This window comes from Ahaetulla prasina, chromosome 8 (genome assembly GCF_028640845.1).
Source record: "Ahaetulla prasina isolate Xishuangbanna chromosome 8, ASM2864084v1, whole genome shotgun sequence".
Lineage (NCBI taxonomy): Eukaryota > Metazoa > Chordata > Lepidosauria > Squamata > Colubridae > Ahaetulla > Ahaetulla prasina.
Window position 1 is genome coordinate 87,794,713 of NC_080546.1, and position 72,089 is coordinate 87,866,801.

Sequence of the window (72,089 nt, forward strand, 5' to 3'; positions counted from 1 at the left end):
CGACTAGCATGTATGTGCGAGGGGAACCTTTACCTTTACCTATATAGATATATAATTAGAGATATAATAAAACAGAGGGTAAGTCACAGTCTAAGCAGAGAGAATTGATACAGCTTATAGATCAGAAGTGGCAGAGTCTAAGCAGAGAGATTGGATATGGACACATAAATATTAGATAATACAGGGAGTAAGTCACAGAATCCATGCACAGACACTTGATATAAGTTATAGATCAGAAGTGGCAGAGTCTAAGCAGAGATTGGATATGGACACATAAATATTAGATAATACAGAGAGTAAGTCACAGTCTAAGCAGAGATTGGATATGGACACATAAATATTAGATAATACAGAGAGTAAGTCACAGAATCCATGCACAGACACTTGATATAAGTTATAGATCAGAAGTGGCAGAGTCTAAGCAGAGATTGGATATGGACACATAAATATTAGATAATACAGAGAGTAAGTCACAGAATCCATGCACAGACACTTGATATAAGTTATAGATCAGAAGTGGCAGAGTCTAAGCAGAGATTGGATATGGACACATAAATATTAGATAATACAGAGAGTAAGTCACAGAATCCATGCACAGACACTTGATATAAGTTATAGATCAGAAGTGGCAGAGTCTAAGCAGAGAGATTGGATATGGACACATAAATATTAGATAATACAGAGAGTAAGTCACAGAATCCATGCACAGAGACTTGATATAAGTTATAGATCAGAAGTGGCAGAGTCTAAGCAGAGATTGGATATGGACACATAAATATTAGATAATACAGAGAGTAAGTCACAGAATCCATGCACAGACACTTGATATAAGTTATAGATCAGAAGTGGCAGAGTCTAAGCAGAGATTGGATATGGACACATAAATATTAGATAATACAGAGAGTAAGTCACAGAATCCATGCACAGAGACTTGATATAAGTTATAGATCAGAAGTGGCAGAGTCTAAGCAGAGAGATTGGATATGGACACATAAATATTAGATAATACAGAGAGTAAGTCACAGAATCCATGCACAGACACTTGATATAAGTTATAGATCAGAAGTGGCAGAGTCTAAGCAGAGATTGGATATGGACACATAAATATTAGATAATACAGAGAGTAAGTCACAGAATCCATGCACAGACACTTGATATAAGTTATAGATCAGAAGTGGCAGAGTCTAAGCAGAGAGATTGGATATGGACACATAAATATTAGATAATACAGGAGTAAGTCACAGAATCCATGCACAGACACTTGATATAAGTTATAGATCAGAAGTGGCAGAGTCTAAGCAGAGAGATTGGATATGGACACATAAATATTAGATAATACAGGAGTAAGTCACAGAATCCATGCACAGACACTTGATATAAGTTATAGATCAGAAGTGGCAGAGTCTAAGCAGAGAGATTGGATATGGACACATAAATATTAGATAATACAGGAGTAAGTCACAGAATCCATGCACAGACACTTGATATAAGTTATAGATCAGAAGTGGCAGAGTCTAAGCAGAGAGATTGGATATGGACACATAAATATTAGATAATACAGGAGTAAGTCACAGAATCCATGCACAGACACTTGATATAAGTTATAGATCAGAAGTGGCAGAGTCTAAGCAGAGAGATTGGATATGGACACATAAATATTAGATAATACAGGAGTAAGTCACAGAATCCATGCACAGACACTTGATATAAGTTATAGATCAGAAGTGGCAGAGTCTAAGCAGAGAGATTGGATATGGACACATAAATATTAGATAATACAGGAGTAAGTCACAGAATCCATGCACAGACACTTGATATAAGTTATAGATCAGAAGTGGCAGAGTCTAAGCAGAGAGATTGGATATGGACACATAAATATTAGATAATACAGGAGTAAGTCACAGAATCCATGCACAGACACTTGATATAAGTTATAGATCAGAAGTGGCAGAGTCTAAGCAGAGAGATTGGATATGGACACATAAATATTAGATAATACAGGAGTAAGTCACAGAATCCATGCACAGACACTTGATATAAGTTATAGATCAGAAGTGGCAGAGTCTAAGCAGAGAGATTGGATATGGACACATAAATATTAGATAATACAGAGAGTAAGTCACAGAATCCATGCACAGACACTTGATATAAGTTATAGATCAGAAGTGGCAGAGTCTAAGCAGAGAGATTGGATATGGACACATAAATATTAGATAATACAGAGAGTAAGTCACAGAATCCATGCACAGAGACTTGATATAAGTTATAGATCAGGGGTCGGCAACCTTAAACACACAAAGAGCCACAAAGGTTCTAACTGGAAGCCCCCACTCAATTCTGGAGCCAACCAGAAGTCCGGTTCCCCCATAATAGTGTCTCATCCTAGCGCTGCATCCTTTTTCCTCTACGAGTCCTAACTGAAAACCCTATCAATTGTGGAGCCGACCGGTAACAGGGGTGAGATACCAGCTGTACACTGATGATACTCAGCTGTACTTTTCCACCCCGGGCCACCCCAATGAAGCTGTTGAAGTGCTGTCCTGGTGTTTGGAAGCCGTACAGGTCTGGATGGGGAGAAACAGGCTCAAGCTTAATCCCTCCAAGACGGAGTGGCTGTGGATGCCAGCACCCCGATTCAGTCAGCTGCAGCCGCGGCTGACTGTTGGAGGCGAGTTATTGGCCCCAAAGGATAGGGTGCACAACTTAGGTGTCCTCCAGGATGAACGGCTGTCGTTTGAAGATCATTTGACGGCTGTCTCCAGGAGGGCCTTCCACCAGGTTCACCTGGTTCGGCAGTTGCGCCCCTTCCTTGATCGGGATGCCTTGTGCACAGTCACTCACGCGCTCGTTACCTCTCGCTTGGATTATTGTAATGCTCTCTACATGGGGCTCCCCTTGAGGTGCACCCGGAGGCTTCAGTTAGTCCAGAATGCAGCTGCGTGGGTGATAGAGGGAGCTTCGCGTAGCTCCCGTGTAGCACCGCTCCTGCGCAGACTGCACTGGCTACCTGTGGCCTTTTGGGTGCACTTTAAGGTTTTGGTCACTACCTTTAAAGCGCTCCATGGCTTAGGGCCTGGGTACTTACAGGACCACGTGCTGTTACCTCATGCCTCCCACCGACCCATACGCTCTCACAGAGAGGGACTTCTCAGGGTGCCGTCCGCCAAGCAATGTCGGCTGGCAGCCCCCAGGGGAAGATCCTTCTCTGTAGGGGCTCCCACCCTCTGGAACGAACTTCCCCCGGGTTTACGCCAAATACCTGACCTTTGGACCTTCCGCCGCGAATTGAAAACACATCTATTTATTCGCGCGGGGCTGGCTTAAATTTTATTGGTTTTTAAATTTCTATTATTAATTTTAAGGGGTTTTTTAGTTTTATATGTTTTAAAGTTTTTAGGCCAACTATATAATAAGTTTTTTAATTTGTATTTTAATTGTATATTGTACCGTTTTGTTTTACCTTGGCTGTACACCGCCCTGAGTCCTTCGGGAGAAGGGCGGTATAAAAATCGAATAAATAATAATAATAATAATAACAGGGAGCCACAGCAGAGGGATGAAAGAGCCACATGTGGCTCCAGAGCCACGGGTTGCTGACTCCCGTTATAGCTATATAGATATCGGTAGAAATGGGCCAAACTCACTTAACAAATGTTTCACTTAGCAACATCAATTTTGGGCTCAATGGACTACCTATGTTAAGCCATCAAGCCTTCCTCGATTCGTTTGTATTCTGTCCCATTCCGAATCGTATTTCCAAAACAAGTTGGAAGAAAAAAATAATGGGAGAACTCTTTTTTTTTTCTCCGCGACTCCACTTCCCGTTTGGCCAGTTCTTGAGGTGATTGACTGGTGGTTGCCTTCGCGGGATTGAAGGCGGTAAGAGCAAAAACATGTTGACAAAACGAATCAAAGAGGCCCAAGGAGTGTGTCCCCAGCTGCAGGCTAGAGGTGAAAAAACCACAATTTTTCTGACATCAGCCCGCCTAAAAAAACGAGTTGAACAAGTAAGCAGCCGCAGAATTGTTTTGCCTTCCAACTGGCTCGGTGCTGCATTTTCCAGTCATATCTACAGGTTTCCACCAGATAAACGGTCATCGTACTCCAGATAGACTACATGCCATACATTATGTCCCGAAGCGGCATAACTTAAGACAGATTGCTAGCAGGAAGAGTTGTCGTCGTTTTTATTTAATTTTATTTAAATATTTTTTTTCTTTAACATCCGTAAGTGTTTAGTGGACAGTGTATTATCTGGGTCAATATATTTTGCATACCATTCCGATAGGGGTATCATCATTGAAATATACATTGTCATAGTTTTTCAACTTCTAATCAGGGGTGAAATGCTACCGGTTCCGACCGGTTCAGCTGAACCGGTAGCAATTGCAGCGGGTGGTTCGGAGAACTGGTAGCAACAACAGCACACGGTTCCTCCCACCTGCCCGGTTTTAACCAGGAAGTAACCGGTTTTTTTATCCTCTGTGCATGCTCAGAAGGGTTTGCGCATGCGCAGAGGGTCCGCGTGCATACATGATGAGTATGTGTGTGCGACCGGAGCGAGTGTGCACGCACAGCGCATACACTTTCGAACTGGTAGAGGAGGTAAGCAGATTTCATCCCTGCTTCTAACATTGGTGTGTAGATAGCAGTCATGATATGTTCTATTATATTTCAGTATACATTATCATGATTGCTATCTATACATTATATTATATATATTATTTATAATAATATATTATATAATATATATATAATATATTATATATAATATATTATAATATAATATAATATCTATATTATATTATATATATTATATATATTATATAGTATACATTATATTGAAGGGACGCGGTGGCTCAGGGGCTAGGGCGTTGAGCTTGTCGATCGAAAGGTCGGCAGCTCGGCGGTTCGAATCCCTAGTGCTGCCGTGTAACGGGGTGAGCTCCCGTTACTTGTCCCAGCTTCTGCCAACCTAGCAGTTTCGAAAGCACGTAAAAATGCAAGTAGAAAAAATAGGGACCACCTTTGGTGGGAAGGTGACAGCGTTCCATGCGCCTTTGGAGTTGAGTCATGCCAGCCACATGACCACGGAGACGTCTTTGGGCAGTGCTGGCTCTTTGGCTTTGAAATGGAGATGAGCACTGCCCCCTAGAGTCGGGAACGACTAGCACGTATGTGCGAGGGGAACCTTTACCTTTATACATTATATTGTTTTCCCAATTTCTTTCAACTTCTTTTTTTCTAACACTTATTAGAACAACCACCGTGTTAAAAAGCATTCTATGTCTATCCATCATCTCTTGCCCTTTTTTATCCATCATCTCTTGCCCTTTTCAACTCTTACTAGCTTTTTGGAGAATCTGTGCTGGTATCTTGCAACTCCTTTTTGTCATTTTTATTTAGTCTAAATATTTCCGCTGCCACAGTCTCTGTCTCTTGCTGTTGGATCTCTAGAGTACCCATCCTCAGTTCCCCCATCATTGTTAAGGAATCTTTCTCGTTATTCTCTTTTCTCTTTTGAATTCTTTAAAAAAAAAATGTTCTATTTGTTCCGTGTTCGAAATTATTGCTGCCTCACTTCCTGCTAGTAGGAAGAGTTTTTGAACCCTGCAGTATCTTTGGAAATTCATTTGAATTTTCTTTTTTCCTGCAGTGCACAAATATCTAACCAAGGTCCTTAGATTTCCTCTCTGGGGGAAACATTCCCAAATAGCGATGTGGTGTCAATTTTGGAACACAGCTAGTCTTCGACACACTTGAGAACAAACTTTCTGGGGCTAAATGACACGTTAAATGGGTTTTGCCCCATTTTACGACACCGTTGTTAAGTGGATCACTGCAAATGAATACCCAGTTGTCTGAAGCGAATCGGGCTTTCCTCCTTGACTTTGCTTGTCAGAAGAACGTAAAAAGGGGATCACGTGACCTTGGGACACAGCAACAGTCGTAAGTGCGAACCAGTGACCAAGCATCTGAATTTTGATCACGCGATAATGAGGAAACTGCCAAGGTTGTAAGTGCGAAAAACAGCCATAAGTCACTTTTTTTTTCAGTGCTGTTGTAACTTTAAACGGTCACTAAATGAACTGTTGTAAGTCAAGGACTACCTGTAGTGGTTATTTTCCAATGTGAGAATAGAATAGAATAGAATAGAATAGAATAGAATAGAATAGAATAGAATAGAATAGAATAGAATACTGGAAAATTATAATAGAATAGAATAGAATAGAATAGAATAGAATAGAATAGAATAGAATAGAATAGAATAGAATAGAATAGAATAGAATAGAATAGAATAGAATACTGGAAAATTAGAATAGAATAGAGTAGAGTAGAGTAGAGTAGAGTAGAGTAGAGTAGAATACTGGAAAATTAGAATAGAATAGAATAGAATAGAATAGAATAGAACAGAACAGAATAGAACAGAACAGAATAGAATACTGGAAAATAGAATAGAACAGAACAGAATAGAACAGAATAGAATAGAATAGAATAGAATAGAATAGAATAGAATAGAATAGAATAGAATAGAATAGAATAGAATAGAATAGAATAGAATAGAATAGAATAGAATAGAATAGAATAGAATACTGGAAAATTAGAATAGAATAGAATAGAATAGAATAGAATAGAATAGAATAGAATAGAATAGAATAGAATAGAATTCTGGAAAATGGAATGGAATGGAATGGAACAGAACAGAAAAATAAATCCACTCTGCTATAGATTGACGGGAGAGAGAAAGTCACCAAGATGTTGTCTGTGTTAGAAAACATAAGCCAACAACTAACAATGGTTAGCTAGTTAGTTGTAACGAATAACTAATTATTCTAACGCAGACTGTTTGAGACCCTTCAGAATGAGATGATCTAGAAAATGCCTGAGTAACCATTAAAATTTCGGCCACGTTTAGGTACCTTGATGTTCTTCAAACGTTTTTGGTTACAGTTCCCATCACAGATTCGTTTAGCGACTTCGATTCAAAGATACAACGGCACCCAAAAAAGGTGACTGGTGACCCTTTGTCACACTAAACAACCGTTGCACCATTCCGCACGGAGAGGTGATCAAAATCTGGGACGCTTGGCAACTGGTTCATACTTACGACCGTTGCAGCTTCCCAGGGTCACGTGATCCCCTCATGGACAAGAAAAGTCAGTGAGGAAGCCCAATGGGCTTAACGGCCGTTTGAAGGGATTCACTGAACAACGGCCGGACGGGTTCGTAAAAACGGGGTAAAATTCACTTCACCCGCGTTCCACTTAGCAACGGAAATGTTGCGCTCAATTGTGGTCGTCGGTCGAGGGCTCCCTATATTTTTTTACGATGATTTTTGACCTAATTGGCCGAAGCTGACGGACGTTAATAGCATCAATATCTGGAGAGCGCGAGTTTGCTCTCATCTCTGAGGAGCAAGTTTCAGATAAGATCAGTGGGTCAAAAGTGAGTGAACTTCAGGCAAAGCTATCGAAGGAAGCAACTCTAGAAATATGCGGGCTGAAAATAGTTAAAATACTTCCGCGGATGTTGCGTTTCTTCTGGCTTTATCAGGAAATCGCAAAAGAATATTGTCAACCAAGATTTCCTTGAACAATAAAATGCTGGGGGCGTAAGCTATTCGTTCCGTCTTTCTCAAATATAAACCCTGGTCTGTTTTTTGAGTTCCGTTTGTGGGCTAGCGCGTATATCTTCAGTAGATTATACAGATTAACAGAGTCGGAAGGGACCTGGTAGGTCATCTAGTCCAACCCCCCAAGCAGGAGACCCTACACCATTTCTGACAGATGGACAGTCCATTCTCTTCTTGAAGGCTTCCAGGAATGAAGCTCCTGCAACTTCTGAAGGCAACTTCTGTTCCATGGGTTGATTGTTCTCCCTGTCGGAAAAATTCTCCTTATTTCCAGGTTGAATCTCTCCTTGATCAGTTTCCATCCATTATTCCTTGTCTGGCCTTTGGAAAATAGCTTGATCCCCTCCTCTCTGTAGCAGCCCCTCAAATTTGGGGAGACTGCTATCCTGTCTCCCCTGGTCCTTCTCTTCACTAGACTAGCTAGGCCCAGTTCCTGCAACCGTATGTTTTAGCCATCGTATGTTTTAGCCTCTAGTCCCTTCATCATCCTGGTTGCTCTTTTCTGCACTTTTTCTAGAGTCTCAACATCATTTTTTATAGTGTGGTGACCAAAAATGGGTGCAGTACTCTAGGTGTGGTCTTACTAAGGCTTTTTAAATAGAATAGAATAGAATAGAATAGAATAGAATAGAATAGAATAGAATAGAATAGAATAGAATAGAATAGAATAGAATAGAATAGAATAGAATAGAATTTTTTATTGGCCAAGTGTGATTGGACACAGAAGGAATTTGTCTTGGTGCATATGCTCTCAGTGTACATAAAAGAAAAGATACGTTCATCAAGGTACAACATTTACAACACAATTGATGGTCAATATATCAATATAAATCATAAGGATTGCCAGCAACAAGTTATAGTCATACAGTCATAAGTGGAAAGAGATGGGTGATGGGAACTATGAGAAGATTAATAGTAATGCAGATTCAGTAAATAGTTTGACAGTGTTGAGGGAATTATTTGTTTAGCAGAGGGATGGCCTTCGGGAAAAAACTGTTCTTGTGTCTAGTTGTTCTGGTGTGCAGTGCTCTATAGCGTCGTTTTGAGGGTAGGAGTTGAAACAGTTTATATCCAGGATGCCAGGGGTCTGTAAATATTTTCACGGCCCTCTTCTTGATTCGTGCAGTATACAGGTCCTCAGTGGAAGGCTTTAAAGGTTCCCCTCGCACATATGTGCAGTTGTTCCTGACTCTAGGGGGCGGTGCTCATCTCCATTTCAAAGCCGAAGAGCCAGCGCTGTCCAAAGACCTATCCATGGTCATGTGGCCGGCATGACTCAAGGCCAAAGGCGCACGGCAAACACTGTTACTTTCCCACCAAAGGTGGTCCCTATTTTTTCTACTTGCATTTTTTACCTGCTTTCAAACTGCTAGGTTGGCAGAAGCTGGGACAAGTCATGGGAGCTCACCCCGTTATACGGCAGCACCAGGGATTCGAACCGCTGAACCGCCGACCTTTCGATCAACAAGCTCAGCGTCTTAATCATTGAGCCACCCTATAAGACTTTATAGAGTGGTATTAGTGCCTCCCTTAATCTTGATTTGTCTTCTAACCAGCGTTTATAACTTTCATTTCAGATGCCCGTGAAGTTAAAATCATGGTCTTAGAACTCCCGCTGATTTGTTGGTAAGTAGACTAATGGAAAATATTTCCATGTCTTTCCACCTGTTTCAAAACCTCTTCTAACTTATAACTTACAAACACTGTGCTAAAATGGCCATTTTTTCCATCCCTTATAAATGCCCGTAAGCCCTTGACTTACGACCGCAATTGCGCCCGAAATTAAGTGAGATATTTGTCCGCTGACTTTTGCCCCGTTGTACGACCTTCCTCGCCACCGTTGTTAAGCGAATCCCTCCGGTCGGTAAGTGAGTCACGTGGTCATTAGGTGAAACTGGCTTCCCCCTTTGCGGGTTAGAAGGGTCGCAAGAGGGGACACGGCAACGGTCGTAAGTAGGAACCGGTTGCCAAGCGTCTGAGTTTTGCTCACGTGATCGTGGGGATGCGTCAAAGGGGCCGGAATAGCTCAGGCTGGTAAAGCCTGTTATTAAGAACACAAAGCCTGCAATTACTGCAGGTTCAAGCCCCACCAGGCCCAAGGTTGACTCAGCCTTCCATCCTTTATAAAGTAGGTAAAATGAGGACCCAGATTGTTGGGGGGGCAATAAGTTGACTTTGTAAAAATATACAAATAGAATGAGACTATTGCCTTACACACTGTAAGCCGCCCTGAGTCTTCGGAGAAGGGCGGGGTATAAATGTAAACAAACAAAAAAAAAAAGGTCGTAAAAGTGTGAAAAATGGTCATAAGTCGCTTTTTTCAATGCCATTCAAACTTTTACCTGTGGTGGTTATTTTCCAATGTGTGTGTGTGTGTGACAGAGAGAGAGAGAGAGAGAGAGAGAGAGAAGAAAGGAAGGAAGGAAGGAGGAAGAGAGAGAAAAAATGTGGGAGGGAGAAAGAGAAGTAAAGAGAAGGAGGGAGGAAAGGAGAGAGAGATAAGGAGAGAGGGAGGAAGACAAAAGGGGGAAAAGAGAGACAGACAGACAGACAGACAGACAGACAGACAGAGAGATCAAATTCTAACATCAACTTCTGATAAAGGACAATATTTGTAGCTCAGGGTTGACGTGAGTTGTCCTTGGTGCTCTCTAAACTGGGTTGTTTTCTTACAGAACTTTCATTACCGTAACTAGTCAGGAATAGCACTGATGATGTTACCTAGTTTGGTTAATGAAACGTCTGTAGGTTTTATCCTCGTCCACCACAAGGATGAAACACCCAGACGGAAACTGAGCGACCTGGTATATGCAGTACAAGGCAGGCGGCCATGTGCAGATCTGTACACTGAGGAAACGAAACAACCACTTCATAAACTTCCTCCTCCAGTCCCACTCCCTTCTAGCACTGATGATGTTACCTAGTTGGATCATGAAATGTCCCTGCAAGAAAACAACCGAGATATGAGAGCACCAAGGACCCCGCTGTCCTCCCCTCTTCCTCCTTCTCCTCCTCCTCTTCCTCCTCTTCCTTCTCCTCCTCCAATCTCCCTCCCTTTTAGCACTGATGATGTTACCTAGTTGGGTCATGAAACATCTACAAGAGAACCACCAAGCTCAGAGAGCATCAAGGACCTCAGTCCTCCTTCTCCTCCTTCAACCCCGCTCCCTTCTAGTATTGACGATGTTTTACGGATATTCTTGCCCCAGTTGTTAAGTGGATCGTGGCAGGTGTTCGGTTAACAACGTGGCCGTTAAGTGAATCTGGCTTCCCCACGGACTTTGCTCGTCAGAAGGTCGCAAAAGAGGATCCCACGATCCCGGGAACACCTGCAGCCTTCATAAATATGAGTCAGTTGCTAACTGTCTGAGTTTTGATCCCGGGAGGCTACCACAGTGCTAAGTGTGGGAAAAAAAATGGTCATGAGTCACTTTTTTTTTCCCCTGGAGTGTTGTAACTTTTGAACGGTCGCTAAATGAACTGTTTTAAATCGAGGACTACCCGCCTTTAACTTTTTCTGTTTTTTAAAATTCGGCTGGGTTAAGGGAAGCCATTTTCCGGGAGCATTTCTTCTGTCTGGCCTTTTCAGTCCTCTCTGATTTCTGATCGGTTAGGTGGCTTCGATTTTTCACAGCACTTCGGACCCAAAAGCCACACAGGTGTTGAAAGAGTGGATGGATCTTTGCAATTTCACCGCTGTAGCATAATTTCTCAATGTTTGCATGCTCAGGAGTCTGGATTTGGTTCTCTGCTCCCGTCTCGCTTCTCGAGAGAGCTTCCCGGGTTGTTTCAACTCCATTTGGAGGGAAATAAGCCGCTGGTTAATATTTAACGAAGGAAATACTTTCTGTTTCTACTACTATCCTGTTTGGTAGATGAAGAAAACTCCTTCACTGTTTATGTCTTAGATGGGAAAGAATGAGAGAATGAGAGGGAGAGACAGAGAGACAGACAGAGAAGGAATGAAGGGAGGGAGGGAAAGAGAGAGAGAGAGAAGGAAGGAAAGGAAGGAAGAAAGAAAGAAAGAAAGAAAGGGGAAAGGGCGGGAGGGAGAAAAGGAGAGAGAGCAAGGAACGAATGAAGGAAGGAAAGAGAAAGAGAGAGATGGAGGAAAGAAAGGGAGAGAGGAAGGAAGGAGAAGGAAAGAGAAAGGAAGGAAGGAAAGAGGGAGGGAGGGAGGAAGGAAGGAGAAAAGAAGAGAGAGGAAGTAACAAAAGAATGAAGGAAAGAGAAAGAAAGAGAGAGGGGGAAGAGAGAGGAAAAGAGAGAGAGAAGGAGGAAGAAAGGAGAGAGGAAGGGAGGGAGGAAGGAAGGAGAAAAGAAGAGAGAGGAAGTAACAAAAGAATGAAGGAAAGAGAAAGAAAGCGAGAGAGAGAAAGAGAAAGGAAAGGAAGGAAGGAAGGAAGAAGTAAAGAAAGAAAGAAAGAGGGGGAAGAGAGGGAGGAAAGGAGAGAGAGGAAGGAACAAATGAAGGAAAGAGAAAGAAAGCGAGAGAGAGAGAGAGAAGGAAGGAAGGAAGGAAGAAGAAGGAAAGAAAGAGAGAGCGGGGGAGGGAGAGAGGAAAAGAGAGAGAGGAAGGAACAAATGAAGGAAGGAAAGAGAAAGAAAGCGAGAGAGAGAAAGAGAAAGGAAAGGAAGGAAGGAAGAAGAAAGAAAGAAAGAAAGAGGGGGAAGAGAGGGAGGAAAGGAGAGAGAGGAAAGAACAAATGAAAGAAGGAAAGAGAAAGAGAGAGAGAGAGAGAGAAGAAAGGAAAGAAGGAAGAAGTAGAGAAGGAAGGAAAGAAAGAAAGAAAGAAAGAAAGAGGGGAAGGGAGGGAAGAAAGGAGAGAGAGGAAGGAACAAATGAAAGAAGAGAAAGCGAGAGAGAGAGAGAGAAAGAGAAGAAAGGAAAGAAGGAAGAAGTAAAGAAGTAAAGAAAGAAAGAAAGAAAGAGGGGGAAGGGAGGGAGGAAAGGAAAGAGAGGAAGGAACAAATGAAGGAAAGAGAAAGAACGTGAGTGAGAGAAAGAGAGGAAAGGAAGGAAGTAATGAAGGAAGAAGAAGGAAAGAAAGAGAGAGCGGGGGAGGGAGAGAGGAAAAGAGAGAGAGGAAGGAACAAATGAAGGAAGGAAAGAGAGAGAGAGAGGAAGGGAGGAAGGAAGGAAGGGAGTACAAGCAACATGTTAATTGAGTCAAATGCCATCACCCTTAGTGTTTCCCATGTTTAAACATAATTGGAAACTCATTTTATCCAACGCGCCCTTTCAAAAAGAAAGTGGAAAGTTCCACCTCTTGTTATTTTGCATAAAATTCCTTGCTTCTAATGCCTGTTTCTCTGCCCCCATCCATTTCTCTTTACAGATACTGACAAAGGAAGAATCCAAATGGGGTGCAAATGCTGTAAAATGATTAAAAGGTAGGACAGCCTCCATCTCATTTCTGGCAGGGCTAAAATCATAGAAGGTTAATTAATACGGCTAACTCGCCCAGTCGTTTGTTTGTTTGTTTGTTTTTCACTTATCAATTTTGCAAGCTGACCCAACCCCAAAATTCTGGCTGGCCTGCCAAAAGCAAAAATATTGTGTGTGTGTGTATTTATTAATCAGATTTCCCCACAATGGACACCGTTAAACGGTCAAGTAGAAGTGAAAGCACAGCGAAATAATGGGGTTTTTTTTAGTTGCGTTGCCAAACATCAAGAACATGGGTAGTTAACTTTAGTTCCATTTCAATCAGTTGGGTTTTTTTAATTGCATTTATATCCCGCCCTTCTCCGAAGACTCAGGGCGGCTTACACTATGTCAAGCAATAGTCTTCATCCATTTGTATATTATATACAAAGTCATCTTTTTATTGCCCACAACAATCTGGGTCCTCGTTTTACCTACCTTATAAAGGATGGAAGGCTGAGTCAACCTTGGGCCTGGTGGGACTTGAACCTGCAGTAATTGCAAGGAGCTGTGTTAATAACAGACTGTCTTAGCAGTCTGAGCCCACCATCAGTGGTGGGCTGCAGCCGGTTTAACAACCGGTTTGGCGAGCAAACGCTAAAATTGGAGGTGTTTAAAGCTGCTTACCTTCTAAGTCAGTGGTAGTCAACCTTGTCTCTACTGCGGGCGTTCCAGCTTTCATGGTGGGCGGTAGGGGTTTTGTCCGATACTGAAGCACTTTCCTTTTTTTTTTTAAATTAAATTGACTTTTTTAAAAAAATTCATAGCATTATTTAAAAACATTTTCATCAGGTTTTCATAAAATTCCCCGTGACAATTTAAATTTCTGAAAATGTACTGTTTGTATCGCCCGCGCGTAAGTTTAGTTCACGTTACGTAAGTGAAACTAAATGGTGCTATAGTGCGACTGCAAACAAAAGAGCCTCGTCCAGAATAGCTCGCGCATCTCCCCCCACACCACCCAGCTGTAACAGACAAGCAGAGCTGGTAGCCGGCACACACACACACACCCAAACCCAATTCACGATGCACGAGAGGCATGCACAGACGACGATACACGGTGCATTACTGTGGAACTGGTGGGCAGTTAGAAAATTTTACTACTAACAGAGATACAAAAGTGGGCGGTAGGTATAAAAAGGTTGACTACCCCTGTTCTAAGTCATCCCCAGTAAGTAGAATAGCTGTAATGCGCGATTCAGACAAGCTAGAAACAAGGACAGGATAGTGCGGGTGCGGGTGGGCGGGGCCAGCTGAACATCGGAACTACGGGTTCACTTGAACTGGTCCGAACCGACTGAATCCCACCCCTGATTTCAATGTAGTTGCGCCGTGCTTTTCTACCACGGTAAAAATGCTCAAAATTCAGATGAGAAATCCTGGCGAAATTAGCAGGTTTCTCCATAATGGAGGGAGGAAAAATGGAATAACTGGGTACTCTCCATTTTTTCCCCAGTTACATCTTTCATCCCCAAGACGTGCAGACGGCCACATACATCAATGAGATAAATAACCACAAATCGGATGAAGATGAAGAAAGAGGGAGGTTTCATTGCAAACAGAACAGTGACATTCCGGGCCATAGAAATGAAATCCAGATTGCCGAGACGCCGGTAGCAGCAAACCAAAGCAGATTCCACTACTCCAAAGATGCTCTCTGGAGCTCCAGAATCCCTTCCCTTCCGGACAAAGGACTTGGAAACGCCGTAGTAAAATGTAACGTTAATGGGATCCACTCCTCCAAAAATATCGGGCCCCCTCCTCATAAAACCCAACCTAAAGAGATTAACCTGCACAGCTCTTCCACTCAGCAGCCTGATCCTCCAGGCAAAAGAGTTTTCCAGCCAAAAACAGGTGATAAACTCGAGTTCTTTGATCCTGAAAATCAAACTTTGGAAACTTTGAATGCTCTTTGTGAGGAGGAGGGCTCTCGGACTACTGCCGAATCCATTTTTTCCATACCGTGTGCCCTACCAGAGATCCGAGACAACGACTTCCGGTTGGATATTCCGTCTTTTCTCCCCGAGGACAGCTGTGCTGAGAAATCGAACCTCTCAAACCCTCTTGTACAAATTAACCAAAGCACGGAAACCATGACAGTCATCCACAACTGGAACCCGCCGTGCGGCGAGTCCGAGGAAGGGGTCCGTGTCTGGAGGACGAGTCCTTTCGGCTTCTCATTCGAGGACCAAATAGCCACCGAGATCCTCTCTGGCAGGAAGAAGGGAGAACCTGCATGGGAAGCCAGATGCGATGGCTTCGCCAAGGTCAACGGAGAACTGGAAGAAGATGCAGAAGTCGCAGAGGCCCTGGCAGCCCTGGAGGCCGCTACGGCAGGTGAAAATTTTGAAGAGGAAGAGGAGGAAGACTATTAGGTGGCTGTTTGGGATAGTGATGATGATACGTGCTTCTTCAACAAGGAGGAGTTGCTTCACTTGAGAAAGCCACTTGGAGGTCTGGTCTCAGCAGGATGGTCATAGCTGGTCAAAGGAATTGACCAAATAAGATGTATAATGACAGTAGACATCATTGGGTCAACTCTACACTTATTCCAGCCCCATGGGATGAGCTTTCCTGAACATCACCCATCTAATGTTCATGGACCAATCTTCTACTACCCTAGAAGACCTTGGTCAAGGCCTCTTTATTTGACCATGGTCTGAGAACATATCCATCTTGTAAGGAACGGCTCTCCAGACTTATGTTTAGATGGCTTGCAGGATGTCCATATATTGTCCGGAAGGGCAAAGAGAAGATTCTTGGTTATGGAAACATAAAAACCAAGCATGAGCAGGAATTTCCCATAAATTCCTGGAGGGAGAAGGGGTTGTTTTTAATAAACGAATTCTGTGTAGCCCATGGTAGGGCTTATGCGATAGTGGGATTTTTGTGTGTGTGTGTTTGTGTCCTGTTTTAAAGTGGTGGGAAAGTAGGCTGGGGATTGTAAGCCTTTATTAATATTTGGTGCTCAAAATCCTGTTTGGCGCCCATTTTCCTTCTTCCTTCCTTCCTTCCTTCCTTCCTTCCTTCCTTCCTTCCTTCCCTTTTTCTTCTTCTTCTTCTTCCTCTTCCTCTTCCTCCTCCTCCTCCTCTTATTCCTCCTCCTCTTCCTTACTCTATTCGATTTGATTCAATTTGATTCTATTCTATTCTATTCTATTCTATTCTATTCCTCCTCCTCTTCCTCCTCTTCTTCTTCTCCTCCTCCTCCTCCTCCTTCTATTCTATTCCTCCTCCTCTTCCTTGTTCTATTCTATTCTATTCTATTCCTCCTCCTTCTCCTCCTGCTCTTTCTCCTCTTCTTCTCCTCCTCCTCCTCCTTCTATTCTATTCCTCCTCCTCTTCCTTGTTCTATTCTATTCTATTCTATTCTATTCTATTCTATTTCTCCTCCTCTTCCTTATTCTATTCTATTCTATTCCTCCTCTTCCTCCTCCTCCTCCTTCTTCTTCTTCTTCTTCCTCTTCCTCTTCCTCCTCCTCCTCCTCTTATTCCTCCTCCTCTTCCTTACTCTATTCGATTTGATTCAATTTGATTCTATTCAATTCTATTCTTTTCTATTCCTCCTCCTCTTCCTCCTCTTCTTCTTCTCCTCCTCCTCCTTCTATTCTATTCCTCCTCCTCTTCCTTGTTCTATTCTATTCTATTCTATTCCTCCTCCTTCTCCTCCTCCTCTTTCTCCTCTTCTTCTCCTCCCTCTCCCCCCTCTATTCTATTCCTCCTCCTCTTCCTTGTTCTATTCTATTCTATTCTATTCCTCCTCCTCTTCCTTATTCTATTCTATTCTATTCCTCCTCTTCCTCCTCCTCCTCCTCCTTTTCTTCTTCTTCTTCTTCTTCCTCTTCCTCTTCCTCCTCCTCCTCCTATTCTATTCCTCCTCCTCTTCTTTACTCGATTCGATTCGATTCGATTCAATTTGATTCTATTCTATTCTATTCTATTCTTCCTCCTCCTTCTCCTCCTCTTCTTCCTCCTCTTCTTCTTCTCCTCCTCCTCCTCCTCCTCCTTCTATTCTATTCCTCCTTCCTTGTTCTATTCTGTTCTATTCTATTCTATTCTATTTCTCCTCCTCTTCCTTATTCTATTCTATTCTATTCCTCCTCCTCCTCCTCCTCCTCCTCCTCCTCCTCCTCCTCCTCCTCCTCCTCCTCCTCCTCCTCCTCCTCTTCTTCTTCTTCTTCTTCTTCTTCCTCCTCCTCCTCTTCCTCCTTTTGTTTGAAGGAAAGAAGAAGGCCCCAAAAGCATCAAGTCAAGAACTCAAAAACACTAGACCGGTTAATTCAAAAGTGATCTTACGCCCTTAAGGAGGCATTGGTTGAAATTTTGACACTGCGCGGGGCTTTCTATGGTCTCCAGACACTCTCTTCACTAGAGAAGGACTTTTCAAACTTTCTTTTCAATCCTTTCTTTTCTTTTCCTTTTGTTTCCTTTCTTTCTATTTCCCCTTCCCTTCGTTTTCCTTTCCTTCTCTTTCCCTTCCCCTTCCCCTTCCGCATTCCCTTCCTTTTCCTTTCCTTCTCTTCCCTTCCCTTCCTTTTCCTTTCCTCTCCATTCCTTCTCTTCCCTTTTCCCTTCTGCCTTCCCTCCCCTTCCCTTCCCTTCCCTTCCCCTCCTTTCTCTTTCCCTTCCCTTTTTTCCAGCCTAAATTAAGGATACTTATATTTCATGTTGAAATTTCTGCAAGGAAATGATTTGCGTGTATAAAGGTGAGGTATAGAAGGAAGACTTTGGGATAATTTGCATTAAAATGATATCAGGATATTTGCATTTTTTGAAAAAAAAAAGAAGATAAGAATTAGTAGTCTGGAAACTACAGAAAGTCTTTGTTCAGGTAAGTTACAACAAGTAGTTGTTTTTTAAAAAAAACACCTACATTTTCAGCAAAATGAAAGTCCATCCTTCAAAAATTTGGACAGAAAAAAGCAAGGAACCTACTACCAGGGGTGAAATCCAGCAGGTTCTGACGGGTTCTGGAGAACCGGTAGCGGAAATTGTGAGTAGTTCGGAGAACTGGCAAATACCACCTCTGGCTGGCCCCAGAGTGGGGTGGGAATGGGGATTTTGCAGTATCCTTCTGGTATAGGGTGGGAATGGAGATTTTGCAGTATCCTTCCCTGCCATGCCCACCAAGCCACGCCCACCAACCCATGCCCACAGAACTGGTAGTAAAAAAAAATTGAATTTCATCACTGCCTACTACCCTCTTTTCAGTTTGAACAAATGTTATTGAAAGGGATGAAATCGTAACAGGCTACCATAGGTGTTTTGCAACGTCTACACACTTAGGACACTAAAAGTGGATTTTTACTGCCCTTCCCATCGTCATCTCAAAGCTATAAAAAAAAGATCCACAGATGGAGGTCAAAACAAACTTTCTGTTTCAAGTGAAACTCTCCTCTTTTTTTCCCACACGTGTAAAAAGCAAGATAGGTCTTCAATTAGATTCCTGGGACCCCAATTGCCCACCCCTGTTCAATGCGACTGGGAAATCAACCAGTTTCAACCAGTTAAAGATGCCAACACTTTTTCTTTCCATTTCATGCGACGCCAAAAATGCATCACCTTTTAAACGCAACAGAAGCAGAGGTGGGTTTCAGCAGGTTCTGACCAGTTCTGGAGATCCGGTAGCGGAAATTTTGAGTAGTTCAGAGAACCGATAGTAAAGCTTCTGACTGGCCCCACCCCATCTGTTCTCTGCCTCCCGAGTCCCAGCTGATTGGGAGGAAATGGGGATTTTACGGTATCCTTTCCCTGGAATGGGGTGGGAATGGATACTCAAAATTTCCGCTACTGGTTCTCCAGAACTGGTCGGAACCTGTTGAAACCCACCTCTGGCGTGTGCCCAAACGCCCAAAATGCAATGCGTGCAGCCCCCACATACCCGCCTCCCACGCATGCATGTGTGGACCCCCTACTCTTGCTCCACCTACCTGTCCGCCAAATCTTGGAAATGTAACCCGCAGGTCGCCACTACCGGTTCGCCCGAACCCATCGAAACCGGCTGAATGCTACCTCTGCTGTCGCATTACGTCCAAAAATTTTTAACTTTCGCTTTTTAATGGCTTTGATGATTTCCCTTGGCTTTCCCAGGCGGCTTATGCCCTCCTCATTTCTCATTTTGTCAACCCAGCCTATACGTAAACAGCGTATCAGCGTTCCAGAAAACCCCCTCCTAAAAGAAAAGACTCCGAGGCAAACATCTTTCAAAGTTCTTTTACTAGCATAGGTAAACTGGCACAGCTGGATAAACTCCGAATCTGGAGATCCGGGTTTTTCCTCAGTAGTACAAAACTCCAGATCACCACCCCTGGACTCCTCTGCCGATCACGTGCTCCAGTCACCAACCGTCCCATCTCGAGGCATCACTCCGACCACTCCTTCTCCAGATGCCGTCTTGGCCTGACCTTGACCGGCAGGAAGAATGTTATTATGTCTAATGGCCCCTTGTACCAACCTCCCCACCCCTTCTCCTACTTTCCCACACAGGAGAAAGTGGCAGCGTGTGGAAGCCTTCGGCCTAGTATGGCTTCCAAAGCTGACACAGCCACCTGACAATCCCCATTTCAAATGCTTCTAGTCCCTTCTTGTGGCTTTCTGTCCAGAGACCAACTCTCCACTCCGTAGAACAGGATAGAAAAGATGTAGCATCGGACAAGCCTGATTTTCAATCTTAAGCTTATGTCCAGAGATGGTTTTCAGCCGGTTTGGACCGGTTCGGGCAAATCGGTAGTAGAAATCGCAGACGGGCCCGCCCACTCGCCCCAGCTCTTTGCCGTTCTATTTAGGCATGTTTTTGAGGCCGGGCGCGTGAGCGAAAGGCATGCGCGGAAGGCCAGGTACACACGCAGAAGCTCCGCGCCCAAAGTGAGCATGCGCACGTAGGGTAAACTGGCGGTAGCAAAATGTGAAACCGACTGTTAAGGGTAATCTGGGTTCACAACCAAGGTTGTGGACTGTTGAGCAGAGTACCCTACGCATGAAAACGACTGAGACTGGTTGTATACAATAACAGTCACTGGCAGACAAACTGGGGTTTGATATTCCTTTACTTTTAGGGAAAAGGCAAAGTCATAGTCCAAAATCAATTCCAGGTCATACACATATAAAGTCAGTCAGGGATGTTACGAAGTCTTCTTACCAACGTAGACTTGCACAACAAACAAGGTCTTCTTTCAGTTCGGCAAAACACAGTTCAATTCACAACAGTCAGTATCTTGAGGAATCAATAACTAGCCATGATCAAGCAACGATCATAAAGCTCAAATATACAGTTGCAGCATGTCATCAGGTTACAATGCTGTAGCGTCCCTGTGGATTCCCCACAAGCCATAATTTAGTAGTCCTTCTATACATTGGCTACAGAGCTCAACCAATCAGGATGCTTGCATGATGCAGCATAGCCTTAAAGCAATATCATGCCTTTCTATAAACATACATAGCTAGTTTATATATTGCCTGGCCAACTAGTTAGGCAAATAACAATTTCCTGACACCCACCACTGCTTATGTCATGACTGCAGAAGACCTTTTTCATTTTGAAAGAATGCTGTTCGAGCTTTCTCCATCCTTGTTTTTACTTCAGTTGTCGTGTCCCAGCTTTCATGTAAATTAGAAGCGAGGTATGTTTAGTGAACATTTAGTGAAGGTAAAACGAAGTTGGAACCAGTTGCTGGCCTTGCTCCCTTCCTGATGTAAAAGAGCGCCACCTGCAGGATTAAAGATATGCAGGCGGCTGTAATGAGAAATAAAAGGTAGCCGGAGCGAAGGATTTAGGATAATTTCCAAGAATAAGGCAGTAAGCAATTATATGTTAAAACACTATTTTCTTTTTTCTTAACAGTTTATTTATATATTTTCACATTACATACCTAAGTGCTTAGTGTACAGTATATTGTCTGGATCCATTTATTTATATACAATAATACTTTTCCCACGCCTAATTTCTACCTCTACTGTCCCTATATCTTCTTTTTCTTTTATTTTTAATGTCAATCTGTCCATTGCTACGCAATCTAAAAAATGTTTTAATTACATCATCCTTTCTTTTTTCCAGTACTGTGCAAATACGATTCTAGCTGCTGTCAAGACATTTTTTTGGCCTAAATGTAGAACCTTACTTTTTTTCAACAGTGAAAAAAGTAAGGTTCTACATTTAGGCCAAAAAAACAAAATGCACCAGTACCGTATATGTGGTACCTTGCTCAATAGTAGTACCTGTGAGAGGGATCTTGGAGTCCTAGTGGATAACCATTTAGATATGAGCCAGCAGTGTGCAGCAGCTGTTAAAAAAGCCAACACAGTTCTGGGCTGCATAAACAGAGGGATAGAATCAAGATCACGTGAAGTGCTAGTACCACTTTATAATGCCTTGGTAAGGCCACACTTGGAATATTGCATCCAGTTTTGGTCGCCACGATGTAAAAAAGATGTTGAGACTCTAGAAAGAGTGCAGAGAAGAGCAACAAAGATGATTAGGGGACTGGAGGATAAAACATATGAAGAACGGTTGCAGGAACTGGGTATGTCTAGTTTAACAAAAAGAAGGACTAGGGGAGACATGATAGCTGTGTTCCAATATCTCAGGGGCTGCCACAGAGAAGTGGGAGTTGGGCTGTTCTCCAGAGCACCTGAGGGTAGAACAAGAAGCAATGGGTGGAAACTGATCAAGGAAAGAAGCAACTTAGAACTAAGGAGAAATTTCCTGACAGTTAGAACAATTAATAAGTGGAACGACTTGCCTTCAGAAGTTGTGAATGCTCCAACACTGGAAATTTTTAAGAAAATGTTGGATAACCATCTGACTGAGATGGTGTAGGGTTTCCTGCCTGGGCAGGGGGTTGGACTAGAAGGCCTCCAAGGTCCCTTCCAACTCTGATGTTATGTTATGTTATGTTATGTTATGTTATGTAATATTAAGTATAAGTTCCCTTTATTGTACTTTTCAGATATCGTGCCTAGCAAAAAATATTTCTGGCTTATAATCTAGATGTGGTTTTAACATATTCTCCAACCGTGTATGGATTTTTGTCCAATATTTGTTTGCTTTTACACATGTCCACCACATATGATAATATGTTCTGGTTACATTTCCAAGATTTGGCAAACATACCAGTTTTGGTCGCCACGATGTAAAAAAGATGTTGAGACTCTAGAAAGAGTGCAGAAAAGAGCAACAAAGATGATTAGGGGACTGGAGGATAAAACATATGAAGAACGATTGCAGGAACTGGGTATGTCTAGTTTAATGAAAAGAAGGACTAGGGGAGACATGATAGCAGTGTTCCAATATCTCAGGGGTTGCCATAAAGAAGAGGGAGTCAAGCTATTCTCCAAAGCACCTGAAGGCAGGACAAGAAGCAATGGGTGGAAACTGAACAAGGAAAGAAGCAACTTAGAACTAAGGAGAAATTTCCTGACAGTTAGAACAATCAATAAGTGGAACGACTTGCCTGCAGAAGTTGTGAATGCTCCAACACTGGAAATTTTTAAGAAAATGTTGGATAACCATCTGACTGAGATGGTGTAGGGTTTCCTGCCTGGGCAGGGGGTTGGACTAGAAGGCCTCCAAGGTCCCTTCCAACTCTGTTGTTATATATATATATACTTTTAAACATCTTTGCTAATCTTTGCCAGTGGTAGATGCCACCTATAAAACATTTTATATAAATTTTCTTTATGTAGTTGCCATTGTCGACTTACAATTTCTCTCCCAAATCTTTTGTCATGTGTAAATCTATAGTATAGGCAGTGGCACACTGGCTAAGATGCTGAGCTTATCGATCGAAAGGTCATCTCCAACCGAAATGGAGATGAGCACCGCCCCCTAGAGTCAGGAACGATTAGCACATATGAGTGAGGGGAACCTTTACCTATGCTATATCCAAGGGATGCGGTGGCTCAGTGGGTAAGAGATGCTGAGCTTGTCGATCGAAAGGTCGGCAGTTCGGCGGTTCGAATCCCTAGTGCTGCCGCGTAACGGGGTGAGCTCCCGTGACTTGCCCCAGCTTCTGCCAACCTAGCAGTTCGAAAGCACGTAAAAAAATGCAAGTAGAAAAATAGGGACCACCTTTGGTGGGAAGGGAACAGCGTTCCGTGCGCCTTTGGCATTGAGTCATGCTGGCCACATGACCACGGAGACATCTTCGGACAGCGCTGGCTCTTCGGCTTTGAAACGGAGATGAGCACTGCCCCCTAGAGTCGGGAATGACTAGCACGTATGTGCGAGGGGAACCTTTACCTTTAGCTATAGTATAGCCAAAGGTTTTTCCCCATACTATCATTGTTTCTTTTACCTGTTCATTTTCTGAAAAGGTCTCTTTTCCTGGCTAGGATTTCTTTCTTTCTGTCTCTTCAACACAAGAGTCTGTACCAGCGGATTATGAAACAACTGTCCTAGGGTGTGGTTTTTTTACACCGTGTATTTTTAAATGGGAGCTGCAACGGGATAATATGAATCATTCTTGACCAAAATTCTAGTTTGACAAACAGCCAGGCCCTCCGCATTGATTCTCTGTTCTGGCCATACTTTTGGTTCCTAGCAATTATGTATGGTGGATAATGTCAGCTGGGATTTTCCCCAAATCTTTTGAGGGGAGGGAGGGACGGAGGGGGGAAGGAAGGAAGGAAGGAAGGAAGGAAGATGAACGATGGGAAGGGGAAGGAAGGAAAGATGAACGATGAGAGGGGGAAGGAAGGAAAATGAATGATGGGAAGGGGAAGGAAGGGAGGGAGGGAGGGAGGAAGGGAGGGAGGGAGGGAGGAAGGAAGGAAGGAAGGGTGGATGGATGGATGATGGGAGGAGGAAGGAGGAAGGAGGGAGGGAAGGAAGGATGATGGAAGGAAGGATGGATGATGGAAGGGAAGGAAGGAAGATGAACGATGGGAGGGGGAAGGAAGGAAGGAAGGATGCATGGATGATGGGAGGAGGAAGGAAGGAAGGAAGATGAACGATGGGAAGGGGAAGGAAGGGAGGGAGGGAGGGAAGGAGGGAGGGAGGGAGGGAGGAAGGGTGGATGGATGGATGATGGGAGGAGGAAGGGAGGAAGGAAGGGAGGAAGGAAGGAAGATGAACGATGGGAAGGGGAAGGAAGGAAGATGAACGATGGGAGGGGGAAGGAAGGAAGGAAAGGAAGGAAGGAAGGAAAGAAGGAAAGAAGGAAGGAAGGAAGGAAGGAAGGAAGGAAGGAAGGAAGGAAGGAAGGATGGATGATGGGAGGAGGAAGGAAGGAAGGTGAACAATGGGAAGAGGAAGGAAGGAAGGTGAACAATGGGAGGGGGAAGGAAGGAAGGATGGATGGATGGATGATGGGAGAAGGAAGGAAGGAAGGAAGGGAGGGAGGGAGGGAGGAAGGAAGGAAGGAAGATGAACGATGGGAGGGGGAAGGAAGGAAGATGAACGAGGGGAGGGGGAAGGAAGGAAGGAAGGACGGAAGGAAGGAAGGAAGGAAGGAAGGAAGGAAGAATAGAATAGAATGGAATAGAATAGAATAGAATAGAATGAGATAGAATAGAGAATAGAATACTGGAAAATAGAATAGAATAGAATAGAATAGAATAGAACAGAATACTGGAAAATAGAATAGAATAGAATAGAATAGAATAGAATAATTAAATAGAATAGAATAGAATAGAATAGAATAGAATAGAATAGAATAGAATAGAATAGAATACTGGAAAATAGAATAGAATAGAATAGAATAGAATAGAATAGAATAGAATAGAATAGAATAGAATAGAATAGAATAATAGAGTAGAGTAGAGTAGAGTAGAGTAGACTAGACTAGAATCAGAAACAGAGTTGGAAGGGACCTTGGAGGTCTTCTAGTCCAACCCCCTGCTTAGGCAGGAAACTCTACATCACTTCAGACAAATGGTTATCCAACATTTAAATATTTCCAGTTGGAGCATTCACAACTTCTGGAGGCAAGTTGTTCCACTGATTAATTGTTCTAATTGTCAGGAAATTTCTCCTTAGTTCTAAGTTGCTTCTTTCCTTGATTAGTTTCCACCCATTGCTTCTTGTTCTACCCTCAGATGCTTTGGAGAATAGTTTGACTCCCACTTCTCTGTGGCAGCCCCTGAGATATTGAAACACTGCTATCATGTCTCCTCTAGTCCTTCTTTTCATCAGACTAGACATACCCAGTTCCTGCAACCGTTCTTCATATGTTTTAGCCTCCAGTCCCCTAATCCTCTTTGTTGCTCTTCTCTGCACTCTTTCTAGAGTATCAACATCTTTTTTTACTTCATGGCGACCAAAACTGAATGCAGGATTCCAAGTGTGGCCTTACCAAGGCGTTATCAAGTGGTATTAAATTCTTTTTCCAATTTGAATTTAAAAGCTCTAATTCTTTGGAAACAAGGTATACCAACCACCCTTGGAAAGCACTTTTCCCCCACAAACAATAAAATATGACAAAGCACACACAAAGGGGCAGGATAAGTTGAAAGACAACCACGTCGCACAGCCGGTTTAAAAAGGGCTTTGTTGCTTTTATTGCTCCAAATGAACGATCAAGTCTATTGTACAAAATGCTCACAACCAAACCAAACGGTTAACATACATTTAATGCACAGTTAAATTACATTTCACGTGAAAAATGAGTCTGCTTCGGCAGCTGATAAACTGCACAAGTCGATCGATAAAACAGCAGCATTATATTCTGCCAACGGAGAAAAAGACTTATTCAAGCGCATGGATTCTTTTGTGCAAATCCGAAGATTTTGGTCAACTGCTGAAGACGTGAATATTGATTTAAAGGTTTTCTAGCTGGGCTGGGAATGATGCAACTGGTTTTAGTACAAACCGTTGCAAACCTTAAGGATACTTGCAATCAGGTTACTTCCTCAAGAATGGATTCGCAGTTAAATAACAATCCACTGAGCATCAGGCGAACAAGATTAAGATTTAGAGCAGGGATGGTGGCTCTTTTGGCTTGTGGACTTCAACTCCCAGATTTCCTGAGCCTACACTGGAACTATGGCTCTTATTTATGACTGGTGGACTTCAACTCCCAGAATTCCTGAGCCGGCATGGGAACTATGGCTCTTATTTATGAAATGTGAACTTTAACTCCCAGAATTCCTGAGCCAGCATGGGAACTATGGCTCTTATTTATGACTGGTGGACTTCAACTCCCAGAATTCCTGAGCCGGCATGAGAACTATGGCCCTTAATTATGACTGGTGGACTTCAACTCCCAGAATTCCCGAGCCAGCCATGCTGGTTAACGAATTCTGGGAGTTGAAGTCCACAAAGGGGACCCAATTCCTCACCTCTGATTTAGACAAAGACCCATTGAGATCATCCATCATACCCTTCATTTCCAAATGTACGGATAGCAAAAATAACTTATATCAGAAGAGAATAATATCAACAGAAGATGCTTTCCCTAAGCAAATGCCATAGATATACTGGCACCAACAAGTAGAAGGGCAAGTGAAAAAGAGCACAGCTGACTCAGCAGAATTACAGATGGTCCTCGACTTATGACTGCACTGGGGGAAAAAAAGGAATTTACAAATGTTTTTCATATTCATGACCCTGGCAGCATCCCCATGGTCACGTGATCAAAAATTCAGACGCTTGGGAGCCGACTCACAGTTATGACGGTTGCGTCGGGTGTGTGTGTGTGTGTGTGTGTGTGTATGTTTCACACGATCTCCTTTTGCGACCTTCTGACAAGCCAGATTCATTTAGCAACCTTGTCACTGATTTAACAACTGAAGCCATCCGCTTAACAACCGCGGCAAGAAAGATCGTAGAGAGGGGAGCAAAACTCAGTCAGGAACGGTTGCTCACTCAGCGACAGAAGTTTGGGGATCGGCTGTCGTCGTAAGTCGAGGACCGCCTGTGAGTTTTATTGTCACAGTTTTACCGCCAGCGTCAAAAAGTTAAGACTACATTTGCACGTCTGGCCTCCAACTACTTCTCGGGACACATCCACAAAATGCGCTAAATTCGGCTTCGAGAACCAAACCAGCAATGACAGTAAAGTCGCAGAATAAATGTAATTAAGGCAAGTGCGTTACGTTAGCAGCCGTTGGGACAGCGGCAATCAATTAAGGCGAAAACACGGCTCACCATTTTCTTTTTGTCCTGTTCTCAAGATACAAGCAGGATGGGATTATAGACAATTTTGTGTTATTTGCTTTGGTCAATTGGCTTCGACCGCCTGCCGTGCGACAACATAACAAGAGACGCTTGGAAAACAACAACAACAAAAAAGGAGTTTTGAGACTTTTCATCTTGCTTTGTCAGGGGAAAAAAAAATAAAAAAGGCTTTTTTAAACATACATATGTAAAACTGCAGGCAGTACATTCCGGCAGCCTTCGGATATATAAATGCCATTCAATAGTCCGTTATTAACAATATGTTAAATATCTGGGGCCCAACGGTGCAGAGATTCGGTTAGTGAAAGCTGCCCAAGATGTGGCGTTCACAAATACCTGCTTGAGGAATCATTTTTTCTCCCCCTTCCAATGGTCTTTCTTGCTTTCTCTAACCCTGCTGAAGACAAAGAGAAAAATATGATTGTTAGAAGCGTCAAGCTGGCAATAGATAGATAGAATAGATGGATGGATGGGTAGATAGAAATGATAGCTAGCTAGCTAGCTGATATAGATTTTATTTGTGTGTGTGTGTGTGTGTGTGTATATATATATATATATATATGAGTTTTAGATTTTAATTTTTGTAAGATTGGAGTATTTGAGCAGCGTTTGATGAGATCTCACTCATTATCTTCAGGCTTTGGCTTTGTTCTTATGTGAGCAAAGAACACATAAGAACAAAGCCAAAGCCTGAAGATGATGAGTGAGATTTCATCGAAACGTTGCCTAAATACTTCCAATCTTACACAGGAAAAGACCTGAACATACCAAAACCTGCATATATATACCTGTGAAAACCTACGAAAACAAATATATATATATATATATATATATATACACAGAGAGAGAGAGAGAGAGATTAGATAGATAGATAGATAGATAGATAGATCGATCGATCCTGAATAACCCGAATAATCCCGAAATAGTAAGTGCGGCTCAGCTGGGATCATCAGAACCCTTTAAAAGCTATTTTTAAACTACTGGAAGAAAAAAGAAGTACCTACAATAGAAGAATGGATATTGAAGGTTGCCAATTTGGCTGAGATGGCGAAGATATCAGCCTTTTTGAAAGATAATACGCAAGAAAGATACTTAAAGGAATGGAAAAAATGGATTGACTATATTCAACGTAGATATCAGACTAAGAGTTATCAGACTGTTTTTGAATGATTATGATGTATTATTCTTGATTGTTTTTGGGGGAAGTTAGGAATTGATGATTGTAGGGGTATAATTAAGTTGGGATGAAATTTTTTTAGCATATGTTTGTTTTATTTTTAACTATACCTTGTGCCCGTTCCGGGAAGTCGGGGGGGGGGAGGGGGGTTGTGAAGGGAGGGGAGAGGAGGGGGGGGAAAGGGGGAAAAAAATTTTGTAAAACTTTTTGAATAAAAAAAAAAAAAAAGCTATTTTTAAACAATCTCTTCAGCCGAAGAGGTTGTAGAAAAAATGCTTTTAAAAGGCTCCTCTGGCGATCCCAGCTGAGCCGCACAATCATCCGAGGCTTTTTTTTTTTTTACTTTTAAAAGCATTTTTTCGGGCGAAGAAAAAATGCTTTTAAAAGTAAAAAACCTCTGATGATCACGCAGCTCAGCAGGGCATGGGAGGGGCCAGGGATTTTTTTTACCGGTTCTCCGAACCACCCGCCACCATCGCTACCGGATCAGGCGATCCGGTCCGAACTGGGAGCATTTCACCCCTGCTTTAACGGCTTCTAGAACTTGTGACAAAGTTTTGGTTGGAGCTTACTCACCTGACATGTCCTGCTATGGCTTTCCGCTCCCAAATTTGCTATCCTGAATCTGATCTCGCAGCCTTTCCCGGTTTGGTCGGAGTCGATTCTGGCGGCTCTTTCGATCCCGGGGTGACAGGAAGAGAAGCTGACTGTTCTTTTGAGGTTTCTTTCAGTGGAGTAGAAGGCACGTCACTGACGGACACCAATTGTTTACGGTCCTTCGCAGCAGCCTTAGGTTCCACTTTGGTAACCCGAAATCTGGAACAAGGCAAAAGGACCGTGAGACCATCTAAAAGGGTTGATGTTATGGAAAACTGCAACTGATACGGTAGCAGAAAGGTATCTTTGAAAAGAACATCCAATCATTCCTGCTCCTTGCCTATTTTGGCTTGTTCTCTTTTCATTCATTCATTCATCCATCCATTCACTCTCATCCATCCATCCATCCACCCATCCACTCTCATTCATTCATTCATCCATCCATCCACCCATCAATCAATCCATCCACTCTCATTCATTCATTCCTTCATCCATCCATCCATCCACTCTCATTCATCCATCCATTCACTTTCATTCATCCATCCACCCATCCACTCATTCATCCATCCATTCACTTTCATTCATCCATCCACCCATCCACTCATTCATCCATCCATTCACTTTCATTCATCCATCCACCCATCCACTCTCATTCATTCATCCATCCATCCACTCTCCTCCATCCATCCACTCTCATTCATTCATTCATCCATCCATCCATCCATCCACTCTCATTCATCCATCCATCCACCCATCCATTCACTTTCATTCATTCATCCACCCATCCATCACTCTCATTCATTCATCCATCCACCCATTCACTCTCATCCATACATTCATCCATCCACTCTCATTCATTCATCCATCCATCCACTCTCATTCAGTCATTCATCCATCCATCCATCCACTCTCATTCATCCATCCATCCATCCACCCATCCATTCACTTTCATTCATTCATCCATCCATCCACTCACTCTCATCCATCCATCTACCTATCCACCTATCCATCCATCCACTCTCATTCATTCATTCATTCATCCATCCATCAATTCACTCTCATCCATCCATCCATCCATCCATCCATCCATTCTTATTCATTCATCCATCCATTCACTCTCATTCATTCATTCATCCATCCATCCACTCATTTACTTTTAGAATTTAGAAAATAACAGAGTTGGAAGGGACCTTGGAGGTCTTCTAGTCCAACCCCCTGCTTAGGCACGAAACCCTACACCACTTCAGACAAATGGTTATCCAACATCTTCTTAAAAACTTCCAGTATTGGAGCATTCATGACTAACTGTCAGGAAATTTCTCCTTAGTTCTAAGTTGCTTGAAAAGTAACTCAAGGCAGTGAACATCCTCAATATACCTTCTACCTCCTATTTTTTCCACAACAAATAAGTTGGGTTGAGAAAGAGGGACAGACTGGCCAAGGTCACCCAGCCATCTTTCATGGTTTAAGTGGGACTAGAACTCACAGTCTCCTGGTGATTGGCTCAAAGTCAGCCAGCTGATTTTCATGCCTAAGGCAGGACTAGAACTCACAATCTCCTGGTGATCAGCCCAAAGTCACCCAGCTAGCTTTCATACCTAATGTTGTGGTCCGCCAGCAGCCTGCGAAGCTGGCAACAGAGTCGGACAGCGATGAGGCTGGGCCAGTCCTGGAGGCTGGGGAAGGCCCGGATGAGTGCTCTGCATCGGAGGCTGAGGTGGGGCCAGGGCCATCGGGGAGTGAGGTGGGGAATCCAGAGCCTCCAGAGGCTGACAGTTGTGAGGCAGAGGAACAGAAGGAGCCTGTTCCTAGTGCACGCATGAGAAGAACTGCCAGATGGCAAGAACAGCTCAAGAAAAAAGGACAACTCGGGAGTAGGGCCAAGAGATGATTGGCCCTTCCCATAAGGCTTAAAAGACCAACAACGGCGTTTGTGCTCTTTGCTGGAAAACAATGTTGATTGCTTCGTCTTGTTGCATTTGTATCGGTGTCTTCTGAACTTTTGCCAAGAAAGGCCTTTGCAGTTTTCCTAACTGAACCAAGGTTGGTGATAGGACTGAGGAATTGTGTTGGGAGGAATTTGCTTTAATTTAGTTGAAATTATTCTTTATTTTAGGATAAAGTTTATTTTTACACTGACTGAGTTTCCTACTACCTACTTGGGCTTGTGTATTAAGGAGGGATTAGAACTAATCCCTAAAGCGGGATTAGAACTCACTGTCTCCTGGTGATCGGCCCAAAGTCATCCAACCACCTTTCATGGCTAAGGTGGGACCAGAACTCCCGTCGTTCCAGTTTCTAACCTGGTGCCTTAACCACTGGACCAAAGTAAGTTGATACATCCCTGTTTTACCTGAGTAGATCCAGTCTGAGTCGAACTGTCTCGTACTGGCTCCTCTCTCCTCTACTCCCGGCTTGCAAACGGAAGCCAACCGGACCACCTCTTCTCATGAAACCAAGCCAACTTACCTTCCCACGGCGAGTACGGTGACCTGTCCATGTCGGGGTCTTTTGGCTTCTTTGGCTCTTTTATTTGGACTGAAGAGGTTCCACCGTTTATGGCTGCAACGAGAACAAGCGCCTGTCCCGGCCACCCCGCCAATGGTGTGCAAGTGATGTCCTCGGCAAGTGTGCTTTGACAAAGGGCCTCCAGGAGACAACGGAGAACCTGGACTCGTTGGGCTGCCTGGCGTCGTTGGGCTAATTTTTGGAACAGAAACACAGCAAGGAAATTGACATTTAGGGCAAGGAAATTGACATTTATCTACCGTCTTCTTCTAGCTCTCTTCCTTCATCCTCCTTATCCATCCTCTTCTAGTTCTCTTCCTTCGTCCTCCTTATCCATCCTACTTCTCCTCCATCCTCTTCTACTTCTCTTCCTTTCTCATCCTTATCTATCTTCTTCTAGTTCTCTTCCTTCCTCATCCTTATCCATCCTCTTCTAGTTCTCTTCCTTCCTCATCCTTATCCATCCTACTTCTCCTCCATCCTCTTCTACTTCTCTTCCTTTCTCATCCTTATCTATCTTCTTCTAGTTCTCTTCCTTCCTCATCCATCTCCTTCTAGTTCTCTTCCATCTCCTTCTAGTTCTCTTCCTTCCTCATCCATCTCCTTCTAGTTCTCTTCCATCTCCTTCTAGTTCTCTTCCTTCCTCATCCTTATATCTCCTAGTTCTCTTCCTTCATCCTTATCTATCTCCTTCTAGTTCTCTTCCTTCGTCCTCCTTATCTATCTTCTTCTAGTTCTCTTCCTTTTTCATCCTTATCCATCCTCTTCTACTTCTCCTCCATCCTCTTCTTCTTCTCTTCCTTCCTCATCCTTATCTTCTTCTAGTTCTCTTCCTACGTTCTCCTTATCTATCTTCTTCTAGTTCATTCCTCATCCTTATCCATCCTCTTCTAGTTCTCTTCCATCCTCTTCTACTTCTCTTCCTTCCTCATCCTTATCTTCTTCTAGTTCTCTTCCTTCGTCCTCCTTATCTATCTCCTTCTAGTTCCCTTCCTTCCTCATCCTTATATATCTCCTTCTAGTTCTCTTCCTTCGTCCTCCTTACCTATCTTCTTATAGTTCTCTTCCTTCCTCATCCTTATCCATCCTTTTCTACTTCTCCTCCATCCTAGTTCTCTTCCATCCTCTTCTAGTTCTCTTCCTTCCTCTTCCAGTTCTCTTCCTTCCTCATTCTTATCCATCTCCTTATAGTTATATCCATCCTCTTCTACATCTCCTCCATCCTCTTCTAGTTCTCTTCCTTCCTCTTCCAGTTCTCTTCCTTCCTCTTCCAGTTCTCTTCCTTCCTCATCCTTATCCATCTCCTTATAGTTCTCTTCCTTCCTCATCCTTACCCATCTCTTCTACTTCTCTTCCTTTGTCCTCCTTATCCGTCCTCTTCTACTTCTCTTCCTTTGTCCTTATCTATCTCCTACTCCTCTTCCTTCGTCCTCCTTATCTATCTTCTTCTAGTTCTTTTTCTTCCTCATCCTTGTCTATCTCCTTGTGGTTCCCTTCCTTTCTCACCCTTACCTATCGTATCCTCCTTCTCCCTCATCTCATTTAAACCAGACTCGTTAATCCCAAGGAACTGAATGGTGATTGAGTTAACAGGGATAACTTTCTTCCTGGTGTTTAAAGCCTGTTCCTTTATTTTTGCTTTCCTATCGTCCTTTCCCAGTGGAAAGATTTCAGGAGTTATTCGCTCCACTTGATTTGAGACTGTTTAAGGAAAAGAGAAAAGGCATCTGCAATGAGGTGGCTTACCTTTCTGGATCGCACACAGAATTGTCAGCGACCATGGCCTTCAGCACATCCGCGTTGGCTGCAAAAATTAGAAATCATATTGAATATTTTTGTTCCGAATTCTTTACTCCGCCGTTGAGCAAAGTGGCGAATGAGAAGACCCACAAACCGTGAGCTAAATTGAATCATTTGCTTATGAGGCAGAATTGGTAGAAAATAAGTTTTTCAGGGCAACGCTTTGTGTTCTGTCTCCTTCCCCACTTCGGAGCAACGAGCTGGCCTTCAGCCAGTGGATTCACAGCTCTTATCAGTCCTGGCAGAGAAATCGCAGCTGCCTGCCAAAGTTCAAACAAATGACTCACGTAGCAAGACTTTCAGCTCTTTTTGAAACGGATCAGCTAAACTTTTGCTTCCCGTGGAGTGAGAGCAGTCCCAAAGCTCCTTATATATCCTGTGGGGTGGGGCTCCTGCCCCACCCTTCCCTTTGATGACACCGCCTCTCTAATCTTCTGAAGCGCGGGTCAAGCCAAGCTTGATTATTATTATTATCAGCTGGGTCTGAAGGCGTAGCCTGGGGAAGGGAGGAATCAGGGGATGACGGCCTCATTACGTCCTCCGACTGGCCTGGTTCTGGCTTCTGGAGCCGGGCCAAAGGAATCGGCGCTCCCGAGGTAAGCCTTACCGGCCCTTCCCCCTCACTCTCGGAGTCACTTTCAGGCATGGGACCAGGTTCGGGGGCTGGAATCACAACACTTTGTACATTTACTCGGGAGGAAGCTGAGTGGTACGGGACACCCTGCAAATAGTATTTAATAAGTAGTATTTTAAGAACAGAAGGTTTTAAAGGTGTGTTGTGGTCTGCCAGCAGCCTGCGGACCTGGCAGCGGAGTCGGACAGTGAGGAGGCTTGGGAGGACCATGGGCCAGTCCTGGAGTCAGGAGAAGGCCCGGACGAGGGCTCTGCATCGAAGGCAGAGATGGGGCCAGGGCCATCTGGGAGCGATGTGCAGACTCCAGAGCCTTCAGAGGCGGACAGCAGAGAGGCAGAGGAACAGGAGGAGCCTGTTCCTAGTGCACACATGAGAAGAGCTGCCAGAAGGCAAGAGCAGATGTCAGGGAGACCTCAAATTAAGTGACTTTTTTTAAGTGTCAGAAGGCTGAGAGAAAAGTCACTGAAGACCAGCCATGCTATATTTGCACCCAGAAAATGTTGAAACGATTTCCAAGATCTGTGTGTGTGTGTTGTGTGTGTGTGTGTGTCATGGTTTTCTGTATGTTTCATTTGACGCTTTGGTTCTGACCAATTCTGAATTCTGACAAATCTCTTCCAATCTTTCCCTCATGCATGACGGATGATGTGTTGGGGACATGACAACCCTGTTCACCGTTAAGGTTTTGACCAGGGGTGAAATCTAAATTTCTTTCCTACGGGTTCTGTGGGCGCGGCTTGGTGGGGGGGGGGTCATGTGACTGAGTGGGCGTGGCTATGTGACTGGGGGATCAAAAGACATAAACTCACTAATAATGTCCTGCTGGAGCAGGGTTGGACTAGATCAGGGGTCTCTAACCTTGGTCCCTTTAAGACTTGTGGACTTCAACTCCCAGAGTCCCTCAGCCAGCAAAGCTGGCTGAGGAACTCTGGGAGTTGAAGTCCACAAGTCTTAAAGGGACCAAGGTTGGAGACCCCTGGACTAGACGACCTTCAGGTCCCTTCCAGCCCTGGATTATCCTCTGAAGCTGCGTCTAGTGCCAGGTTTGTAGTCCTTCCTTCCTGTCCTTTTTCCTCCCTCCCTCCCTCCCTCCTTCTTCTTTCTTTCTTTCTTTCTTGTCTTTCTTTCTCTGTCTCTCTCTCTTTCTCTCTCTCAAACGAACCCCCCAGCCCCCCATTTTTTGCCTACACTCCCCATTTTTTGCTTAGCATGCTTCAGCGTTTTCACCTTTTAAAAAAATGCTTTTAAAAATATTTTTAAAAAAAGCCTCTGACATCAGGCATCTCAACCGGGATCGTCAGAGCCTTGTTTTAACCCTTTAAAAGCATTTTTTTTTACAATGTCTTTGGCTGAAGAGGTTGTTTAAAAAATGCTTTTAAAAGAAAGAAAAAGGCTCCGATGATCCCGTGGCTCAGCTGGGCATGGGGGTGGGGGAGCAGGGATTTTTGCTACGGGTTCTCCGAACCACCCGCCTGCCATTGCTACCGGATCAGCCAATCCGGTCCGAACCGGGAGCAGTTCACCCCTAGGTTTGACTCTTCAAAAAGTACTTTTGGCTACAAGCAATTTGCACACGAACAGAAGCGAGTGTTTAAAAATCCATGTATTCTTTCATCTATAAACCTGAATAACGAATTATACGTCGCGAATGAAAATGCTGGATTTCATCCCTTCACGGTCCTTCCCAAGACACTAAAAGAGCTCAAATGCCCAATAAATTTGTAGCGTCGTTTCTAAAAACTTGGGAGGTCCCTTACCTTCGTTTTTCATGATATAATCGACTATCTGTCCCACAGTGTCGCTGTTTTCGTTGATGCTGTCGTTCAATTCTAAAAGTAAAAAAAACAAAAACCAAAAAAGTAACTTTTGTTCGTTGGTTCCTGGAAAGCAACGATAAACGAAGCGGAGGTTAAAATCGCTATCTCTGAAAAACTGGTTGAAGAGGGGTAGATTGTTATCGAAAATTGGTATGGCTGGAAAAAAAAAACCCACTAAAAAAATAAAGGCAAAAGAATCGTTTCTTCCTATTTCTCCTATCTGGCAACCGCGATGTAAAAAAGATATTGAGACTCTAGAAAGAGTGCAGAGAAGAGCAACCAGGATGATTAGGGGACTGGAGGCTAAAACATATGAAGAACGGTTGCAGGAACTCGGTATGTCTAGTTTAATAAAAAGAAGGACTAGGGGAGACATGATAGCAGTCTTCCAATATCTCAGGAGCTGCCACAAAGAAGAGGGAGTCAAGCTATTCTCCAAAGCACCTGAAGACAGGACAAGGAGCAATGGATGAAAAACCTATTAAGGAAAGAAGCAACCTAGAACTAAGGAGAAATTTACTGACAGTGAGAACAATTAACCAGTGGAACAGCTTGCCTCTAAGAGTTGTGTGGGAGCTCCATCACTGAAGGCTTTTAAGAAGGGACTGGACAACCATTTGTCTGAAATAGTCTAGGGTTTCCTGCTTGAGCAGGGGGGGTTGGGATTAGAAGACCTCCAGGTCTTCATTCCAACTCTGTAATTCTCCGTTCTTTTGAGGGGGGGAGTGCAAAGAAGAGCATCAACGATGATTAGGGTGCTGGAAGTTAAACCATAAGGCAAATGATTGAAGGAAGTAGGTAATGGATGGATGGATGGATGGATGGAAGAAAGGAAGGAAGGAAGGAAGGAAGGAAGGAAGGAAGGAGGGAGGGAGGGAGGGAGAAGAAAGGCAGGCAGACTGGCAGAAAAAAGGAAGGAAGGAAGGAAGGAAGGAAGGAAGGAAGGAAGGAAGGAAGGAAGGAAGGAAGGAAGGAAGGAAGGAAGGAAGGAAGAAGGAAGGAAGGAAGGAAGGAAGGAAGGAAGGAAGGAAGGAAGGAAGGAAGAAGGAGGGAGGAGGAGGAGGGAGAAGAAAGGCAGGCAGGCTGGCAGAAAGAAGGAAGGAAGGAAGGAAGGAAGGAAAGAAAGAAAGAAAGAAAGAGAGAGAGAGAGAGAGAAGGAAGGAAGGAAGGAAGGAGGGAGAAGAAAGGCAGGCAGGCAGAAAAAGAAAGGAAGGAAGGAAGGAGGGACGGAGGGAGGGACGGAGGGAGAAGAAAGGCAGGCAGGCAAGCAGAAAAAGAAAGAAAGAAAGAAAGAAAGAAAGAAAGAAAGAAAGAAAGAAAGAAAGAAAGAAAGAAAGAAAGAAAGAAAAAAGAGAAAGAAAGGAAGAAATGAAGGAAGGAAGGAAGAAGGAAGGAAAGAAAGAAAGAAAGAAAGAAAGAAAGAAAGAAAGAAAGAAAGAAAGAAAGAAAGAACGAAAGAACTAACAAACTAGGGGAGAAATGATAGCAGTCTTCCAGTATCTCAGGGGTTGCCACAAAGAAGAGGGAGTCAAGCTATTCTCCAAAGCACCTGAGGGTAGAACAAGAAACAACGGATGGAAACTCATCAAGGAGAGAAGCAACCTGGAACTCAGGAAAACCCAAAACTGTTCCTCTATTCCTGTATGAGTACAAAAACAACTTTTTTTTTTTTTTTTTTTAAAAATAGCTCTTCCTTACCTATCTTTTCCCCCAGCTGTTCATCTTCTTCCTCCGCTTCCGTCGTACACCGATAGCCCTTTTTCTTCAGCACGTGGCAAATTAAAATCCCTAACAGCCCCATGAGGAAGAATACCGGGATCAGGAAATAGGCGATATATTCAAGGTTCCCTCCTCCATCTTTGGAAGAGCCGTTTTCCGATTTATTGGTCGCGTTTCCAAAACCGTGGCTTGCCAAGGTTTCTGGGGCTCCTAGGGAAACAAGACGGCGAAAGAGGCCACCGTGTCAGTCCACTCTACCCTTGGACAACGCAACAGGTCAAACATCTAAAGAACTTTTCTTTCCTTTCTGATAAAAGAACTGCGAACAAGCAAGATAGGATTCAGCCGGTTCGGACAAACCGGTTGTTAAATTGCCGCCCCTCCCAGGAGTCCCCATACATCCCGTTTTGCCTCCCAGTTAAGTGCAAGGAGGCCTACTAGGCCCAAAATGGGGTGCAAGGGGGTACGGTGAGCCCACCCCACCCGGCCCATTTTTGCTCCCAGGAGGCTGCAGGAGGCCGAGTGCTGCCTGTCACACCTCATGGCCACGCCCAACATGGCCACGCCCACTGAGCTGGTCATTAGGGCCAGCATGGAAACATGGCCCTTATTTATGACTTGTAGACTTCTCATGCTGGCTCAGGAATTCTGGGAGTTGAAGTCCAGAAGTCATAAATAACAACCATGTTCTCATTATGGCTCAGGAATTCTGGGAGTTGGAGTCCAGAAGTCATAAATAACGACCATGTTCTCATTATGGCTCAGGAATTCTGGGAGTTGAAGTCCAGAAGTCATAAATAAGGACCATGTTCTCATTATGGCTCAGGAATTCTGGGAGTTGAAGTCCAGAAGTCATAAATAATGACCATGTTCTCATTATGGCTCAGGAATTCTGGGAGTTGGAATCCAGAAATCATAAATAAGGACCATGTTCTCATTATGGCTCAGGAATTCTGGGAGTTGAAGTCCACCAGTCATAAATAAGGGCCACGTTCCCATGCTGGCTCAGGAATTCTGGGAATTGAGAAGTCCAGAAATCATAAATAAGGACCATGTTCTCATTATGGCTCAGGAATTCTGGGAGTTGAAGTCCAGAAGTCATAAAAGGGCCAAGTTCTCCACCTCCTGCACTAAGCCATTCCAATTCAGCAAATGATAAATAGCAGAGAACAATTCCAGGTTTAATCTCTGATTCCACCTTGAATCAAGAACAGGCGCATCCTTGGAAGACCTGAAGGGCCAGGTTGGGGGTCCCTTCTCCCAAAGTTCACGGTAACTTAGATGGAGGGAGATCCCTTCCTTTTATCCCTACCTCTTCACCAAAACAACAAAATTAAAAAAAAAAAAACACTGTGACACATGTTGGACTGGCCTAAAGTCACCCAGGGAGCCCAATACGGTAACCCACCCTACCAAATGGTGTTTGCTATGGCTTTTTACAAACAAAAAACAAAAAAAAGTTAATAAAAATTATCTTTACTAACAACAAACTGAACATCCAATAAAAAATAAATAAACTAGCAAGCGTAAGGAACTAAGTTAGGGACTTTACAGACACCAGTAAATTGTTTCTTTGCACTTTATTTCCTCCCAAATGATGCGTTTGGGTAATTAAACATGATGTCAGATCACTTCCATAACAGGGAAGGGAGGGGAGGGGAGGGGGAAGGAGAGGAGAGGAGGGAAGAGGGAGGGGAGGAAAGAGGGAGAGAAGGGGAAAGAAAGGAGAGGAGAGAAGGGGGAGGGAAGAAAGAAAAAAAACTATTTTGTTCGGAGTCTTTTCAATCATGTCCAATAAGCTGTGATTTGGGACTTCCCAGAGATGAGATCGATTTCCGACTTGCATCAGAACGTAAGTAAAATGCATTATTTTACACCTTCCTGTTTCTGCTGAATTTGCTATTCAAGATCCGACAAATCCAGGAAGTTGGGATTTCCTCTTGAAATCCACAAGACTTTTGTATGGACAGTAGGAACCTAAGCTGTCCTTTGGTTGTTTCCTTTGAGAACCAGCCAAAGAATTTTCTTTTTCCTTGTCATTACGATAAAGGATAACCCCCCCACCAAAAAAAAAAATCAAACATTTACCTACTTTACTGTATTGATTAGTGCAATTCGATGCTCAGCTTGAAAACCAAAATGCAACCCATCCTTTCTTTTGGATCCAAAATAACAACAACAACAACAAAGTTGGAAGGGACCCTGGAGATCCTCTAGTCCAACCCCTTGCCCAGGCAGGAAACACCTACACCACTTCAGTTACATTCAAGTAGTCCTCAACTTATAACCAAAATCGCCCCCAACTTTTCTGTCGGTAAGCAAAAACATTTGTTAAGTGGATTTGGCCCCATTTTACGACTACTTGCCACCGTTGTTAAGTGAATCACTGCAGTGATGACATTAGTAACCTGGTTGTTAAGTTGAATCAGGCTTCCCGGTTGATTTTGCTTGTCGGAAGGTCGCAAAAGGGGATCCCTGTGCAACCGTCGTAAATGTGGGTCGGTTGCCAAGCATCTGAATTTTGATCACGCGACCCACAGGGACGCTGCAACGGTCGGTAAGTGTGAAAAATGGTCGTAAGTCACTTTTTCCGGCACCCTCGTAACTTCAAATGGTCACTAAATGAACTGTTGTAAGTTGAAGACTACTGAGTATACCATTTGCTATACCAGTCACTAAATCTTAAATGTAATTTAATAATAATAATAATAATAATAATAATAATAATAATAATAATAATAATAATAATAATAATAATAATATTATTTTAATTTGTATACCGCCCTTCTCCCGAAGGACTCAGGGCGGTTTACAGCCACAATAAAATACAAAAAACAACACATACAATGCTAAAAACAACCATTAAAAAACTTATTCAATTGGCCCCATTTAAAATACAATATCAACCCTGTAAAATTTATAAAATTTAAAACCCATAAAATCAATTAAAAATTTTAAAAATTCAAGCCAGTCCAGCAAGATTTCTCTCTGTTTTCATAGCTTTCAGAGGAAACTAGTTATTTCTCAATTTGTTTTATCTTTCCTTTCCTAGCTCCTTCATCCCTACTTAAAAACCTGCTGTAGCCATCCATTTCTGCTTACTTCCTTCAAACTGCTCCCTAGCTTCCCACTCATTATTTATTTGATTTTTATCTATCTTTTATTACTTTATAAGTAATTCCAGGCAACGAGCAGACTAATGCTGTTTCCTCATTCTGTTTTCCCAACAACCTTTTCAAATGACTTGGGCTGACTGGTCCAAACTTATCCAGTGCCTAAGGAGGAACTCACCATCTCCTGGTGATTGGCCCAAAGTCACCCAGCTGACTCCACGCCTAAGGCGGGAGTAGAACTCACTGTCTCCTGGTGATTGGCACAAAATCACTCAGACAGCTTTCATGCCTAAGGCGGGACTAGAACTCACAGTCTCCTGGTGACTGGCCCAAAGTCACCCAGCTGGCTTTCATGCCTAAGGCAGGACTAGAACTCACTGTCTCCTGGTGATTGGCCCAAAGTCACCCAGCTGACTCCATGCCTAAAGCAGGACTAGAACTCACTGTCTCCTGGTGATTGGTGCAAAATCACTCAGACAGCTTTCATGCCTAAGGCGGGACTAGAACTCACAGTCTCCTGGTGACTGGCCCAAAGTCACCCAGCTGGCTTTCATGCCTAAGGCAGGACTAGAACTCACTGTCTCCTGGTGATTGGCCCAAAGTCACCCAGCTGACTCCATGCCTAAAGCAGGACTAGAACTCACTGTCTCCTGGTGATTGGTGCAAAATCACTCAGACAGCTTTCATGCCTAAGGCAGGACTAGAACTCACCGTCTCCTGGTGATTGGCCCAAAGTCACCTAGCTGGCTTTCATGCCTAAGGCAGGACTAGAACTCACCATCTCCTGGTGATTGGCCCAAAGTCACTCAGACAGCTTTCATGCCTAAGGCGGGACTAGAACTCACCATCTCCTGGTGATTGGCCCAAAGTCACTCAGACAGCTTTCATGCCTAAGGCGGGACTAGAACTCACCGTCTCCTGGTGATTGGTCCAAAGTCACCCAGCAGCTTTCATGCCTAAAGCAGGACTAGAACTCACTGTCTCCTGGTGATTGGCCCAAAGTCACCCAGCAGCTTTCATGTCTAAAGCAGGACTAGAACTCACTGTCTCCTGGTGATTGGCCCAAAAGTCACCCAGCAGCTTTCATGCCTAAAGCAGGACTAGAACTCACTGTCTCCTGGTGATTGGCCCAAAAGTCACCCAGCTGACTCCATGCCTAAAGCAGGACTAGAACTTACTGTCTCCTGGTGACTGGCCCAAAGTCACCCAGCTGTCTTTCATGCCTAAGGCAGGACTAGAACTCACCGTCTCCTGGTGATTGGCCCAAAGTCACCCAGCTGAATTTCATGCCTAAAGCAGGACTAGAACTCACTGTCTCCCTGTTTCTAGGCCAACTCCTTAACCATTATACTAAACTGACTGCCTTAAGATTCATGTTTTCTACTTTCCGGAATCTGAATTCTGTCTCCTTCCCTTCATCCCTCCTTGGGTAATTCACTTTTCCATCTCGAAGCGATCGTCTTGGCCATTTAAATCCCATTCTTAGCAATTCTTTATTTTCCAAAAACAAAACGGACATAAACCCCCAAGATTCACTTTTCCTAAAACTCTGCAACGTAGGCTCAGTGGCGATTAGTGCAAATTGTTTCCCTGCTTATCCTAACTTCATTTGGACTATGTCAAAATTCTGAATTGTAATTTTTAAAGAGAATGAATGTGTCCTCACATCCTTTGTAAAGAGTTATGCATGGCATGCAGGATTTCAAATTCCTCTTCAAAGCTTGGAAAAGGACAATACACAAATAAAAATAAAAGTCACCAACTCTTTACAAGGCAGGCTGCTATAAATAGTCCTCTGCATTTCCAGAATGTATGCGTGACCCTGACTCAGAATAAAAATCTGAACTAACTTATGTGTGATTGTCGATGGAGAGTCTCAGTCATAGTTGTCCCAAAAGTTTTTTTTTTATTTGCATTTATATCCCGCCTTTCTCCGAAGACTCAGGGCAGCTTACACTATGTTAAGCAATAGTCTTCATCCATTTGTATATTATATATTATATACAAAGTCAACTTTTATTGCCCCCAACAATCTGGGTCCTCGTTTTACCTACCTTATAAAGGATGGAAGGCTGAGTCAACCTTGGGACTAGTGGGGCTTGAACCTGCAGTAATTGCAAGCAGCTGCTGTTAATAACAGACTGTCTTACCAGTCTGAGCCACAGAGGCCCTTGAAAAAGTGCTTTTTCAAAAGGCAACTGGACTTTGTTTTTCCTCGAAGACATGTCGCTTCTCATCCAAGAAGCTTCTTCAGTTCTGACTGAAGAATTTCTTCAGTTCTTCTTCAGAAGCGAAGAAGCTTCTTGGATGAGAAGCGAAACATCTTCAGAGGAGGGGGGGGAAAATCCAGTTGCCATTTGAAAAACCACCTTTGGGATAATGAGAGATTGCATTTAATGTTAATCTGAATAAACTTGGCTACCCCTTGTCTCCAATTTCCCAGACATTATCCAAACAAAATTCTACAGAACAGATTATACTTTTTTTTAAAAAAAATCACAACTTCATCATTAAAACCACTTTAAATAGTTCCGGAACAGCACAAAAACTCCTCACAACACAAGTATTTTCTTTCAAATGCTTTCTAAATGCAAAGTGAATTTTTTTTCTCAGAATTTTCTTTTGGGGAAAGCAAAATGAAAAGCAATACCCAGGAAGAAAAATCAGAGGAAGAAAACGAAACCATGTAAATAAAAAAGGAAGTTTTCTTTTAAATAAGAGTCACATGGTATATTATTTCCTGTGTAGGAAAAATAAAAGCGAGTGATGAATAAAATATTCAAATCCTACAAGGGGAATCAGAAAATGTGTCATTGGAATCCATCATCCACCCAGCATTAGTCAATTTCCTATTAGGCCAAAGGTTTAAGCTATAAAATACAGTAATATTCTCTTTTTTTTTTAGTGTCATTTATATTTTGTTCAATAAAAAGTGAAAATACAAAACTTCCCAAAAAAATTGTAACAGGAACCAACCAACAAAAAACAAACAAAAGTTCCTGCCACAATTTTTCCTTTTGGGAATTATAACGGATTGTACAGTGACTGAGATTAAATTGATTTTGAACTTAATAACAGCAGCAAGGCTGTTGACTGGACAATATTGGAAGAAAAAAGAGTTACCTACAATAGAAGAATGGATATTGAAAGTTACTAACTTGGCTGAGATGGCTAAAATCTCAGCCTTTTTTGAAAGACAATACGCAGGAAAGATATTTAATTGAATGGAAAAAATGGATTGTTTATTTTCAAAATAGATATCAGATGAAGAGATATCAGATTGCCTTTGAATAATTAGGATGTATTATTTTATGTAATGGGGGAGTTAGGCAATGAAAAGACTTGGATGAGGTTAATTTCAACTTCCGCCGTCAACTTCCTGACCTTCGAACCTTCCGCCGCGAGCTTAAAACGCACCTATTTATTTGTGCAGGACTGGACTAGAATTTAAATTTTTAAATTTAATTTTAATGGGGTTTTATCATTTTAATTGTAATTTTAAATTTTGGCCTATTTAAATAAGTTTTTTTAATTAGTGTTTTATCTTGTATTATATTTGTATTTTTATCGGGCTGTAAACCGCCCTGAGTCCTTCGGGAGATAGGGCGGTATAAAAATTTGATTAAATAAATAAAATAAATAAAATTGGATTAGAAGGGAAAATTTTATTCTATGTTTGGTTTATGTATAACAATACCTTGTGATTGACCCGGGAAGCGGCGGGGGGGGGGGGGGGGGGTTAAGGGACGGGGGAAGGGGGGTTTGAGGGAGGGAGGGGGCGGAAAGGGGGAAAATGTTTTTGTTTGTTAAAACTTTTTCAATAAAAAAAACAAACAAACAAAAGAACACGAGATTTAAAAAAAAGATGCATTAAAAAAACAAGCACATACACATTTATTATGCCCCTTGGTTGAGTAAAAGACAGTAATATTCTTTATATTTTGCGTGGCAGCAAATGTGGTTACTAATCATTTTTGTCCTGTTTCCTGTGTAAATAAGGGGAAAAAATGAAGACCGAATATCATTTAAAAAAACAACAACAACCAATATTGGATAGTGTGGGTGTGGGTGGGTGTTGATTACTGGAGCTTTGTTGGCCACATTTTTGTGGGTGGATTGTCGTAAATTTTTTCCTAAACCCCCCAAGAGAATAAAAATCATCCAGTTGGCTTTGACAATTCCAAAAGTGAAGGCAGGAATTTAGGTTTCCTTTCTTGGCCTTCTGTCCTTAACCTCCAGATCAAACTGAATCTCAAAAAAAAAATGAGTGTTAGCCCCTACAAAAATAAATTTTTCAAAGCTCGCACAGTACTGGGGCTTCCTAATTACATAGAATATAGAATCAAGGGACCGTGGAGGTCATGTAGTCCAACCCCCTGCTCAAGCAGGAGATCCTCTACCATTTCAGATAAATGGCTGTCCAACTTCTTCATAAAAACCTCCAACTTCTGGAGGCGAATTGTTTCAGTGGTTAATTATTTTAAGAGTAAGAAATTACTCCTTCGTTCTAGGTTGCTTCTCTCCATCCATTACTTAAAAGTCTGTGGAGATTCTCAGCTATCCAGGCCATGGTTGGCCCAAAGGTGCTTTTTACAGGAGGCAACTGGGCTTCTTTGTTTGTTCTTCGAAGATGTTTCGCTTCTCATCCAAGAAGCTTCTTCGGCTCTGACCGGATGGTCCTTCCATTCCCCACCATCCGGTCAGAGCCGAAGAAGCTTCTTGGATGAGAAGCGAAACGTCTTCGAAGAACAAACAAGGAAGCCCAGTTGCCTCTTGTAAAAAGCACCTTTGGGCCAACCATAACTTCTTGTTGACAAATCCTTGTCTTATCTTTTATTTATTTATCTCTATTTTTATGACCTGTATCATTTATCAGTTAGCTTTACCTGTAAAAAAAACAAACATTGTTATTATCGTTATTTTTAAATCTGATTTCTGGAAACTGACCTCTTAGATTTATTGCCAATCCTTCCTTCCTTCCTTCCTTCCTTCCTTCCCTTTCTCTCTTTCCTTCCTTCTCTCCTTTCTTTCTCTTCCTTCCTTCCTTCATTTCTTTCCTTGCTTCCTTTCCTTCTTCTTTCTTTCTTTCTTTCCTTCTTTCCTTTCTTTCTTTCTCTTTTTTTCTGTCTGTCTGTCTGTCTTTCTTTCTTCATTCCTTCATTCATTCATTCTCTAAAGCTGACCATCTCAATCCAACTGAGGTCATTCTAGAGATTTAACTCTTTGTGAGGTAAGATTTACTCAATCTCTGGATTTCAAATGCCCCTTTTGCCAAACGGAATAGCAAAATGTTTCCATTTAATTATTGAGCCTCTGTGGCTCAGACTGCTAATGCTAATGCAGTCTGTTATTAACAGCAGCTGCCTGCAATTACTGCAGGTTCAAGTCCCACCAGGCCCAAGGTTGACTCAGCCTTCCATCCTTTATAAGGTAGGTAAAATGAGGACCCAGATTGTTGGGGGCAATAAGTTGACTTTGTATATAATATACAAATGGATGAAGACTATTGCTTGACATAGTGTAAGCCGCCCTGAGTCTTCGGAGAAGGGGCCGTGGTAGCTCAGGCTGGTAAGAAGCCTGTTATTAGAACACAGCAGCCTGCAATTACTGCAGGTTCAAGCCCCACTAGGCCCAAGTTTGACTCAGCCTTCCATCCTTTATAAGGTAGGTAAAATGAGGACCCAGATTGTTGGGGGGGCAATAAGTTGACTTTGTAAATATACAAATAGAATGAGACTATTGCCTTATACACTGTAAGCCGCCCTGAGTCTTCGGAGAAGGGCGGGATATAAATGTAAATAAAAAATAAATAAATAAAATAAATGCAAATAAAAAAAAAATTATATGGGTTTTAACTGAAAAATTAGTGCCTTGTGGAAAAGCGAAGAAAGAAAGAAAAAATAGGATTTTGAATTTTAAGCAAGAACTGGACAGGCTAACAGGTTTTTTTTTTCTCTTTTAATTTTGAAATGAGGACCGGTACGGAGTTACTACGGGACTAGAAGCCCTATTAGAAAATAAATATTTTTCATGGTACCGTATTTACCCAATTTCTGTGGAAACATGTACTTGTTGCCTCCAAATTCAGAGGAAGTACCAGCAGTCCACAACCGAGCCCAAAATTTATGTCACTAAGTGAGACATTTGTTAAGCGGGGTTTGTCCCATTTTACAACCTTTCTTGCCACGGTTGTTAAGTGAAACACCGCAGTTGGTAAGTTAGTAATATTGCATGAATCTGGCAAAAGGGGATCACGTAACCCCAGGACACTGCAACCGTCATAAGTGTGAGTCAGTCGCCAAGCATCCAAATTTTGATTCACATGACCTCAGGGATGCTGCAACGGTCGTAAGTGTGAGAAACGGCCGTAAGTCACTTTTTCTTATGATTTTGAACGGTCATTAAATGAATTTTTGTAAGTCAAACAAGTTTTCCAAGATCGTTTTAAAAAAGTGACAAAACTCTAAAGGGACTTTTTTAAAAAAACGAACAACAAAAACTCAAACCACACAGAACTCAACTTGAGCAAAAGAGATGAATGAAGAATGTCTGGGGAAGCTTACAGTTTTCACAGTCAGTTACAGCTATTTCCAGAACAGGATATTAAGAGTAACAAGAGTTGGAAGGGACCTTGGAGGTCATCTAGTCCAGCCCACTGCTCACGCAGGAGAACTGACCTAGGGATTTGAACTGCTGACTAGCTGCCAAAAATTTTAAAAGAATGTGTAACGCAAGAAATGCAGAAAGAGAAGTAAATAATAGTAGTAGTAGTAGTAGTAGTAGTAGTAGTAATAGTAATAGTAATAATAATAATATCTCACTAAACCAAATTAATCAAAGAATGAACTTCTTTCAATCCTTCCAAATGCACATCCAAACTGTATACATTTTATGAACCTCACTTTTTGGGGAGATCCAAAAATATTTCCATTAATGTAATGAAACTATTCAACATTGTGGTGAACAATGTAGAAGAATTTGAAGAATGAGGAATTTTGGCAGAACTTGTTAATCCTTCTATCTCCAACCTTATTTCTGCCGCCCTGACTCGCTTAAATAACTTCCAACGTTGCAAGGCTGTATTAAAAACACAAAGCATATTCCTTCCAGCCACCGTTTTAACCTTTCTTTTGTGCAACTCCCAAACAATCTTGTGAGATGCAATTAGGTGGAGAAAATTCCTAAACAAAAGTAGATTAATTAGCAGCGGTTGCAAGCTATTGCATGAGATGGAACTGTACACAAGAACTAACTGTCCATGAGATTTTCAGTGCAAGCTGCTACCTGCTGGGTATATTTCAAACGATCAAATTATTATTGTATATTATATATTGTATATGATATTATATTATATAAACTATATATTGTATTATATATTATATTACATTATAAATTATATATTATACTATACTAAATCATACTATTACTATACTATACCTATATCACTATAGTATACTATATACTATACTATTACTATTTATTACTATTACTATACCTATTACCTATACTACTGTCAGCTTTGGAAGCCATGCTAGGCCGAAGGCTTCCACACGCTGCCACTTTCTCCTGTGTGGGAAAGGAGGAGAAAGGGGTGGTGGTACAAGGGTACAAGGGATTATTAGACATAACAACATTGTTCCTGGCGGTCAAGGTCAGGTCTGGAGAAGGAGTGGCCGGAGTGATGTCCCGAGAGGGGTCATGAGGGTGGGGATTTTGGAGTTTGTATTACTGAGGGAGGAACCCGGATCCCCAGATTCGGATTTCCTCCAACTGTGCCAGTTTACCTATGCTAGTAAAAGAACTTCGAAAGATGTTTGCTTCGGAGTCTCTTCTGCAAGAGGGATTTTCTGGAACGCTGACAACTACTATACTATTACTATACGATATTATTGCTATACTATTACTATTTATTATTACTATACCATTTACTATTGCTATTTATTACTATTACTTTACCGATTACCTACACTACACTACTATTACTTTACGATACTATTGCTATACTATTACTATTTATTACTATATCATTTTTATTTATTTTTTTGCATTTATATCCCGCCCTTCTCCGAAGACTCAGGGCGGCTTACACTATGTCAAGCTATTTATTATTACTATTTATTACTATTACTATACCTATTACCTAGACTACTATACTATTATTATACAATACTATTGCTATATTACTATGTATTGCTATACCATTTACTGTTACTATTACTATACCTATTACTTATATTGCTATACTATTACAATACTATTGCTATACTATTACTATTTATTACTATATCATTTACTATTACTATTTATTACTATTACTATACCTGTTACCTAGACTACTATACTATTACTTTACGATACTATTGCTATATTACTATGTATTACTATACCATTTACTGTTACTATTTATTACTATACCTATTACTTATACTGCTATACTATTACTATACGATACTATTGCTATACTATTACTATTTATTACTGTACCATTTACTATTACTATTTATTACTATTACTATACCTATTACCTATACTACTAAACTATTACTATACAATACTATTGCTATACTATTACTATTTATTACTATACCATTTGTTATTATTATTTATTACTATTACTATACCTATTACCTATACTATACTATTACTGTGATACTATTGCTATACTATTACTATTTATTACTATTACTATATTATTAATATACTATGTATACTATTACTGTTTATTACTACTGCTATTACTATTTATTACTATTACTATTACTATACTATTGCTATTACTATTTATTATCATCACTATACCCATTAACTATACTAAGGCTATAGCTTCCTAGGGATAGACTCGAGAGCATTGTAAGTAGTGGCCTATGCCCCATCTGGGTACCAAAATGCCCCAGAAGTAATAGGGGGAAATTGGACGAATATTCATCCAAGCGCAGAAGAGAAGAGCAACAAAAATGATGAGGGGGTCCGGAGGGTAAAATATAATGACAAACGGTTGCAGGAATTGGGCGGAAGTAGTCCTCGACTTACGAGCACAATCGAGCCCAAAATTTCTGTTGTTTAAGTGAGTTTTGCTCCGTTCTACGACTTTCCTCACCACATTCGTTCAGCAAATCGTTGCATTTGTGACTTTAGGAACAGGGTTATGATGTTAATCTGGATTCTTCACTGACCTTCCTCACTGAAGGTCGCACAAAGGGGATCTCATGATTCTCAACCCCACCCCACCCCCACCCCCGAGGACACTGCAACGGTCATAAATGTGAATCAGTTGCCAAGTTTGATCACATGACCTTGGGGGACGCTGCAAAGGTCGTAAGCATGAGAAACGGTCCCGAGTCACTTCTTTTCAGTGCCACTAAATGGACTGTTGTAAGTCGAGGACTATGAACGGTCACTAAATGGACCGTTGTAAGTCGAGGACTGTGTGTATATCCAGTCTAACAAAGAGAAGGACTAAAAGTGACAGGATAGCAGGCTTCCAATATCTCAGGAGGCTTCCACAAAGAAGAGGGAGTCAAGCTATTCCCCAAAGCACCTGAGGGTAGAACAAGAAGCAACGGGTGGAAACTCATCAAGGAGAGAAACAAGAACTAAGGAGAAACTTCCTGACAGTTAGAACAATTAACCAGTGGAACTACTTGCCTCCAGAAGTTGTGAATGCTCCAACACTGGAAGTTTTTAAGAAGATAACCATTTGTCTGAAGTACTGTAGGGTTTCCTGCCTGAGCAGGGGGTTGGACTAGAAGACCTCCAAGGTCCCTTCCAACTCTTGTCATTTTGTAGTCTGTATTTTTCTCCCTTTCTCAAAACATCAGCAGTAGAATCGGACAAATTGTAAAGGCATGTTAAAAAAATGTGTGTTTTTTTCTTCTTCTAGGAACTGGAAAAACAGAAACCCAAGGCCCGTTTTAGGATGAAACCAACTTGCAGCCGACCGATAAAGATTTGTAGCTGTCTGAAATCACAACTTCACCTAACCGAAAAGCAGACCTGGAGGGCTGTGGGTGAGCCCTGCAAACATTCCTGCCATTGGGACTACTGTGTACCAAGCAGCCAGGCAATCCCACTACTACTCTACTACTACTACTACTCTCTCTACTACTCTACTACTCCTCTCTCACAACTCAGGCTCGGGATATTCAAATAAACTCCAGAGAGGTATTACATAATCGTGCGGAAGGGCCAACAGCTGCAAAACTTTTGCTTTGCCTTTTATGTAAGGGGGGAAAGAAGGGAAGGGAAGGGAAGGGAAGAGAAGAGAAGAGAAAAGAAGGGAAGGGAAGGAAAAAGAAGGGAAGGGAAGGGAAGGGAAGAGAAGAGAAGGAAAAAAAATGGAAGGGAAGGGAAGGGAAAATAGGAAGGAAAGGGAAGGAAAAGGAAACGGAAAGGGAAAAGGAAATGAAAAATAGGAAGGGAAGGGAAGGAAAAGGAAAAAGGAAAGGAAAAGAAAAGAAAAGACAAAAGAAAGAAAAGAAGAAGGGAAGGAAGGAAAGAAGGAAGGAAGGAAGGAAGGAAGGAAGGAAGGAAGGAAGGAAGGAAAAGGAAAAACAAAGAAAGAAGGGGAAGGGAAAAAGAAAGAGGAGGAGGAGGAAAGAGAAAAGGGAATAAAAGAAAGAATAGAGGAACGGAAGGAGAAGAAGGGAAGAAAGAAAGAAAGAAAGAAAGAAAGAAAGAAAGAAAGAAAGAAAGAAACAAAGAAAGAAAGAAAGAAAGAAAGAAAGAAAGAAAGAAGGGAAAGGAACCGCGGGAAATCTCCAAGGGCGTTTGGACTAATCCTTGCCCCGATTAAGGCATCAACCCCTCCCTGACCCCCCCCCCAAAAAAGACTCGCTCGAAACCGGCCGGACCCCTTTTAGCCAAGAAAGTCCAAGACCCCGCACCACCACCACCCCGACCCCCCCATTTCCCTTCCCAAGAGCTGGGCCGCCTTTGGGCTGCTCGGGAGGCAACGAGAAAGACAAATCGGGGAGGGCGGGGGGGGGAGAATCCCCGCCTCCGGGTCGGTGGAAGGAAAAAGAGGGATTAAAAAATTTGGGGAGGGGGTCTCCCGATCCTTCCCCCACCCCACTCGCCCCTCCCCCCTCTGTTGAGTCCATTGCAAAGCAGCCAACTTTGCAAACTTTCCCAGCTGGGGGGGAGGGAAGGGAAAAGACCCCCTCCTTTTTTTTTTTTGGAGGACCCCCCCCATCCAAAACAGCCCCCCCCCCTCCACCCACGTTACCCGCACCCACCGAGAGGCCGGACGGCGTCGTAAGCGGGCGCCGCGGTCGTTCCTGCGGGAGGCATCGCTCGGCAGCCGGATCCGGGCTCGCCTTTCGCCCCTCGGGGGGTGCAATGCCCCCGAGGCTCCTCCCACCGGCCCCGCCCCGTCGAAACCAGCGCTTTCCCGGGCTGGAGCGCGACTGAGCATGCGCGGAGGCCCGCCCACGGAGTGGAGGGGGTAGCCCGCGGGCGCCCGGTTGACGGTTGGGCGGGGCTTGGAGGAAGGTTTTGACCCGAGGGGGGGCTTTTTCCTGGTTTTTGGGGGAGGAGAGAGAGAGAGAGAGAGATGGATGCATGCATGGGATAGGTAAGTATGTAGGTAGGTGATAGATAGATAGAAAGAAAGATAGATAGATAGATAGATAGATAGATAGATAGATAGATAGATAGATAGATAGATAGATAGATAGATAGATAGATAGATAGATAGATAGATAGATAGATAGATAGATAGATAGATAGATAGATAGATAGATACTGAGAGAGAGAGAGAGATGGATGCATTCATGCATGGGATAGATAGGTAGGTAGGTAGGTAGATACCGAGAGAGAGAGAGAGAGAGAGAGAGAGAGAGAGAGAGAGAGATGGATGCATGCATGGGATAGGTAAGTATGTAGGTAGGTGATAGATAGATAGATAGATAGATAGATAGATAGATAGATAGATAGATAGATAGATACTGAGAGAGAGAGATAGATAGATGGATGCATTCATGCATGGGATAGATAGATAGATAGGTAGGTAGATACCGAGAGAGAGAGAGAGAGAGAGAGAGAGAGAGAGATGGATGCATGCATGGGATAGGTAAGTATGTAGGTAGGTGATAGATAGATAGATAGATAGATAGATAGATAGATAGATAGATAGATAGATAGATAGATAGATAGATAGATAGATAGATAGATAGATAGATACTGAGAGAGAGAGAGAGAGAGAGAGATGGATGCATTCATGCATGGGATGGATAGATAGGTAGGTAGGTAGGTAGATACCGAGAGAGAGAGAGAGAGAGAGAGAGAGAGAGAGATGGATGCATGCATGGGATAGGTAAGTATGTAGGTAGGTGATAGATAGATAGATAGATAGATAGATAGATAGATAGATAGATAGATAGATAGATAGATAGATAGATACTGAGAGAGAGAGAGAGAGATGATGCATGGGATAGGTAAGTATGTAGGTAGGTGATAGATAGATAGATAGATAGATAGATAGATAGATAGATAGATAGATAGATAGATAGATAGATAGATAGATAGATACTGAGAGAGAGAGAGAGAGATGATGCATGGGATAGGTAAGTATGTAGGTAGGTGATAGATAGATAGATAGATAGATAGATAGATAGATAGATAGATAGATAGATAGATAGATTAGAGATATATAGATGTAGATATATAGTTATAGTAGTAGATAGTACTATAGTATAGTACTATACTAGTATAATAGTAGATACAAAGAGATAGATATAGAGAGATAGATATTTGTTTTCTGAGGTTTCATGGTGTTTGTATGTAGGTCTTTGGTTATTGGGTTTTCTCAGCGTAAAATTGGAAGTGTCTTGGCGGCGTTTGACGAAGTCTCATTCGTCATCTTCGGCTTCAGCTTCCTGGAGCACGAAGCTGAAGCCTGAAGATGATGAATGAGACTTCGTCGAAACGTCGCCAAAACACTTCCAATTTTACGCGGGAGAAAACCCGAATAACCAAAGACCTACATAGATAGATATGTAGCTGTACAGCTATAGTTATATAGAAGTAGATATAGACATAGAGAGATAGATGAAATAGAGAGATAGATGGATGATGGATGGATGGATGGTATAGATAGATAAAATAGATAGATAGATAGATAGATAGATAGATAGATAGATAGATAGATAGATAGATAGATAGATAGATAGATAGATACTGAGAGAGAGAGAGAGAGAGATGGATGCATTCATGCATGGGATGGATAGATAGGTAGGTAGATAGATAGATACTGAGAGAGAGAGAGAGAGAGAGAGAGAGAGAGATGGATGCATGCATGGGATAGGTAAGTATGTAGGTAGGTGATAGATAGATTAGATAGATAGATAGATGATAGATAGATAGATAGATAGATAGATAGATAGATAGATAGATAGATACTGAGAGAGAGAGAGAGAGATGATGCATGGGATAGGTAAGTATGTAGGTAGGTGATAGATAGATAGATAGATAGATAGATAGATAGATAGATAGATAGATAGATAGATAGATAGATAGATAGATACTGAGAGAGAGAGAGAGAGATGATGCATGGGATAGGTAAGTATGTAGGTAGGTGATAGATAGATAGATAGATAGATAGATAGATAGATAGATAGATAGATAGATAGATAGATTAGAGATATATAGATGTAGATATATAGTTATAGTAGTAGATAGTACTATAGTATAGTACTATACTAGTATAATAGTAGATACAAAGAGATAGATATAGAGAGATAGATATTTGTTTTCTGAGGTTTTCGCGGGTGTTTGTATGTAGGTCTTTGGTTATTCGGGTTTTCTCCCGCGTAAAATTGGAAGTGTCTTGGCGACGTTTCGACGAAGTCTCATTCGTCATCTTCGGGCTTCAGCTTCCCTGGAGCACGAAGCTGAAGCCTGAAGATGACGAATGAGACTTCGTCGAAACGTCGCCAAGACACTTCCAATTTTACGCAGGAGAAAACCCAAATAACCAAAGACCTACATAGATAGATATGTAGCTGTACAGCTATAGTTATATAGAAGTAGATATAGACATAGATAGATAGATGAAATAGAGAGATAGATGGATGATGGATGGATGGATGGTATAGATAGATAAATTAGATAGATAGATAGATAGATAGATAGATAGATAGATAGATAGATAGATAGATAGATAGATAGATAGATAGATAGATTTCTTCCTGGTCTTGATTGACCGACTTCTTCCTGGTTGCAGGTAGTCCTTGATTCCACAACCACAAAGTGAGCCCAGAATTTCTGTTGCTAGATGAAGCATTGGTCAAAGGAGTTTTGTTCCATTTTCCAACCTTTCTGGCTGCCACTAAGTGAATCACTGCAGGGGTTCAAGCAGTTGTTAAGTGAATCCGGCTTTCCTGTTGACTTGGCTTGTCAGAAAAACGGATCCCCTGACCCCGGGACACTGCAGCCGTCATAAATAGGAGCCAGATCGCCAAGCAACTGAATTTGGATGACGTGACCAAGTGTGGAAAAATGGCCATAACTCGCTTTTTTCAGTACCGTTGTAACTTCGAATGGTCACTAAGCGAAGCATTGTAAGTCAAGGCTGTTCCCGAGACAAGATCCTGAAAGTTACTGAAGTACTTTGAAGTACCTTGATGAACGTATCTTTTCTTTTATGTACACTGAGAGCATATGCACCAAGACAAATTCCTTGTGTGTCCAATCACACTTGGCCAATAAAATTCTATTCTATTCTATTCTACTTTTAATCAAGGAACTTGAAAGCTTGAAAAAACTATGATTGGTTACATACGGTAGTGGCCAAAATTGTGGAAACCTTTTGGGAAAAGTGTATTTTCGAGGTTTGATGGCTAATAGCACCACTTTTTTGGGGGGGAGTTTCAGGATAATCCTATTCCACTGCTGGAATGGCCTGGGAATAGCCCAGATCAGGGGTCGGCAACCTTAAACACTCAAAGAGCCATTTGGACCCGTTTCCCACAGAAAAGAAAACACCGGGAGCCACAAAACCTGGGTGGGCGTGGCCAACTCAACATCACTCACTCCTACCAGTCACATGACACCCCCCCCTAGCCACGCCTACCCAGCCAGTCATTAGGGCAGAAAACCGGTTGTTAAAAAACACCGGGAGCCACAAAACCTTTCCCGTGCCTGACGATTTTCTGAGCGGCCACAGAACTAGCATATGTAGTTGAACTAAATGGTCTGTTTTCTTCTGAAACTTTTCTTTTCTTGGACTTATCCATGGTTGGCCTACTGGGTGTCGAAAAGCTCAATAAATCGTGTGCCGGTTGGTATCGCACGTTGGCAGTTGTGACGCATATTTTGAGTGACAGGGAGCCTCAGCAGAGGGATGAAAGAGCCACATGCGGCTCCAGAGCTGCAGGTTGCTGACCCCTGAGCCACATGCGGCTCCAGAGCCCCAGGTTGCTGACCCCTGGCCCAGACCTTAACCCAATTGAAAATCTATGGAGACGACTCAATAAACTGTTAGTCAGAAGCAACCCAGCAATAAAACCCAGTTAATAGAAGCAATCCTTCAATCTTGGTTTTGCATGATAACAGCTGCAGAACTAGAAGACTTGGTTCACTCCATGGGAAGACATTGTAAGGCCATAATTCATGCTAAAGGACATGGTGATCATTTTTGTATATCTCTTTTTTTTCTATGGTGATAATTTTTGTATATCTTATTTTTTTCTACGGGTTTCACTTTACTTCTTTATATTGTAACTGCTATTCTAATAGCAAATCCTTCATAAAAGTTATTGCATTACATTCTTGATTAAATTATCTTTCCGTTGATATATCATTTTAGGGTACTACTCCCCAAAAAAAAGTGGTGTTATTAGCTTCTTTTAGAAAATACACTTTTCCCAAAAGGTTTCCACAATTTTGGCCACTACTGTAGAAGTCCTATGTACTTCTAGGTTTTCTGGGTTCGTTCTGATAATTATTCTGACTGTGATTTCTGGAATTTTCTTTCCTTACTGGATCCAAGCAACTACTATATCAGAGCTCTGGAACTAGAAATGGATCTTGCCAATATATTTCAATAGCCTCCAGTTCTCATCTGCGTTAAAGTGAAAGTCTATGTATTCCGAAACTCACCTCAGCAATCCTTTTATTTGTGGGAATAGTCATTCTGCGTTTGCTAGCGAAGGCCGTTCTGAAAATTAGAAACCACAAATTATAGCTCAAGGGGACAGGAAGGAAAAAGATTATTTGTGCTGTAATACCATCTATTATCTGTTCTGCGAGACCATATAATTAAGCTCTGTCTACCTGATAAGGAAATAGTTGGATAGCCTCTTTAAATATGCATTTAAAGGAATTTCAGATTGGCTTTGGAGATGCTCTCGTACCCAGTCAGATTTTGTGTGTGTGTGTGTGTGTGTGTGTGTGTATCTTGTATGTATCATATTTTTTGGACTATGAGATGCACCAGAGTATAAGACACACCAAGATTTCGAAGAGGAAAACAAGAAAAAAAAATAGTTTTTGGATTCCGCATGTCTGGTTGTTGCCCTCCCCCAGCCCCCAGGAGCACTCTGCAGGCCTCCCAAACCCTCTGCATGTCCCGTTTTCATGAAACACTGGCCCATTTTTGACCTCCCAACACCCCCCCACACATCACGTTTTTGGCCTCCCCAGCCCCCAGGAGCACTTTGCAGGCCTCCCAGACCCTCTTCATGTCCCATTTTTGTGGTAAATGGGCCTATTTTTGCCCTCCCCAACCCCCAGGAACACTCTGCAGGCCTCCCAAACCCTCTGCGTGTCCTGTTTTCATGAAAAATGGGCCCATTTTTGACCTCCCAAACCCTCACATGTCATGTTTTTGCCCTCCCGAGCCCCCAGGAGCATTCTGCAGGCCTCCCAAACCGTCTGCGTGTCCCATTTTTGACCTCCCAATCCCCCCACATGTTTTCAGGGGTAAAAAAAAATATGACAGGGTCTTATTTTCGGAGAAACATGATAATTCAGAATGGATTTCTGTTTCTTAAACCACAGAGATTCTTGAACGATGCAGTTCTTCGTGCTCTCTTGAAATAGTTGTTTTCCTACAGACATTTCATGGCCCTACTAGGTAATATCATCAATGCTAGAAATCAGGCTATGTGAGAGCTGGGAAATTCACACAAATTTCCAATAAATTCAATTTATTCCTCTTCCAGGTCGTTGTCCCTGAACTCACTGTTTCTCTCTCTCCCTCCGTGTCTCTCTCTCCCTCTCTCTCTTTCTCTCTCTCCCTCTCCCTCTCTCCCTCTCTCTCTCTCTCTCTCTCTTTATATATATATATATATATATGTGTTTTCTGAGGTTTTCACGGGTGTTTGTATATAGGTCTTTGGTTGTTCGGGTTTTCTCCCGTGTAAAATTGGAAGTGTCTTGGCGACGTTTCGACGAAGTCTCATTCGTCATCTTCAGGCTTCAGCTTCGTGCTTCTGGGAGCAATGTGTGATCGCAGCTGTTTCTTCCTTTTAACTGCTAGTGGGGGTTTGAACTGATTGGGTGGGAGCTTGGCTGTGCTCTGATTGGATGGGGGGGGTTTTGTGCTCTGATTGGCTGGGGGTGTGTCCTGTGTTGGTGGGGGCTTGTTTGTGCTCAGTTTAGTCTGTGTTGCAGGGGGATTTGAGCTGGTGAGCTGCATAGCTGTTGTTTGGCTTTGTGGTCGTGCTACATCTTCATAGTGGGTGTCAGTCTGCTGCATGTATGGATTGGAGGGGTTTGAAATGGCTAATGTTGCAGCTGCGGTCTGGCTTCTGGTCCTTGGTCCTTGGTATATATATATATGCCATCGAGATAGAAAAACGCCCACACAGCATGAGCATGAGATGATACCTCCCGCCTACCAGCCATTTGGAAACCCACCCTTATTGACAAACGAGTCCCTAACACGAGGAATGACACCAGACCCACACTCATGAGGTCTACACAGGATGTCACCACCACACATCCACCCAGAAAGCAGACCCAAACCCACACTGATCAGGAAGCACGACCAGAAGCCAGACCGCAGCTGCAACATTAGCCATTTCAAACCCCTCCAATCCATACATGCAGCAGACTGAAACCCACTATGAAGATGTAGCACGACCACGAACACGAAGCCAAACAAAAGCAATGCAGCTCACCAGCTCAAATCCCCCTGCAACTCAGACTAATCTGAGCACAACCAAGCCCCCACCCAAACAGGACACACCCCCAGCCAATCAGAGCACAAAAAAACCCCCATCCAATCAGAGCACAGCCAAGCTCCCACCCAATCAGTTCAAACCCCCACTAGCAGTTAAAAAGGAAGAAACAGCTGCAATCACACATTGCCCCCAGAAGCACGAAGCTGAAGCCTGAAGATGACGAATGAGACTTCGTCGAAACGTCGCCAAGATACTTCCAATTTTACGCGGGAGAAAACCCGAATAACCAAAGACCTATATATATATATATATATATATATATATATATATATATATATATATATATATATATATATATATATAAGCCATCGAGATAGAAAAACGCCCACACAGCATGAGCATGAGATGATACCTCCCGCCTACCAGCCATTTGGAAACCCGCCCTTATTGACAAACGAGTCCCTAACACGAGGAATGACACCAGACCCACACTCACGAGGTCCACACAGGATGTCACCACCACACATCCACCCAGAAAGCAGACCCAAACCCACCCTGATCAGGAAGCACGACCAAGGACCAGAAGCCAGACCGCAGCTGCAACATTAGCCATTTCAAACCCCTCCAATCCATACATGCAGCAGACTGACACCCACTATGAAGATGTAGCACGACCACGAAGCCAAACAACTCAGGGGTTGCCACAAAGACGAGGGAGTCAAGCTATTCTCCGGGGCACCTGAGGGTAGGACGGGAGGCGATGGGTGGAGGCTGGTCAGGGACAGGGGCAGCTTAGAGCTAGGGAGAGATTTCCTGACAGTTGGAACGATCGGTGGGTGGAGCGACTTGCCTGCAGAGGTTGTGAGTGCTCCAACACTGGAAGTTTTTAAGAAGATGTTGGATAACCATCTAACTGAGATGGTGTAGGGTTTCCTGCCTGGGCAGGGGGTTGGACTAGAAGACCTCCAAGATCCCTTCCAACTCTGTTGTTATTATTATATTAACAGCAATACAGCTCACCAGCTCAAATCCCCCTGCAACTCAGATTAATCTGAGCACAACCAAGCCCCCACCCAAATAGGACACACCCCCATCCAATCAGAGCACAAAAAAAACCCATCCAATCAGAGCACAGCCAAGCTCCCACCCAATCAGTTCAAACCCCCACTAGCAGTTAAAAAGGAAGAAACAGCTGCAATCACACATTACTCCCAGAAGCACGAAGCTGAAGCCTGAAGATGACGAATGAGACTTCGTCGAAACGTCGCCAAGACACTTCCAATTTTATGCGGGAGAAAACCTGAATATATATATATATATGTAGGTCTTTGGTTATATATGTATAACATATATATATATATATGTATATATATATGTATGTATGTATATATGTATATAAGTATATATGTATATATGTATATACTATATGTATATATTAACAAAAAAGAACAAACAAAAAAACAATACATAAAATACATTGACATAAAACATATATTCCTTCTTTACATCAGCTTCGTTTCCTTATTCTTCTCATATTTACATCCTTATTCCCCCTCTCGTTTTATTTAATTATACTTTTCTTTTTTGCCCCATTCTCCCTTGTTTCTCTATATCTTCTATCCTATCTATCCTTCTAACTATTCATTTTCTTTCCTCCATTGCCATTTTATATATATATGTGTGTGTATATAAGCTTTTCACCTTTTTCATCATTTATTATTTCTAGTCTCTAGCAATTATACAATTTGTTCCATACTATATAATATTCCGATTCTTCTTTTTCTTTTAACTCCTTCATTAATTTGTCCATCTCAGCTGAGCTCGGAAATCATTGTATACATATTTGTGAATTATTAACTTGCTAATCCTTCGAAAGGCATAAAGAAGGCAGCAGCCGGGAGAACAGGTACTGTGTGTAGTTTACGACTGCGTGGACACGAGGTATGTGGCTTGGTGAGAAATAGGTCAGATCTTCCAGCAGTGATGTTTCAAAAGTTTGCTTCCTTCAAGGAATCTTCCAAATAGCAGCAATTCAATGGCATGGATTGAACACGTCTGGGATGCGTGCATGATGTGTAAGATCCCAGAATTCTCAGAAGAAGCAACGTTTCACGAGGTCCAAAGTAAACACAGCTGCTACAATAAATAGACTTTTCCAACAGTGATCGCCACTAACTTAAACAAGAAGGGATTTGTTTATTTTGTGTGTGTTCCTTTCTTCCATCTTCTGGGTATTTTTTTTTTCTAAACATAATATAGTGGTTTCGAAGGGCAGCCCCATCTGCGTGAGTTTACTTTTCTCTAACAAAATGAAATTCAATGTAGAGAAAAAGTAAAATCCTACACTTAGGTAAGAAAAACCAAAAGTACGCATATAGACTGGGTGAAATCAGGCTTAATAGCAGGAATGGTGAGCAGGATCTTGGAGTCTTAGTGGACAACCAGTTAAATATGAGCCAGTAGTGTGCGGCGGCAGCCAAAAAAGCCGATGCAATCCTAAATTGCATCAACAGATCAAGTGAGGTAGTAATACTGCGTAGCCTACTGCGACCAGATACCTCTCACCGACCCGTGCGCTCTCACAGAGAGGGACTCCTCAGGGTGCCGTCAGCTAGGCAGTGTCGTCTGGCGACGCCCAGGGGAAGAGCCTTCTCTGTGGGGGCTCCCACCCTCTGGAATGAAGTCCCTCCAGGACTTCGCCAACTTCCGGACCTCCGAACCTTTCGTCGCGAGCTTAAAACACACTTATTTATCTGCGCGGGACTGGATTAGATTTTAAATTTATAGGGGTTTTAAACTGGTTTTAATATTTATATTTCTATTTTAATAATTGGGCATTAGAATAAGTTTTTTAATGATTATTTTAATTTGTATATTGATGTTTTATATGCCTGTGAACCGCCCTGAGTCCTTTGGGAGATAGGGCGGTATATAAATTCGAATAATAAATAAATAAATAATAAATAAATAAAAATAAAAAATACCACTCTATAAAGCCTTAGTAAGACCACACCTAGAGTACTGCATCCAGTTTTGGTCACCACACTATAAAAAAGATGTTGAGACTCTAGAAAAAGTGCAGAGAAGAGCAACCAGGATGATGAGGGGACTGAAGACTAAAACATACGAAGAACAGTTACAGAAACTGGGCATGGCTAGTCTAGGGAAGAGAAGGACCAGGGGAGACATGATAGCAGTCTCCCCAAATTTGAGGGGCTGCCACAGAGAGGAGGGGGTCAAGCTATTTTCCAAAGCACCCAAAGGCCAGACAAAGAATAATGGATGGAAACTGATCAAGGAGAGATTTAATCTGGAAATAGAAATTTTCTAAACAGTGAGAACTATCAACCAATGGAACAGAAGCTGCCTTCGGAAGTTGTGGGAGCTTCATCACTCGAGACTTTCAAGAAGAGAAAGTCCACCATTTGTCAGAAATGGTGTAGGGTCTCCCGCTTGGGTAGGGGAGGGGGTGGACTAGGTGACCTACAAGATCCCTTTCCAATTCTGTTCATATCTGTATATCAATTGCGATAGACAAAGCTGGAAGAAACCAGGGTGGGAAAGACTATGAACTTGGTGACTCATAATGCTGGAAATGACACAACTGCTACACTAAATGATGTTTTGGAAAGCTTTGCTGCCTACGGTCTCCCCTTGCTTTTCAAGGAATGGTCTGGAGTCTGGAAGAAATTCCAAATTCTGGTTTAACTCTCGACACGAGAGGTCAACTCCATCTGCAGATCTAGCTTGCGTTTCAAGGGGAGTCGCCCTTTAATAAAATTATTCGACTTTATTCAACTTGAAACTTGTAATTCAAGTTCTGCCACATGTTTTAATGCACGAATTTTAGATTCAGGTAGAAGTTGTTGGAAGGGATATCCACCTGGTCCAGTTCCAAGTGGGGAGAAAGACACTGGAAACATGGCGGCTGATTGGAAAGATAGTTTAATGGTGAAGCAGAACCACCAAGCACGTGTGATTCTGAGGAGCTGAGCTGACCACGTGGAGTGGAGAGTGAGAGTTATACCCTCCATTGGGCCTTGCCCTTGAGCTTCCTGTTCCTGTGGCAAGGACATGTATTCTATTGGCTGTAGTCAGACTCCCATGGGGCCATGTGGGGTCATTTTTGTCTAAATCAAGTTTGGTTGAAGCTCGGAGGTGATTTTGTAGTGCAGTGAGCCCTGCTGCTAGATAATCCTATTATGTCCTGGAGGGTCATGTCTTAATCCCATCACCCTGGAAGCTGAAGGTCTTTTGTTTTGTAGATAAGCTGTCCCAGTTCTTCTCAATCAGCACCAAATGCCATACTTTTCGGAATATAAGGCACACTTCTCCACCCCCCTAAAAGTGGATGAAAATTGTGGTGTGTCCTAATGAAGCCCCGCTCACTCGCCGGCCCCTACCCTTCAGCCATTTTTGGCCTCCGCACATCGCATTTTCGGCCTCCACACGTCTCATTCCAGGCTGCAGGGATCACCACAGCACATTGCCGGCGATCACCACCTCCGCACGCTGCCTTTTCGGCCTCCACATGTTACATTTCAGCCGGTTCCAGGAGGCCAAAAATGCTACGTGTGGAGGCAGCGATGGACTCTGGCGATCCCCACAGCCTGGAACAGTTGATTGGCGGTATTCGGAGAGGCCGATTCAACCGCCAATCAGCTGTTCACGCGAAATCAGGCTACGATAACGTGCTGAAGCTGACCAGGCAGTTTACTCTTTGGTGCAAGGACGCTAGCCAGATAAATACGGATGGATGCTGGTAGGCAGAGGCAGAATTTTTTCTTCTTCTTTTCCTTCCTCCAAAACTAACATGTATCTTATACTCCGGAGCGTCTTATACTCTGAAAAATACGGTATCTGCTGGGGGCTCTGAGTTTCTGTCTCCCTTAAGATTTCTTTTAGGGGAAGTATAATATTCTGCCTTTTAAATATTTCCTAAAATATTTCACTCTTCTAGGAGGAGTGGGTTCTAACTTTCTACAAAGTAAAAGATTAATTAAAGTGGGGGGGAAACAACCCTCAATCCTTCTGTATGAATTGGCTCAAGCGAAGCCCATGGCCGGATCCCTTCCGTATCAGAAACATAAAACTGAAGTTCTTGCAAAGGAAACAAGATGCTGAAACTGGATTTTCATAAAAATCTAATAAAATAAAATAAATAAAATAAAATCTGAGGTGACCTGTTAAACCAAGTTCTTGCCTATATAGTATGAGTCTTCCTATCTTTAAATAATAATAAAAATTAAACAGGCTGAATGCCAGCGAACAAAATGTTTTTAAACTCGAGCAGGGAACACACACGTTTACAAGCGTGTGTCATCTCGCATTCTCAGGTTTGCTATTTAAAATAAATATTTGCCCTCTTTGGCTCATTAGAGTAGCCTGACTGCCTTGCCATTTAGACTCTAGAGCAGGGGTGTCCAAACTTGGTCCCTTGAAGAGTGGTGGACTTCAACTCCCAGAATTCCCCCAGCCAGCATGAGCTATAAATATGAGCAAGTTGCTGGCTGGGGGAATTCTGGGAGTTGAAGTCCACCACTCTTCAAGGCCAAGTTTGACATCCTACTCTAGAGCTGAACTGTGTCCCTTTGTATTTCGTGGACTTCAACTCCCAGAATTCTTAAGCCAGTCTTAAAAGGGCCATTGTTCCCCATGCTGGCTCAGGAACTCTGGGAGTTGAAGTCCACGAGTCATAAAAGGGCCATAGTTCTCATGGCGGCTCAGGAATTCTGGGAGTTAAAGTTCACATTTCATAAATAAAGGCCATAGTTCACATGCCGGCTCAGGAATTCTGGGAGTTGAAGTCCACCAGTCATAAATAAGGGCCATAGTTCCCCATGCTGGCTCAGGAATTCTGGGAGTTGAAGTCCACGAGTCATAAAAGGGCCATAGTTCTCATGGCGGCTCAGGAATTCTGGGAGTTAAAGTTCACATTTCATAAATAAAGGCCATAGTTCACATGCCGGCTCAGGAATTCTGGGAGTTGAAGTCCACGAGCCATAAAAGGGCCATAGTTCACATGCCAGCTCAGGAACTCTGGGAGTTGAAGTCCACCAGTCATAATAAGGGCCATAGTTCCCATGCTGGCTCAGGAATTCTGGGAGTTGAAGTCCACCAGTCATAAATAAGGGCCATAGTTCTCATGCTGGCTCAGGAATTCTGGGAGTTGAAATCCACCAGTCATAAATAAGAGCCATAGTTCCCATGCGGCTCAGGAATTCTGGGAGTTGAAGTCCACCAGTCATAAATAAGGGCCATAGTTCCCCATGCTGGCTCAGGAATTCTGGGAGTTGAAGTCCACGAGTCATAAAAGGGCCATAGTTCTCATGGCGGCTCAGGAATTCTGGGAGGTAAAGTTCACATTTCATAAATAAAGGCCATAGTTCACATGCCGGCTCAGGAATTCTGGGAGTTGATGTCCACGAGCCATAAAAGGGCCATAGTTCACATGCCAGCTCAGGAACTCTGGGAGTTGAAGTCCACCAGTCATAATAAGGGCCATAGTTCCCATGCTGGCTCAGGAATTCTGGGAGTTGAAGTCCATCAGTCATAAATAAGGGCCATAGTTCTCATGCTGGCTCAGGAATTCTGGGAGTTGAAATCCACCAGTCATAAATAAGAGCCATAGTTCCCATGCGGCTCAGGAATTCTGGGAGTTGAAGTCCACCAGTCATAAATAAGGGCCATAGTTCCCCATGCTGGCTCAGGAATTCTGGGAGTTGAAGTCCACGAGTCATAAAAGGGCCATAGTTCTCATGGCGGCTCAGGAATTCTGGGAGTTAAAGTTCACATTTCATAAATAAAGGCCATAGTTCACATGCCGGCTCAGGAATTCTGGGAGTTGAAGTCCACGAGCCATAAAAGGGCCATAGTTCACATGCCAGCTCAGGAACTCTGGGAGTTGAAGTCCACCAGTCATAATAAGGGCCATAGTTCCCATGCTGGCTCAGGAATTCTGGGAGTTGAAGTCCACCAGTCATAAATAAGGGCCATAGTTCTCATGCTGGCTCAGGAATTCTGGGAGTTGAAATCCACCAGTCATAAATAAGAGCCATAGTTCCCATGCCGGCTCAGGAATTCTGGGAGTTGAAGTCCACCAGTCATAAATAAGGGCCATTGTTCCCATGCTGGCTCAGGAATTCTGGGAGTTGAAGTCCACGAGTCATAAAAGGGCCACGTTCGCAAAAGAGGATCCCATGACCTCGGGACACTGCAACCGTCATAAATATGAATCAGTTGCCAAGCGCCTGAATTTTGATCATGTAGCCCATGGGGATGCTACTGTGGGGATTTAGGTGTTTTTTAGTGCTGCTGTAACTTCGAATGGTCACTAAATAGACTGTTGTAAGTCGAGGACTACCTAAATCTTGCCTGCCTGCAGAAAATTGTGAGGACCATATAGGTCAGTGAAGGCTAACCTTTTTGCCGTTGCATGCCAAAAGCTGGGGGAGTGCAGGGGGGGTCGCACACGTGCTCACACCCATAATTCAATGTGCCCCGCCAGCCCACACATGCGCACGTGACACACACACCCCGCACGACCCTCGCTTTTGGCACGCGATGGCACGGTATGTCCGTTTTTCGCCCTCCCCAGGCTCTAGAGCCTTTCTAGGAGCCTGGGGAGGGCAAAAACGGCCTCCCCCACCCCTCCAGAGACTCTCCAGAGGCTGGAAACAGCCTGTTTCCTGACTTCTGGTGGGTCTGGAAGGCCCAAAAATCAGCTGACCAGCACGCACATGCGCACCGGAGCTGAGCTAGGGGAAAGCTCGCGTTCACACAGATATAGCTCCGCGTGCCACCTGTGACACCCGTGCCATAGGTTCGCCAGCATGGATATAGGTCAGTGATGGCTAACCTTTTTCCCATCACGTGCCAGGAGTGATGTGGTGGGGGGGATTGTGCGCATGCCCACACCCATAATTCTCTGTGCCCTGTCACCGCAGATGTGCGCACAACCCCCCTTCCCCACGCTCCTCATGTTCCTGGCACGCAATGGCATGGTAGGTCCGTTTTTTGCTCTCCAAAGCCTTTCTAGGAGTCTGGGGAGGGCGAAAAGAGTTTCCCCCTCCCCCGGAGGCCCTCCGGAGGCTGGAAATGGCCCATTTGCCGACTTCCAGTGGGCCCAGAAGGCCCGAAAATCAGCTGAGCTCGCATACCCAATGATATGGCTATGCGTGCCACCTGTGGTTTGCCATCACGGATATAGGTAGTCCTTGAATTTTTGGAAAAGCTGTCTGGTTGATCAGACTGCAGTTTGATCTGCCTGAATTCTGAGCCTTTTTTCTATTCTTGAAAAGAAGATTTAACAAATTATTCTTCATGTCAATCAAACGAAGACGACACGGTCATGTCATAACAGAAGCGCTATTGCCAAATAGAGCCTATCTAGACTTCGGTTTAACTAAGCTAAGAACTGGATATGATTTATGTAACCGACAGTAGATTTTCTTAACAGGATTTTATGGGTTTCTGGTGGCCTCGCAAACTCATAAGCCGCAAAATGTCAGAGAGTTTTTACAAGACGCTGGCTTTTTTATTGCTGGAACAGGGAAACTCTGCAGATTCATATTTAACTGGGTAGAAAGTTATGAAGATTTAGAGATTAGAACAGTGCTACTTTCTAGCTTCTCTCTTCAATCTCTTTTGTTGGAAGAAATATCCATCTGGTTCAGTTCCAAGCCGGGAGAAAGAAGCTGGGAACACGGAGGGTGATTGGAAAGATGGTTTAAATCAGGGGTCTCCAACCTTGGCAACTTTAAGACTTGTGGACTTCAACTCCCAGAATTCCTCAGCCAGCTTTGCTTTGCTGGCTGAGGGATTCTGGGAATTGAAGTCCACAAGTCTTAAAGTTGCCAAGGTTGGAGACCCCTTGTTTAAATGATGAAGCAGTACCACCAAAAACATGGGTTTCTGGTGCAGCTGAGCACATGGAGTTGAGAGTGAGGGGTATTTATGTCTTCTCTTGGGGCTTTGAACTTGAGCTTCCTGTTCCTGTGCTGGAACGTGTATTCTATTGGTTGTTGTCAGAATCCTATGGAGTCATGTTTGTCTGAGCTCCCAAGTTTGGTTGAAGTTGACTGGGTATTTCAATGTCCTTAGGAGATTGTGCAATGCAGTGAGCTCTGCGTCTTCTGCTAAATGGTCCTATTGTGTCCTGCAGGGCCATGTCTTCATCCCATCACCCTGGAGCTGAAGGTCTTTTGTCTTGTAGATAGGCTGGCCCAGTCCTGCTGGGGCTATTAAGAAAGGGCTGTTTTCTGTCTTTAAAAATATGTTTCTCTTTTAAAGGTAAAGGTAAAGGTTCTCCTCGCACATATGTGCTAGTCGTTCCCGACTCTAGGGGGCGGTGCTCCTCTCCGTTTCAAAGCTGAAGAGCCAGCGCTGTCCGAAGACGTCTCTGTGGTCATGTGGCCGGCATGGCTCAACGCCAGAGGTGCATAGAACGCTGTTACCTTCCCACCAAAGGTGGTCCCTATTTTTCTACTTGCTTTTTTACCTGCTTTCAAACTGCTAGGTTGGCAGAAGCTGGGACAAGTAACGGGAGCTCACCCCGTTATGCAGCACTAGGGATTCGAACCGCTGAACTGCCAACCTTTCGATCAACAAGCTCAGCATCTTAGCCACTAAGCCACCACGTCCCTGTTTCTCCTTTAGGGAAATATAATATTTTGCCTTTTTAAAATATTTCTCAAAATATTTTATCCTTCTGGAGGGGGTTGCTTCCCACAGTTTTTATGACTTTCTTCTTTTTTTCGAGAAAAAATATATCCTGTTAAATTTTTCTCTCCAGTTACACCCTAAGAGCACCTAACTCGTTTAGAAAATGATCAAATTATTAAATAATTGGCCTTTTTCCTGTTTCTTCTGGTCTTCCAGAACTCCTCAAGACCTCAGGCTTACTGTACACTAATGGAAAGTAATTTGTTTTCACATTTCTTTCTTCGGTTTAACATGCCAAACCAGATTTTGGTATCCTTCGTTTAGCTAATGGAGAGATAGGGTGGTGCAAATATTCTACATTATGCATTAATTTGAATAGAATAAAATAGAATAGAATAGAATAGAATAGAATAGAATAGAATAGAATAGGGTAGGGTAGGGTAGGGTAGGGTAGGGTAGGGTAGAGTAGAATAGAATTGAATAGAGTAGAGTAGGGTAGGGTAGGGTAGGGTAGGGTAGGGTAGGGTAGAATAGAATAGAATAGAATAGAATAGAATAGAATAGAATAGAATAGAATAGAATAGAATAGAATTTTTTATTGGCCAAGTGTGATTGGACACACAAGGAATTTGTCTTGGTGCATAAACTCTCAGTGTACATAAAAGAAAAGATACATCAAGAATTCTAAGGTACAACACTTAATGATAGTCAAAGGGTTCAAATAAGAAGTGGAAATTAATACCTTAAGATTAAAGGACATTTAAAAAGCAAAATAAACCTCTTTTGATTTCGGAAGACCAAGTGAAAACCATCTTTAAAAGTTCCTTGGTTTGCTGGCTGTTCTCCAGTCTTCCCCAACCTGATGCCCATGGGATGCGCCTGTCAGCATTCTAGCTCTGTTTTACATCGATCAGGAATTATGGGGGTTGTTGTCTGAACAAGTTCTAGATAAGTGAAGGTATAAACAAAGCTTGTCTACTGAGCACCTTACTTGTATAAACAGCACTGCAGGAAGAATCAACACAAACACACACACACCCCTACCTTTATTTCCATGCCTCCAGAGAAGACAAAGAAAAAAACCCAACCATGGAAGCTAAAGCTATCTCTTCAGACAAATGGTTGTCCAGTCTCTTCTAAGAACTTGTGCTGGAGTATTCACAACTTCTGGAGGCAAGTTGTTCCCCTGATTAATTGTTCTATCAGGAAATTTCGCCTTAGTTCTAAGTTGCTTCTCTCCTTGATGAGCTTCCATCCATTGCTTCTTGTCCTGCCCTCAGGTGTTTTTGCGAATAGCTTGATTCCCTCTTCTTTGGGGCAGTCCCTGAGATATTGGACACTGCTATCATGTCTCCCTTAGTCCTTCTTTTCATTAAACTAGGCATACTCAATTCCAGCAACCGTTCTTTATGTGTTTTAATCTCCAGTTCCCTAATTTTGGGGTCTTGGAATCCTAGTAGACAACCATTTAAATATGAGCCAGCAGTGTGCAGCAGCTGCCAAAAAAGCTAACGCAGTTCTAAGCTACATAAACAGAGGGATAGAATCAAGATCTCGTGAAATGTTAATACTACTTTATGATGCCTTGGTAAGGCCATACTTGGAATACTGCATTCAGTTTTGGTCGCCACGATGTAAAAAAGATGTTGAGACTCTAGAAAGAGTGCAGAGAAGAGCAACCAAGATGATTAGGAGACTAGAGGCTAAAACATATGAAGAACGGTTATAGGAACTGGGTATGTGTAGTTTAATAAAAAGAAGGACTAGGGAAGACATGATAGCAGTCTTCCAATATCTCAGGGGTTGCCACAAAGAAGAGGGGGTCAAGCAATTCTCCAAAGCACCTGAGGATAGAACAAGAAGCAATGGGTGGAAACTGATCAAAGAAAGAAGCAACTTAGAACTAAGGAGAAATTTCCTGACGGTTAAAATAATTAATCAGTGGAACAACTTGCCTCCAGAAGTTGTGAATATTCCAACACTGGAAGTTTTTAAGAAGAGATTGGATAACCATTTGACTGAAATGGTGTAGGGTTTCCTGCCTAAGTGGGGGCTGGACTAGAAGACCTCCAAGATTTTCCACTCTGTTATTCTATTCTATTCTAATCATCTTTGTTGCTCTTTTTTTATTTATTTATTTTGTCACAACATTATATATTTATTTATTCGATTTATTCGATTATTCAATATACAGGAACATATATTGAAAGGAAACAATACGACAGGAACGGTAGGCACTTTTGTGCACTTATGCACGCCCCTTATAGTCCTCTTAGGAATGGGGAGAGGTCAATGGTAGACAGTTTTTGGTTAAAGCTTTTAGGAGTTGGAGAGGAGACCACACAGTCAGGTAGTGTATTCCAAGTATTAACAACTCTGTTACTGAAGTCATATTTTCTGCAATCAAGATTGAAGTGGTTGACATTAAGTTTGAATCTATTGTTTGCTCTTGTATTATTGCTATTGAAGCTGAAGAAGTCTTTAACAGGAAGGACATTGCAATAGATGATTCTGTGTGCTAAACACAGGTCTTGTCGGAGTCGGTGGAGTTCTAAATTCTCTAATCCCAGGATTTCAAGTCTGGTGGAATAAGGTATTTGGTTGTTTACAGAGGAGCGGAGAACTCTTCTTGTAAAATATTTTTGGACTCGTTCGATTGTATTTATGTCAGAGATGTGGTATGGGTTCCAGACAGATGAGCTGTATTCAAGAATGGGTCTGGCAAATGTTTTGAATGCTCTGGTTAGTAGTGTAGAGTTTTTGGAAAAGAAGCTACGCAGAATTAGATTTACAACTCTTAGAGCCTTTTTTGCTATGTAGTTGCAGTGGGCTTTGGCACTTAGATCATTAGATATGAAAACTCCAAGGTCTTTAATGGGATGGGGGTCATCAGTAAGATAATATCCATCAAGCATGTACTTAGTGTTTGGGTTCTTTTTTCCAATATGTAAGACTGAGCATTTGCTGGTTGAGATTTGGAGTTGCCAAATTTTAGATCAATCGGATTCAAAGTCAAGATCTTTTTGAAGGGTAGCTGTATTGTTGGTGGTGTTAAATAGTTTGACATCGTCAGCAAAAAGAACACAATAACTTGAGATATTGTCACAAAGATCATTTATGTATAGTATGAACAGCGTTGATCCAAGAACTCTTCTAATTCTTATGCTGCTGGTTTCCCAAAGGTGCTTTTTCAAGAGGCAACTAGACTTTCTGGTTGTCCTTTGAAGACATTTCGCTTCTGATCCAAGAAGCTTCTTCGGATCCGAGCTGAAGTCAGAACTGAAGAAGCTTCTTAGATGAGAAGCGAAATGTCTTCAAAGAAAAACCAGGAAGTCCAGTTGCCTCTTGAAAAAGCACCTTTGGGACAACCAAGGCCTGTGTTGTGACCCAGGCCCAAGTAGGTAGTAGTAAACTCAGTCAGTTTAAAAACAAACAAGCTTTATTAGAACAGCTGAGAATTAAACTCATTCTCAGCGTAGTCCAAACTAAATCAAAGCAAATTCTTCCTAACACAATTCTTCAGGCTTATCACCAACCTTGGTCTAATTAGGCAAACTGCCACAGGCTTTTCTTGGCAAAAGTTCAAAAGCAGAAGACGCCGACAAGAAATAAATGCAGCAAGACAAGGCTCTCAACGTTGTTTTCCGGCAAAGAGCCCAAACACCGTTGCTGGTCTTTTAAACCTTACGGGAGGGGTAAATCATCTCTTGGCCTTACTCCCGAGTCGTCCTCTCTGCTTGAGCTGCTCTTGCCTTCTGGCAG

At 42.7% G+C, this 72,089-nt stretch overlaps 2 protein-coding genes across 3 annotated transcripts; one reads left to right on the top strand and one right to left on the bottom strand.

The window, feature by feature from the left end:
- The first annotated feature begins 12,659 nt into the window (after positions 1-12,659).
- Positions 12,660-16,033, top strand: C8H4orf19 (chromosome 8 C4orf19 homolog). The gene is made up of 2 exons (XM_058193925.1): positions 12,660-13,027; positions 14,518-16,033. Exons 1-2 carry the CDS (start codon positions 12,996-12,998, stop codon positions 15,434-15,436), a joined length of 951 nt encoding a protein of 316 aa, XP_058049908.1. The 5' UTR covers positions 12,660-12,995; the 3' UTR covers positions 15,437-16,033.
- Positions 16,034-25,527: 9,494 nt separating this feature from the next.
- Positions 25,528-51,901, bottom strand: RELL1 (RELT like 1). Of its 2 annotated transcripts, none has more exons than XM_058193927.1 (7): positions 51,774-51,901; positions 37,406-37,636; positions 35,648-35,719; positions 33,203-33,260; positions 31,418-31,648; positions 28,928-29,167; positions 25,528-27,568 (listed from the first exon to the last, which is right to left on the bottom strand). In XM_058193927.1, exons 1-6 carry the CDS (start codon positions 51,826-51,828, stop codon positions 28,966-28,968), a joined length of 849 nt encoding a protein of 282 aa, XP_058049910.1. In that variant the 5' UTR covers positions 51,829-51,901; the 3' UTR covers positions 25,528-27,568; positions 28,928-28,965. The 2 variants fall into 2 exon arrangements, with proteins under 2 accessions (XP_058049910.1, XP_058049909.1); XM_058193926.1 differs by having other exon boundaries at positions 25,528-27,571.
- Positions 51,902-72,089: the final 20,188 nt, after the last annotated feature.

Excerpts from the sequence above, each read along its gene's own strand:
- C8H4orf19 (XM_058193925.1), top strand. The coding sequence starts at position 12,996 with ATGGGGTGCAAATGCTGTAAAATGATTAAAAG. Across the intron at positions 13,028-14,517 it reads TGCTGTAAAATGATTAAAAG|TTACATCTTTCATCCCCAAG; the intron begins GTAGGACAGCCT and ends TTTTTTCCCCAG.
- RELL1 (XM_058193927.1), bottom strand. The coding sequence starts at position 51,828 with ATGCCTCCCGCAGGAACGACCGCGGCGCCCGCTTACGACGCCGTCCGG. Across the intron at positions 37,637-51,773 it reads CGACGCCGTCCGGCCTCTCG|GAGCCCCAGAAACCTTGGCA; the intron begins GTGGGTGCGGGT and ends TTGTTTCCCTAG. Across the intron at positions 31,649-33,202 it reads TCTGTGTGCGATCCAGAAAG|CCCAACGACGCCAGGCAGCC; the intron begins GTAAGCCACCTC and ends TCCAAAAATTAG.